At 35.1% G+C, this 71,670-nt stretch overlaps 6 protein-coding genes across 12 annotated transcripts; 2 read left to right on the forward strand and 4 right to left on the reverse strand.

Moving 5' to 3' along the window:
* Window positions 1-17,640: 17,640 nt before the first annotated feature.
* Window positions 17,641-19,468, reverse strand: LOC138890367 (uncharacterized). Its single transcript, XM_070173748.1, has 2 exons — window positions 19,421-19,468; window positions 17,641-18,960 (listed from the first exon to the last, which is right to left on the reverse strand). The coding sequence occupies exons 1-2, from the start codon at window positions 19,466-19,468 to the stop codon at window positions 17,641-17,643; spliced, it is 1,368 nt and encodes a 455-aa protein (XP_070029849.1).
* A 7,811-nt stretch (window positions 19,469-27,279) lies between these two features.
* On the forward strand, window positions 27,280-35,895 carry LOC104244495 (probable magnesium transporter NIPA2). Of its 2 annotated transcripts, XR_715511.2 has the most exons (10): window positions 27,280-27,583; window positions 27,675-27,885; window positions 32,255-32,311; window positions 33,365-33,455; window positions 33,544-33,704; window positions 34,161-34,288; window positions 34,386-34,523; window positions 34,944-35,036; window positions 35,454-35,721; window positions 35,867-35,895. XR_715511.2 is itself a non-coding variant. In XM_009799933.2 (9 exons), the coding sequence occupies exons 2-9, from the start codon at window positions 27,759-27,761 to the stop codon at window positions 35,649-35,651; spliced, it is 993 nt and encodes a 330-aa protein (XP_009798235.1). In that variant the 5' UTR covers window positions 27,280-27,583; window positions 27,675-27,758; the 3' UTR covers window positions 35,652-35,895. The 2 variants fall into 2 exon arrangements, 1 of the variants encoding a protein (XP_009798235.1); XM_009799933.2 differs by having other exon boundaries at window positions 35,454-35,895.
* Window positions 29,529-39,905, reverse strand: LOC104244494 (RNA-binding motif protein 25-like). 6 transcript variants are annotated; one of them, XM_070166926.1, is made up of 4 exons: window positions 37,961-39,905; window positions 32,232-32,452; window positions 32,093-32,147; window positions 31,621-31,991 (listed from the first exon to the last, which is right to left on the reverse strand). In XM_070166926.1, exon 1 carries the CDS (start codon window positions 39,369-39,371, stop codon window positions 38,046-38,048), a length of 1,326 nt encoding a protein of 441 aa, XP_070023027.1. In that variant the 5' UTR covers window positions 39,372-39,905; the 3' UTR covers window positions 31,621-31,991; window positions 32,093-32,147; window positions 32,232-32,452; window positions 37,961-38,045. The 6 variants fall into 6 exon arrangements, with proteins under 6 accessions (XP_070023060.1, XP_070022921.1, XP_070022885.1 ...); XM_070166959.1 differs by lacking the exons at window positions 31,621-31,991; window positions 32,093-32,147 and adding an exon at window positions 29,529-30,060; XM_070166820.1 differs by adding an exon at window positions 29,529-30,060 and having other exon boundaries at window positions 31,806-32,452.
* Window positions 39,906-42,861: 2,956 nt separating this feature from the next.
* Window positions 42,862-44,520, reverse strand: LOC104244497 (protein BOBBER 1-like). Its single transcript, XM_009799934.2, has 2 exons — window positions 44,124-44,520; window positions 42,862-43,507 (listed from the first exon to the last, which is right to left on the reverse strand). Exons 1-2 carry the CDS (start codon window positions 44,473-44,475, stop codon window positions 43,098-43,100), a joined length of 762 nt encoding a protein of 253 aa, XP_009798236.1. The 5' UTR covers window positions 44,476-44,520; the 3' UTR covers window positions 42,862-43,097.
* Window positions 44,521-68,348: 23,828 nt separating this feature from the next.
* Window positions 68,349-69,506, reverse strand: LOC138890369 (uncharacterized). Its single transcript, XM_070173751.1, has one exon. The coding sequence runs from the start codon at window positions 69,504-69,506 to the stop codon at window positions 68,349-68,351; it is 1,158 nt and encodes a 385-aa protein (XP_070029852.1).
* A 702-nt stretch (window positions 69,507-70,208) lies between these two features.
* LOC104244498 (protein BOBBER 2-like) lies at window positions 70,209-71,583 on the forward strand. The gene is made up of 2 exons (XM_009799935.2): window positions 70,209-70,434; window positions 70,958-71,583. Exons 1-2 carry the CDS (start codon window positions 70,242-70,244, stop codon window positions 71,392-71,394), a joined length of 630 nt encoding a protein of 209 aa, XP_009798237.2. The 5' UTR covers window positions 70,209-70,241; the 3' UTR covers window positions 71,395-71,583.
* The last annotated feature ends 87 nt before the right edge of the window (window positions 71,584-71,670 follow it).

The following is a 71,670-nucleotide window of genomic DNA, read 5'->3' on the forward strand; positions in this document are numbered from 1 at the left end:
TTCGATCGAGGTCGAACTCTTCTGCTTTTTGGTAGAGGCCCTTTGCCTTAAAGGGTGTTATTTCGAACTTATCGAAATAGTAACCCGTCGTCGTTCGATCGAGGTCGACCTCTTCTTCTTTTTGGCGAAGGCCCTTGGCCTTAAAGGGCATTATTTTGAACTTATAGAAATAGTAACCCGTCGTCGTTCGATCGACTTTTTGGCGAAGGCCCTTGGCCTTAAGGGGTGTTATTTCGAACTTATCGAAATAGTAGCCCATCATCGCTCGATCGAGGTTAAACTCTTCTTCTTTTTGGCGAAGGCCCTTGGCCTTAAAGGGTGTTATTTTGTACTTATCGAAATAGTAACCCGTCGTCATTCGATTGAGGTCGAACTCTTCTTCTTTTTGGCGAAAGGCATTGGCCTTAAAGGGTGTTATTTCGAACTTATCAAAATAGTTACCCATCTTCATTCGATCGAGGTCGAACTCTTTTTCTTTTTGGTGAAGGCCCTTGTCCTTAAAGGGCGTTATTTCGAACTTATCAAAATAGTAGCCCGTCGTCGTTCTATCGAGGTCGAACTCTCCTACTTTTTGGCGAAGGCGCTTGGCCTTAAAGGGTGTTATTTCGAACTTATCGAAATAGTAGCCCGTCATCATTCGATCGAGGTCGAATTCTTCTATTTTTTGGCAGAGGCCCTTGTCCTTATAGGGTTTTATTTTGACCTTATCGAAATAGTAACCCGTCATCGTTCGATCGAGGTCGAACTCTTCTTCTTTTTGGCGACGACCCTTGGCCTTAAGGGGTGTTATTTCAAACTTATCAAAATAGTAACTCGTCGTCGTTCGATCGAGGTCGAACTCTTCTTCTTTTTGGCGAAGGCCCTTGGCCTTAAATGGAGTTATTTCGAACTTATCGAAATAGTAGCTCGTCGTTGTTCGATCGAGGTCGAACTCTTCTGCTTTTTGGCGGAGGCCCTTGGCCTTAAAGGGTGTTATTTCGAACTTATCGAAATAGTAACACGTCATCGTTCGATCGAGGTCGAACTCTTCTTCTTTTTGGCGACGACCCTTGGCCATAAGGGGTGTTATTTCGAACTTATAAAACTGTAACCCGTCGTCATTCGATTGGGGTCGAACTCTTCTTCGTTTTGGCAAAGGTCCTTGGACTTAAAGGGCATTATTTTGAACTTATCAAAATAGTTACCCGTCGTCGTTCGATCGAGGTTGAACTCTTCTTCTTTTTGGCGATGGCACTTGGCCTTAAAGGGCGTTATTTCAAACTTATCAAAATAGTAGCTTGTTGTCGTTCGATCGAGGTCAAACTCTTCTGCTTTTTGGCAACGGCCCTTGGCTTTAAAGGGTGTTATTTTGAACTTATTGAAATAGTAACCTGTCACCATTCGATCGAGGTCAAACTCTTCTTCTTTTTGGCGAAGGCCCTTGTCTATAAAGGGTGGTATTTCGAACTTATCGAAATAGTAGCCCATCTTCATTCAATCGAGGTCGAACTCTTCTTCTTTTTGGCAAAGGCCATTGGCCTTAACGGGTGTTATTTCGAACTTATCAAAATAGTAACCCATCATCGTTCGATCGAGGTCGAAGTCTTTTTCTTTTTGGCGAAGTCCCTTGGACTTAAAAGGCGTTATTTCGAACTTATCGAAATAGTAACTCGTCGTTCGATCGAGGTCGAACTATTCTTCTTTTTTGCGAAGGCCCTTGGCCTTAAACGGAGTTATTTTGAACTTATCAAAATGGTAGCCCGTCGTCGTTCGATCGAGGTCGAACTCTTCTATTTTTTGGCGAAGGCCGTTGGCATTAAAGGGTGTTATTTCAAAGTTATTAAAATAGTAACCCGTCGTCATTCGATCGACTTTTTGGTGAAGGCCCTTGGCTTTAAGGGGTGTTATTTCTAACATATCAAAATAGTAGCCCGTCATCGTTCAATCGAGGTCGAACTTTTCTTCTTTTTGACGAAGGCTCTTGGACTAAAAGGGTATTATTTCAAACTTATCGAAATAGTAACCTGTCACCGTTTGATCGAGGTCGAACTATTCTTCTTTCTGGCGATGGCCCTTGGCCTTAAGGGGTGTTATTTTGAACTTATCAAAATTGTAACCCGTCATCGTTCGATCGAGGTCGAAATCTCCATCTTTTTGGTGAAAGACCTTAGACTTAAAGGGTATTATTTCGAACTAATCAAAATAGTTACTCTTCATCGTTCGATCGAGGTCGAACTCTTCTTCTTTTTGGTGATGGCCCTTGGCCTTAAAGGGTGTTATTTCAAACTTGTCAAAATAGTAGCCCGTCGTCGTTCGATCAAGGTCGAACTCTTCTGCTTTTTGGCAAAAGGCCCTTGGCCTTTAAGGTTATTATTTTGAACTAATCGAAATAGTAGCTCGTCGTCGTTTAATCGAGGTCGAACTCTTCTGCATTTTGGCGGAGGCCCTTGGCCTTAAAGGGTGTTATTTTGTACTTATTGAAATAGTAACCCGTCATCATTCGATTGACGTCGAACTCTTCTTCTTTTTGGAGAAAGGCATTGGCCTTAAAGGGTGTTATTTCGAACTTATCAAAATAGTTACCCATCTTCATTCGATCGAGGTCGAACTCTTTTTCTTTTTGGTGAAGGCCCTTGTCCTTAAAGGGCGTTATTTCGAACTTATCAAAATAGTATCCCGTCGTCGTTCTATCGAGGTCGAACTCTCCTACTTTTTGGCGAAGGCCCTTGGCCTTAAAGGGTGTTATTTCGAACTTATCGAAATTGTAGCCCGTCATCATTCGATCGAGGTCGAATTCTTCTATTTTTTGGCAGAGGCCCTTGTCCTTATAGGGTTTTATTTTTAACTTATCAAAATAGTAATCCGTCCTCGTTCAATCGAGGTCGAACTCTTCTTTTTTTTTGTCGAAGGCCATTGGCCTTAAAGGATGTATTTCAAACTTTTCGAAATAGTACCCCGTCATCGTTCGATCGAGGTCGAACTCTTCTTCTTTTATCGAAGGCTTTTGTCATTAAAGGGCGTTATTTCAAACTTATCAAAAGAGTAGCTATTCATCGTTCGATGAGGTCAAACTCTTCTACTTTTAGGCGAAGGCCCTTGGCTTTAAAGGGTGTTATTTCCAACTTACTGAAATAGTAACCCATCGTTGTTCGATCGAGGTCGAACTCTTCTTCTTTTTGGCGAAGGCCCTTGTCTTTAAGGGGTGTTATTTCGAAATTATCGAAATAGTATCCCGTCGTCGTTCGATCGAGGTCGAACTCTTCTACTTTTTGGCGAAGGCCGTTGGCCTTAAAGGGTGTTATTTCGAACTTATCAAAATAGTAACCCATCGTCATTCGATCGACTTTTTGGCGAAGGCCCTTGGCTTTAAGGGGTGTTATTTCGAACTTATCGAAATAGTAGCCCGTCATCGTTCAATCGAGGTCGAACTCTTCTTCTTTTTGACGAAGGCTCTTGGACTAAAAGGGTATTATTTCAAACTTATTGAAATAGTAACCCGTCATCGCTCGATCGAGGTCGAACTCTTCTTCTTTCTTGCGACGTCCATTGGTCTTAAAGGGTGTTATTTTGAACTTATCAAAATTGTAACCCGTCATCATTCGATCGAGGTCGAAATTTCCTTCGTTTTGGCGAAGGACCTTAGACTTAAAGGGTTTTATTTCGAACTAATCAAAATAGTTACCCGTCGTCGTTCGATCAAGGTCGAACTCTTCTTCTTTTTGGTGATGGACCTTGGCCTTAAAGGGCGTTATTTAAAACTTATCGAAATAATAGCCCGTCGTCGTTCGATCAAGGTCGAACTCTTCTGCTTTTAGCAAAGGTCCTTGGCCTTTAAGGGCATTATTTTGAACTTATCGAAATAGTAGCCTGTCGTCGTTCGATCGAGGTCGAACTCTTGTGCTTTTTGGTAGAGGCCCTTGGACTTAAAGGGTGTTAATTCGAACTTATCGAAATAGTAACCCATCGTCGTTCGATCGAGGTTGAACTCTTCTTCTTTTCAGCGAAGGTCCTTGGCCTTAAAGGGCGTTATTTCGAACTTATCAAATTAGTAGCCCGTTGTCGTTCGATCGAGGTCGAACTCTTCCACTTTTTGGAAAAGGCCCTTGGCCTTAAAGGGTATTATTTCGAACTTATCAAAATATTAACCCGTCGTCGTTCGATCGACTTTTTGGCGAAGGCCCTTGGCCGTAAAGGGTGTTATTTCGAACTTATAGAAATAGTAGCCCGTCATCGCTCGATCAAGGTCGAACTCTGTTTCTTTTTGGCAAAGGCCCTTGAACTTAAAAGGTATTATTTCAAACTTATCGAAATAGTAACCCGTCATCGTTCGATCGAGGTCGAACTCTTCTTCTTTTTGGCAACGACCCTTGGCCTTAAGGGGTGTTATTTCGAACTTATCAAAATAGTAATTCGTCGTCGTTCGATCGAGGTCGAACTCTTCTTCTTTTTGGCGAAGGCCCTTGGCCTTAAATGGAGTTATTTCAAACTTATCGAAATAGTAGCTCGTCATCGTTCGATCGAGGTCGAACTCTTCTGCTTTTTGGCGGAGACCCTTGGCCTTAAAGGGTGTTATTTCGAACTTATTGAAATAGTAACCCATCATCGTTCGATCGAGGTCGAACTCTTCTTCTTTTTGACGAAGGCTCTTGGACTAAAAGGGTATTATTTCAAACTTATTGAAATAGTAACCCGTCATCGCTCGATCAAGGTCAAACTCTTCTTCTTTCTTGCGACGTCCATTGGCCTTAAAGGGTGTTATTTTGAACTTATCAAAATTGTAACCCGTCATCATTCGATCGAGGTCGAAATTTCCTTCGTTTTGGCGAAGGACCTTAGACTTAAAGGGTTTTATTTCGAACTAATCAAAATAGTTACCCGTCGTCATTCGATCGAGGTCGAACTCTTCTTCTTTTTGGTGATGGACCTTGGCCTTAAAGGGCGTTATTTAAAACTTATCGAAATAATAGCCCGTCGTCGTTCGATCAAGGTCGAACTCTTCTGCTTTTAGCAAAGGTCCTTGGCCTTTAAGGGCATTATTTTGAACTTATCGAAATAGTAGCCTGTCGTCGTTCGATCGAGGTCGAACTCTTGTGCTTTTTGGTAGAGGCCCTTGGACTTAAAGGGTGTTAATTCGAACTTATCGAAATAGTAACCCATCGTCGTTCGATCGAGGTTGAACTCTTCTTCTTTTCAGCGAAGGTCCTTGGCCTTAAAGGGCGTTATTTCGAACTTATCAAATTAGTAGCCCGTTGTCGTTCGATCGAGGTCGAACTCTTCCACTTTTTGGAAAAGGCCCTTGGCCTTAAAGGGTATTATTTCGAACTTATCAAAATATTAACCCGTCGTCGTTCGATCGACTTTTTGGCGAAGGCCCTTGGCCTTAAAGGGTGTTATTTCGAACTTATAGAAATAGTAGCCCGTCATCGCTCGATCAAGGTCGAACTCTGTTTATTTTTGGCAAAGGCCCTTGAACTTAAAAGGTATTATTTCAAACTTATCGAAATAGTAACCCGTCATCGTTCGATCGAGGTCGAACTCTTCTTCTTTTTGGCAACGACCCTTGGCCTTAAGGGGTGTTATTTCGAACTTATCAAAATAGTAACCCATCGTCGTTTGATCGAGGTCGAACTCTTCTTCTTTTTGGCGAAGGCCCTTGGCCTTAAATGGAGTTATTTCAAACTTATCGAAATAGTAGCTCGTCATCGTTCGATTGAGGTCGAACTCTTCTGCTTTTTGGCGGAGGCCCTTGGCCTTAAAGGGTGTTATTTCGAACTTATCGAAATAGTAACCCGTCATCGTTCAATCGAGGTCGAACTCTTCTTCTTTTTGTCGAAGGCCATTGGCCTTAAAGGGTGTATTTTGAACTTATTGAAATAGTAGTCCGTCGTCGTTCGATCAAGGTCGAACTCTTCTGCTTTTTGGCGAAGGCCCTTGGCCTTAAAGGGTGTTATTTCGAACTTATCAAAATAGTAACCCATCATCGTTCGATCGAGGTTGAACTTTTCTTCTTTTTGTCAAAGGCCATTGGCCTTAAAGGGTGTATTTCAAACTTATCGAAATAGTAACTCGTCGTCGTTCGATCGAGGTCGAATTCTTCTTCTTTTTGGCGAAGGGCCTTGGCCTTAAACGACGTTATTTTGAACTTATCAAAATGGTAGCCCGTCGTCGTTCGATCGAGGTCAAACTCTTCTACTTTTTGGCGAAGGCCGTTGGCCTTAAAGGGTGTTATTTCGAACTTATCAAAATAGTAACCCATCGTCGTTCGATCGACTTTTTGGCGAAGGCCCTTGGCCTTAAGGGGTGTTTTTTCAAACTTATCAAAATAGTAGCCCATCATCGTTCGATCGAGGTTGAACTTTTCTTCTTTTTGTCAAAGGCCATTGGCCTTAAAGGGTGTATTTCAAACTTATCGAAATAGTAACCCGTCGTCGTTCGATCGAGGTCGAATTCTTCTTCTTTTTGGTGACGGGCCTTGGCCTTAAACGACGTTATTTTGAACTTATCAAAATGGTAGCCCGTCGTCGTTCGATCGAGGTCAAACTCTTCTACTTTTTGGCGAAGGCCGTTGGCCTTAAAGGGTGTTTTTTCGAACTTATCAAAATAGTAACCCATCGTCGTTCGATCGACTTTTTGGCGAAGGCCCTTGGCCTTAAGGGGTGTTTTTTCAAACTTATCGAAATAGTAGCTCGTCATTGTTCGATCGAGGTCGAACTCTTATTCTTTTTGACGAAGGCCCTTGGACTAAAAGGGTATTATTTCGAACTTATCGAAATAGTAACTCGTCATCGTTCGATCGAGGTCAAACTCTTCTTCTTTCTGGCGACAGCCCTTGGCCTTAAGGGGTGTTATATTGAACTTATAAAAATTGTAACCCGTCATTGTTCGATCGAGGTCGAAATCTCCTTCTTTTTGGCGAAGGACCTTAGACTTAAAGGGTGTTATTTCGAACTTATCAAAATAGTTACCCGTCGTCATTCGATCGAGGTCGAACTCTTCTTCTTTTTGGTGATGGCCCTTGGCCTTAAAGGGCGTTATTTCAAACTTATCGAAATTGTAGCCCGTCGTCATTCGATCGAGGTCCAACTCTTCTGCTTTTTGGCAAAGTCCCTTGGCCTTTAAGGGCATTATTTCAAACTTATCGAAATAGTAGCCCATCGTTGTTCGATCGAGGTCGAACTCTTCTTCTTTTTGGTGAAGGCCCTTTGCCTTAAAGGGTATTATTTTGAATTTATAGAAATAGTAACCCATCGTCGTTCGATCGATGTCAAACTCTTCTTTTTTTTTGTCGAAGGCCATTGGCCTTAAAGGGTGTTATTTCGAACTTATCAAAATAGTTACCCGTCTTTGTTCTATCGAGGTCGAACTCTTTTTCTTTTTATCGAAGGCCCTTGGACTTAAAGGGCATTATTTCTAACTTATCGAAATAGTGGCCCGTCGTCATTAGATTGAGGTCGTACTCTTCTTTTTTTTGGCGAAAGCCCTTGGCCTTAAAGGGCATTATTTTGAACTTATCAAAATAGTAACACGTCGTCGTTTGATCGAGGTCCAACTCTTCTTCTTTTTGGCGAAGGCCCTTGGCCTTAAAGGGTGTTAGTTTGAACTTATCGAAATAGTAGCTCGTCATCATTCGATCGATGTAAAACTCTTTTTATTTTTGGCGAAGGCCATTGGCCTTAAAGGTTATATTTTGAACTTATCGAAATAGTACCCCGTCGTCGTTCGATCGAGGTCGAACTCTTCTTCTTTTTGGCAAAGGCCCTTGCCCATAAAGGGTGTTATTTTGAATTTATCGAAATAGTAACCCGTCGTCGTTCGATCGACTTTTTGTCGAAGGCCCTTGGCCTTAAGGGGTGTTATTTCAAACTTATCGAAATAGTAGCCCGTCATCGCTCGATCGAGGTTGAACTCTTCTTCTTTTTGGAGAAATCCCTTGGACTTAAAAGGTATTATTTCGAACTTATCGAAATAGTAACCTGTCATCGTTCGATCGAGGTAAAACTCTTCTTCTTTTTGGCGACCACCCTTGGCCTTAAGGGGTGTTATTTCGAACTTATCAAAATTGTAACCCGTCGTCGTTTGATCGAGGTCGAAAGCTTCTACTATTTGGCGAAGACCCTTAGCCTTAAAGGGTGTTATTTCGAACTTATCAAAATAGTTACCCGTCGTCGTTCAATCGAGGTCGAACTCTTCTTCTTTTTGGCGATGGTCCTTGGCCTTAAAGGGCGTTATTTCAAACTTATCAAAATAGTAGCTCATCGTCGTTCGATCGAGGTCGAACTCTTCTGCTTTTTGGCAACGACCCTTGGCCTTAAAGTGTGTTATTTTGAACTTATCGAAATAGTAACCCGTCACTATTCGATCGAGGTCGAACTCTTCTTCTTTTTGGCGAAGTCCCTTGGCCATAAAGGGTGGTATTTCGAACTTATCGACATAGTAGCCCGTCTTTGTTCGATCAAGGTCGAACTCTTCTATTTTTTGGCAAAGGCCTTTAGCCTTAAAGGGTGTTATTTTGAACTTACCGAAATAGTAACACGTCGCCAGTCCCAATTTTTGGAGAGCCAGATATCTTCTAGGAGAGTCCTAGTCTGTTTGGCACCGCTCGCAATGGAGGGTACGATGTCGGAGGATGTGAAGCGTTGCTATTTCGCTTGGGTTCGCTTTGCGCACAAATTATAGTTTCCTTGTTTGGCTCATGTCTTCCGGCTCAGAGGTATTGCCGGTGGGAGGTATCACAGTTGTTTCGCAGTAGTTTTCCATCCTTTAATTGAAGTGTTTTTTGTGCGCCTGCATGGCCGTTATATTCCTGCTTGAGTAGAGACTATGAGGCACGTTAGAATGAACCTTTCTTTGCCCCCATCCAGTGGTCCGATGGGGGAGAATAGATTGGTAATGTCATTCGCCTTGTTTGGTGTATCGGTAGTTGATGGGGTGAAGGTTTCTAAGCTTGATTGATTTCCTCGGCTCTCCTCCCCCTACTGCGCAACTCCTTCATCTCGCGTGGGTTGGCTTTTCTCTTCGCGCTTCTTTTGGTAAGCGATTGTATTTCTTGTTATTGATCTGGGAGGAACTAGGAAATTCCACTAAGAAATCCCCACAGACGGCGCCAAATTATTTGACTCAAAAGATATTGAAACCTTTTTGAACAAATCAATCAAAGATGAAGGGGTAAATCTTAGTCAGACGTAATAAATTCCATATCAAAGAGCTAGCTGTATGAATCATATGTAGGATGAAGAGAATGTAAATGATCTTATTGAAATTCAATATTGTATCTCCCATCAATCGATAAGGAGATTGCTTTACATATTTCTCTATAAATTCGTTCTGATCTCTTAGGAGTGACAGACGAAAGCTATTTTTGGATTTTCTAGAGAGATAGCCCCTGCAGCCCCCTTGGTTGAAAGTTTTCCTTGGCTATATATAGTCGTGGCACCCTTGACCTTTGCTCGGCTCGACGTCCTCTTGTTGCTAATGTGTCTTAATCGTGCTTTTAGAGGCAGCTCTTACATTGATATAATAAAACTTAATTTTACCAATGTCTTTTATACTCCCGGATCTCTCTTGACTATCAACCAATATGCACCAAAACTATTACATTGATTTTGCAATATACATAGAATAAATGAGTCTCATTCTATTTTACATAATTTTTACACTTATATGCAAACGTGTACAGGCATCTATATAGCAATAATATTGTTGTTAGGAGAAAGGTTCGTGGGCTGGTTATTGACCCACCTATTTATTGAAGAGAAATTTTCAGAAACCACTATTGTTTAGTAGCTATTAACTTCCTATAGTTATCATATACATAATTACTTCCTATAACTACTATGCAGTTGTTACAGTAGTATATTTACACGTATTTGCACCGTTGTATTCATGGATACAACAGCAAAAAATGCCTAAAATCAAGACAGTCCAACTGTACGTACATGTATTCACATGTATTCGCGTTATGTATTCATGAATACAGCAGTAAAAAATACCTAAAATCAGGGCAGTCCAGTTGTACACACATGTATTCGCGTTGTTGTATTCATGAATACAACAGTAAAAAACGTCTAAAATCAGGGATGTCCAGTTGTACGCGCATGTATTCACATGTATTCGCGCCATATATTGATGAATACAACAGTAAAAAAACGCCTAAAATCAAGGCAGTCTAGTTGTACGCGCATGTATTCACGTGTATTCGCGTTGTTGTATTCATGAATACAGCTGTACACGCACGTATTCATATGTATTTGCGCCATGTATTTCATAAATACTGTAACAACAATCCCTTAAAAATAGGTATGTCCATCTGTCTAAGAGAGAGGAAAAACATAAATAGCGTATTTCATGCCTCAATGGAAGTATATACCATAAAATACTTATTTTGCTATAAAATATAAAAAGTAGCTATAGAAAATAATATTTTAAAATGATTTTGGTTTATAATAAATAGGGTGTATACCTTTGCTATAGGAGGTAAAATTTTCTTTATTGAACTTAGTCTATCTTGACCCAATCCATCTCAACCCATTTAAAGTTTGACTAATATTTAGTTCAAATTGATCCATGAGTAATTTTGTCAAAATTAATATTTTATATTTGACCATAACAAAAGAAAATAAAGCCTTATTTAGTAATTATACAATTTATAAGAAAATAACACATATTAATTAAAGCTTAATAAGAGTTGGGCGGGTTGAGTTATGACCCGAATTTTAATCCATCTTGACCCAACCCATCTTAGCCTAAGCAAATTTTGGGCGGGTCATTTGACTCAACCCATCTTGACCCGCCCAAAGTTGACCCAACCCGCCTATTTGACACCCCTAAAGGGGTCGTTCGGTTAGTAAACAAGTTATCTCAGGATTAATTATTCCGGAATTAGTTATCCTGTGATTGTTATTTTACCTTTTCATAGGGATAAAAATAACATTATATCTTAAAATTAGTTATACTACAATTTTAATACAACCAAACATATGATAAACCTCATCTTAAATTTGACCTTGAAATTAATTATCTTCTATTTCTCGTACCAAACAAGCCCCAAGGGTTAAAAGGAGAGCACATTGGTACAAAATATCATGAGAAAAGAAAATGAAAAGGAAATAAGGATTGCTTGGCCGTAAAGCCAATAAATGTCCAATCGAAAAAACCAGAAAATTCCAATAATTGTATTGTAGTGGTCCAGCTGTCCAGCTTAATTTTTTTTTTTTTAATTTATCGTTTCTATGGATTAGATAATAAATATTGAGTGTGCTTAGTGGTTTCTTTAAATTGGTTTATAATTGTAATAACTATTCTATTCCGATTTAACCAACTTCCAATACTTTGAATTTTTCTTTAAATATTTTCATAAACCCATTAGAAATTCCTCTTTTTCAAATCTATAATCAAATAATGAATTTGCAACAACTTAGGCTGCCCAAAATGGATCTTTAACTTGAGATTGGTAGCTCATGGAAAGTTGCAAACTCTTATCTTAGGGGTTATTTGTTTTGTACAGAAATATTTTCCCTAGTAATGAAACAATTGTTTTTTTGAGCCGAGGGTCTCCTGGAAACAACTTCTCTACCCTTCGGGGTAGGGATAAGGTCTGCGTATATATTACCCTTCCCAGACCCCACTTGTGGGATTATACTGGGTCGTTGTTGTTGTTGTTGTGTTGTTATAGTAATGAAACAATTTAATAATTATATGAGCTACTTTCCTTTTCAGTCTGATTCAAAATAAATGACACATTTCTAAATTTAGAAATAATTTGACTTTAAACTTTTTATTTTATCAATTTTATCCTTAATGAGAAATTTTTATAATCACACAAATATCATGACCCCACAAAGCTTTTACCCTTTAAGCTTTTAAGATTACAAGTTTCAAAAGTATTTTTTTAATCTTAAACTCCGTGTCGAGTCAAACAACCTCATCTAAATTGAAACGGAAAATAAATAAACTTTAAATTGCATCTAAAAAATACCTGGCTGCAACGCGCTTTTAAAAAAATTAAAATTTTAAAAAGAAATTCGTACTCGTCCAGCTGTCCAAAAGGACAAAACTTTAAACGGATATATAGCTTCAGTATCTAAAAAGCATTTCTTTTCTACTCCTATGAACAAATTTAAAACCCTAGGTCCACACTCTACTCCCAGCTGCGGCGACTGACGACGTTGGCTTTCTCATTTTCTACTCCATTTTTGCTTTCCAAATACGTACAATAGAAAAATGAGATTGGAGCAAAAGATATGGGCGATTTTCGCGTTGCTTTTCTTTGTTCTGGCAATGGCTGTCATTGGCAGCCACGCGTTCTGGTTTGTTTCTACCATTGCAGCACCAGAACTGCTGCGCGGAGTTGTATCAGTTCTTGGCGGTTTGCATCCATTTCCAGCACTTATGATGTTTCCTCACTATATTTCTGCCTTCGATAATATAGGACCTCTGCTCGCTTTCTTAATATTGAAGCTTTTCAACCTATTAAAGGAAGACATTAATATTCCTACAGTATCTTTGTTCCTTTGTGTTTCTTCAACAGCTGTGGGGTTTTTTTGCTTGCTGATGTTGGTCAGGCCTGTTACTAATGACTTCGGGATACTGTCTGGACTCTGTATCCTTTCTTTTTGTCTTGGCTTAGAAGAGTTCGATTTTGGATGGCCTACTTGGCTAGCGCTCATCCTTTCCTGTTTAATCGTACTTCTTCGACTTTATTTGGAGACGCGGGCTGAGACCCATGCTATACGTGTTGCTGCTGCACGTGCTGCTGTTGTTGTTGCACGTGCCGCTGTTGATGATGCACTGCTGTTATTTATGCTGCACGTGCTGCTATTAATGCTGCACGTGATGTTGATGATGCTGCAGCTGCTGGACTTGATGATTAGTAGTGAAAGGAAAAATTCAAGCTTTTCTAATAGTAGTAGTTATAGTTAGAGGCAGATCTAGTCTTTTGTCATCGGGTTCAATTTAATCCATAACTTTTGATAGGAGCATATATTTATGTGTAAAAATTATTTAAAATTACAAAAAATAGTAAATATGAACCCAAAATTTTAGAAATACAATGGGTTCAATGGTGAGAACCTTCAAAACTAAACCTATAGAGTTTAAATCTTGGATTCGCCTCTAATAATAGTTATGATCTGCTCAGTTGTTTAGTTGTAGTTTATAGTTTTATTACTGCAAAACTGTCTAGATTTTGCTGCTGTAATTACAAAGTGGTGTTTGTTGGTAAAAAGAACGGAAAAAGGTTCAAAATGTCCCTAAACTATTGGAAAAGGTTTAAAAATATCATTCATCCACCTATCGGGCTAAAATACTCCTTCATCCACCTTTTTAATTCACTTATGCCCTTTGACCGTTAGGTCAATACTGAATTAAAAATAGTTACTTAAAAAAATACTTTGCAAATTATTTTTGTTTTTTTTAAAACTAATGCACCAGTAGTCCACTAATTTAGTAATGTCTTCTTCTTCTTTTTTCAAGTTTTACAAAAAACAATTCAGTTTTAAAAAAAAAATATTTTTTTTTCGTTTTTTTAGTTTTTTAAAGCATTTATTTTGTAAAAACTGGAAAAAAAACTGTTTACAATAATATCTTTGTTTTCTAAAATTGAATTTTTTATTTTTTATTTTTTCAGTTATTTTTTAAAAATTTCAGATTTTTTTTAAAAAAATATTTTATTAAAAAAAGAAAATATTTTTTTCAATTTATGCAAAAAAAAAAATCAGTTTTTACAAAAAAAAATGCTTTAAAAAAACTGAAAAAAAATATATTTTTCAAACCGAAAATATTTTGTTGTTTTTTTTTTAGTTTTTAAAAAACGAAAATATTTTATTGAAAACAATTTTTTTTCTGTTTTTAGCAAAAACAAATTCAGTTTTTACAAAAAAAAAATGCTTTAAAAAACTGAAAAAATGAAAAAAAATATTTTTTTTGTAAAAACTGAATTTTTTTTTGTAAAAACTTAAATAAAAAAAAAGACGTTACTAAATTAGTGGACTACTACTGCATTAGTTTAAAAAACAAAAATATGTTGCAAAATATTTTTTTTAAGTAATTATTTTTAATTAAGCATTGACCGTTAGGTCAAAGGGCATAAGTGAACCAAAAATGTGGATGGAATGATATTTTTAGCCTAATAGGTGGATGAAGGTCATTTTAAAACCTTTTCCAATAGTTTATAGGCATTTTGAACCTTTTTCCGTAAAAAGAATTAGTACTACTAATGGAACTCAATTTTTTTTTTTTTTTTGTAGTTATAACTTGTCACTTAATTCAATTTCTTGATTCGAATTGACGACAAAGTTAAACATATTATAAGGCTAGCTAGTAGCTGAAGTAAGAAATAAAAAGATACTACTACAAGTTAAGTATTACAAAAAGCTAAAGCAAGCTTAAAGTTTACTGGTTTTGCCGTTTTGGTTTTGTGATTAGATAAAGTAATAAAAGTTGAACAGAACAAAAGAAAGAAAAAAGATATTTTGAGTAATTGCACAGATTGGTTTTGACCAATTAATCGTTTAACTATATATTGGTGGTGGTGGGGGGGGGGGGGAGGTCTTAACTTCTTGCAGCCTTGCAGGTGCCAAATGAGGAAAAAGCAGGCTGAGGTTATCTGTTGCTAGTTTGCATGCATTTGGAAAATACAAAAGTATACCATGTTTAAGTTTATAATCTGGTTAATTTGGTAAATGAATTTGGGAGAGGATTAATTGAGACTGGACAGTTTAAAATGTAAGGCTTAAAGATTTTATGAAATTTCTAACGTAAATTACATTTTTACTGAAATGAAATCAAAGACTACATTATACTTCAAAATTCAAATGCTGCATTTTTTTGGGACCTCAATCTTCTCTTATGTATCTTCATATAATCTCTCAATTCCTTTTGCTCCATTTGTCCAATGTTTTCCATTTTGACTTCCTTCAACTAATTAACTAATAGGACAGCTGATATCCAGCTTTCAACCAATCCCACTAACAACCTAACTAACTAACTACTCAACTGCCCAATTTAACTACTAAGCTGATATAGGCTATCTACTAATCTTAATACTTCCCCTCAAATTGAAGGGTGTAAAATGTTGAGCACTCCCAGCTTGCTGAACAAGTATAAATGCTGAATTCTCACAAGCCCTTTTGTCATGAAGTCTGCCTTTTGATCTCTAGTCCCCACATAATGAATTTTCAACTTTCCTTCCTTGATCTTGTCTCTTATAAAGTGACAATATCTCTATGTACTTAGTCCATTCATGAAAATAGGATTTGCTGCAATTTGAAGTGCTGCTTTACTATCACAAAACATGTTCACAGGCTGCTTGATCTGCACTTCCAACTCTGCGAATACCCTTAAGAGCCAAACTACTTCTGAAGATGCTGCAGCTAGACTTCTTTATTCTGGTTCATCTGAGCTCCTTGATACAGTTTGTTGTTTTTTTGACTTCCAAGATATCAGGGAGTCCCTAAACTTAACCAGAAATCCTGTGACTGGCCTCATAGTGTTGGAACATGCTGCCCAATCTGCATCACAAAAACAAGTAAGGATGTCTATTGCTCCACTATTCATCATTATGCCTATTCCTGGTTCCAGTTTTACATACTTCACAATCCTTAATGATACATCCCAGTGTGATTTCTTTGGAGCTTACATGAATTGACTCAGTGCTTGTACTGCAAAACTGATGTGTGGACTTGTGATTGTTAAGTACACTAACCTCCCTATTAGTCTCGGGTAGGTTGTCACATCTTCTAATGGCTCATCCCCTAGTCCTAAGTCTGATATCAGTTGCAATGCATATTTCCTTTGGTTCAACAGGATTCCTTTGTGTGATCTCAGCACTTCTATCCCCAGAAAAAACTTCAATTCTCCAAGATCTTTCACCTTAAACTTCTAATTCAATACTCTCTTGGTCTGTTGAATTAGACTATCACTGTTTCATATGATCAAAAGGTCATCTACATATACTAACAACACCACTATGTCACCATTTTTTTCTTAGTAAACATGGAATAGTCATGTAAGATTTGACAATAGCCTGCATCAACCAAAGCTTCTGAAAGCTTTATGTTCCATTGTCTTGAAGCTTGCTTCAAACCATACAAAGATTTCACTAGTTTGCATACCTTTGTCTCCCCCTGTCTCCTAAAGTCTTGAGGAAGCTCCATATAAACCTCATCAAACAAGTCTCCTTGTAGAAATGCATTATATACATCCATTTGAAAAATGTTCTAATTCCTTGAGGCTGCCAATGCAATGACATACCTATTGTCACTATTTTAGTAACTGGTGAGAATGTTTCATGATAGTCCAATCCCTCCTTTTGGTCGTAGCCTTTTGCAACTAGTCTTGCTTTGAACATCTCAATTTCACCATCAGCTTTGTATTTTACCTTGTATACCCATTTTGATCCAATTGCATTCTTGCCTTTGGGAAGAGCAACTATCTCTGATGTGTTATTGTCTTCTAGAGCTTTAATCTCCAGCTTAATAGCTTTTATCCACCTCTTATCCTTTGAAGCTTTCTGAAATGTTTGTGGTTCTATGATTGCTGAGATGTTTGCTATTAACTTCCTGCCTTGTGCAGTCAACTTATGATAAGAAATGTAGTTTGATAATGGATATGCAATGTCCTTATGTATTCCTATTGTAACACAGTCTTCAAGCCATAATGGTGCTTTAGTAGTCCTACCAGACCTCCTTAGGTTGGTGTCTGTTGAGCTGGCATCAGGAACTTCATCTCTAGCATTATCAGTTGCTGGTATAATGTCAAGTATTTCAGCTAGTTCTTCAACCTCAACATTGTCAAGATGTCCATGTTCAATAGAATCAATATCAGCTTAATTAGGAACTGTGTTATCATTTGTATATGAATTTGCATCTGCATCTATGCTGTGGATATCATCTACTGCACTGCTGCTGCATCTGCATTTATACTGTGCACATTTTGATGCACTTGAGCTTGTTGATTGTTCTATTGATGAGCTACCTAACTGTCAAGAGATCTCCCCCTCTCAGGGGCTACATCAAAGACATGACAAGAATCAGCAACAAACAAGTGAGCTTCAGTTGGCTTAGCAAAGGGAAATATGTGTTCTTTGAAAACAACATCACGGCTCACAAAAAACCTGTTGTTGTTGAGATCAAAGAGTTTGTAACCCTTTTGAGTAGTGGAATATCCCACGAAAACTATTGCTCTTGCCCTTGCACTAAACTTGTCATTACTGACAATAGTGGTGGCATCCAAATACTCGCAAATGATTAAGAGATGGTGGCCTTCCATGCAATAATTCATAAGGTGATTTGCCTTGTAGAACTTCAGTAGGCAGCCTATTAATCAAGTAGACAGCCCCCTCAACACATTCTCCCTAGTATCTAGTTGGAACTTGAGCTTGAAACTTTAATGCTCGAGCAATGTCTAAAATGTTCCTGTGTGTTCTCTCAGCTACCCCATTTTGCTGAAGGGTATACACACAACTGCTTTGGTGAATTATACCATATGAATTGAACAAATAAGTACAAACTTTGTTAAAAAGTTTTGTTCCACTGTTAGTTATAACCACCTTAATAACAATAGAAAACTAAGTCTTTATTATTGAGAGAAACAACCTTAGTACAGTAACAACATCACTCTTCATTTGCAATAAGTAGACCCATGTAAATCTGGTATGATCATCTACTATAGTAAGGAAACAATGTTTTCTATCATGAGTAGGTGTCCTATAATGATCCATACATCCATGTGAATCAGTTCTAAAGGCTTTTCACTAAAAGTATGACAAGTAGGAAACATTAACATGTTTTGCTTAGCTAGTGGGCAAATAGAACAATCTTTATTAGTAACTACATTTAAAACTTTATCCTGTAAGAATGACATGTGCTTCTTAGTCTTGATTGAAGCATGCCCCAGCCTTCGATCCCAAAGACCACTGTCTATTATTTTTCCTTGTACTACTGCATTCTTCAATAGATTTTTCACACTGTTTTGATTGTTCCTTTGCCTCAAAATGTATAGACCTCCTTGCTCTTTACCAATCCCCCTCACCTTGCCAGTGAAGAAGTCCTGAAAAATGCAGAAATCAGGAAAAAATAGGGCAACACAAGAGAAACTTTTGGTCAGTTTGGATACAGACAATAGATTGTATCTGAAATTTGAAACATATAGCACATCTTTAGCCCTCATACTTTCAAGGAATTCAACAATTCCTATGTGTGTTATATTTGATTTAGCTCTATTAGGTAAATGAACTTCTTCTTTAAAATTCAATTCACTAACATCTGTTAATGTGTTAAGTGAGGCAGTAATATGGTGAGAGGCAGCAGAATCTACAATCCACTCAGTAGTGCCTAAGTCTACCATAAAAGATGCGGCATAACCTGCCAAATTGACTTGAGGTACAACAACATCCTTGTTCCCATTCAGCATGCCAAAGATCTGATTGTACTGCTCTTCTGCAAAGAAATATCCACCTTTTGCAGATTCACCAACAACCTCACCTTTCACTGCATGAGACTTCTTGTCTACCACATTGTTCCCAATTTTATTATTAACAACAAACTTCTTCTTTGCCTTAAAGTCAGCCAGGTAACCAATCAACCTATAACAATTCTCCTTCAAATGCCCATTCATATTACAATACTTACATTGCATATAAGGCTTCTTTCCTTTATACGATTGTCCACGGCCTACATGCATAGCCATGGGATCAATCTTCCCTGTCAAAGGTGGAAAAGGTTGTGTCCTTTGACTCTCATCCTCTATACTCATAGCATATGCTTGATTCAAGCTGGGTTCTATTGTCTTTATAAATATTTTTCTGCGAGCCTGCTCATATGACTCATTTAAACCACTGAAAAATTGAAGCAATCTATGTTGCTGCAAATGCTCAATGTAGTCCCTCGACTTAGGACAGTCACAACCAAGAGAAGGAACAAGAGCATCATACTCTACCCAAAGTTCCTTCAGTTTGGTGAAATAGGTTGATACTGAGTCAGTCCCCTGCGAAATTGTGGAAATCTCCCTATGTAATTGGAAGATGCAAACACAATTCACTAGATGCGTACACAATTCCACTAAGCAGGTTCGATGATAAGGTGTTCATGATCCAAGACAGGACAATCGCGTTACAGGTTTCCCAATCCTCATGCAATTCAGTCCTAAATTGATCCTTTCTACATGTACCAGTCATGAACCCTAGTTTTCGCTTAGCTTGTAGTGCAATTCGCATTGAGCTTCGTCAAAGCCCATAATTCTCAGATCTAGTTAATTTCACGAACCATGTGTATCAGAAGGATGAACATACAAAGGATGTATATGATCAATTTTCTTTCCATCTTCATCATCATTTCGCAGAACAGAGAAATCTCGTAGCGAAGAAGAAATTGAAGACGAGCTAACTACGAAATTGATTATTGAAAAAACTCACAATGAGCATGCGATCGAATCACCGCTCTGATACCATGTTGATTTCCTCGCTGTATGGAGCTTCATTTCTTATCTCAACCATGGAGGCGTAGAGAGTGAGTTAAGAGAGAAATTACTGTTGTATTATTAATAACGAACTACTGTATAACTCTATTTATAATTAAGCCTAATGACTAACTAATTAGATAGTCCATATCCAGCTGTCAACCAACCCCACTAACAACCTAACTAACTAACCACTCAAGTTCCTAATTTAGCTACTAAGCTATTTTAGGCTATCTATTAATCTTAATAATATGCATGAAATCAGTACCATAGACCAGAGGAACTAAGTAATGTCTCAGGTATTCTAGTATAATTATCACCTTTTCATTGTCATATCTTATGACAATAGACTTCGTCTGATTGAAGTTTTTGAGAAATTTCACGAGCTTAGGAAACCAATTATAAAGTGTAACTTTTCCCGGGAATAAGCTGAGTTCAACTTTTAGCAAAATCGAAGCTTTCAGTTTTCCCGTTTGGCCATTATTATTAATTTTTTTTACCTTTTCTCGAAAAATTATCACTTTTTTTTTTTCGAAATTTGGCAATAAAAAAATTTAATTTTCACTTAAAGATGTATTTTGGAATTTTTCGAAAATTTGAAAAACCCCAAAATATTATTTTTTAAAATTTTCACTCAGATCACTCACAAAAGTTTAAAAACAATCCAAAACTATATTCATATCCAAACACAATTTTAATTCAAATATCCATACTTGTGACAGAGAATAGTTATATTTTATGGCCACCTCTCAGTCTGCCACGGAATACAGAGATATACTGTCAAACTTCTCTATGACGACCATCTCTATAACAACACTTTACTATAACCATCAAGCTTTCTTTAGAACCAATTTTTAATATATGTTATAATATATATTATTTTTAGCAACACTTCATTATAGCAGCAAAAAAATATTCAAACAAACAAGATTGTTATAGAGAGATTGGACTGTACTGAAAAGTATAAAGAGTTTAATTATACGCACGAACGGAAGAATCGGATCATTTATTAGGTAATTTTAAGTAAATCTCTTACTTAATAAATACTCTACTAACTAGTAATCTGGTAAATAGTAACTAACAATCAACATGCATTTAAAGATTTTTTTTTGTTTTTGTTTTTTGGAGTATTTATTAGGCCGAACTGCGCAAGTAGAATTCTTTCCTTTTGTTTAAATATTGCTGTAAATATAGCATACATGCAATATTCAGAATATTAAGAAATTTACCTGTTATATAATGACTAGATTAAAACGAAAAAGAGAAAAAGATTTACCTGTTGAAGACAAGAATATTCGACTCTATAAAATTCTCCTCAGTTGATGTGTTTGCTACACTTCACAAACTGAAATTCTTATGTGATGCATACAAATTATGAAATGAGTAGGGGTGTACATAGCCCGGATTGGTTCAACTTTTTTAATTACCAAACTAAACCAATGGTGTCGGATTTTTAAATCTATAAACCAAACCAAACCAACAAAGTCGGGTTTTTCAATCTCGGATTTTCTCGGGTTTTTGGATTTTTTTCCGGTAAAGTCTTCATAGCACAAAATATGTAACTTGTGCTTCAAATATTTCTTTAATCCTAGTAAAATACAACTATATAATGTTTTTCTCCAAAAAAATAACACAATAATATGAGATAAGTCATAACATTATACTAAAATATTCCATCATAAAGATAATAAAATTGCAAGCAAATATAGTTAAATAGGTCATGCTAAAATAAGTACAACTAATAAGTACTAGTAATTACATAACTAAGCATTAAAGAAAACATAAATTAAGTTATACTTTCGTTATAAACCAATGTAATACTAAATAGATATCCAATGCTATATTCATTCTTAGTGTTGAATCGAATTTCTTTTGTTACCATTATTATTGATTTGAACTTTGTTTGAGTTACTACATTTATGTGCTAATTAAATTTATTTACCATTCAAGAATGGTAAGTCCAAATCTGAAATAATACGTTAAAAGATAAAACTGTGAAAAAGTTTTAAAAATATTTATAAATTAAATTACAATAAATATTTATATGTATAAAATATTTTTAAAAATTGTATAAATTTACTATCGGTTCGGTTTGGTTTCGGTTTGACTTTTTTTAGTTAAAACCAAACCAATTATGGTCGGATTTTTTTTCCAATACCAAACCACAATCGGATTTTTTTTTCCAGTTTGATTCGAATTATCAGTTTGATGCGGTTTATCGGTTTTCTTTGTACCCCTAACCTCAAGTATTTATTGGACTTAACAGAGGAAAGTATTAATAGGAACTAAACTCTAGAGGATTACTACGTTTATATCTACTATATAAAATAAGATGAATATATATAAAGGATGCGTATGTCATCACTTTTAAGATGAGCATATGACCTTACAATATTATCTATTCAATAGATTTTTATTAAATAGTCAAACCCAAACTACAACTTATCATGGGGTCAATTTTCATTTTTATATCTTTTAAAATTGTTAAGTACTTTTCTCGATTGTTTTATCTACCGTTGTTTGATGATAAACGTAATTTTAAAATAAATAATTTGTGTTTGCTTATTAGATATATTATTTCGAGTGAAAGAATCCATACTCCTTTGTATATATTCCTCTCATTTTAAATACAAGAGTCCCAATCCACATGAATTAGCATATAATAATCCTAATAATCTTAAGTTAGTTGGATTTGGCTAGATTTTTTAGCTTTATAGTCCTATAAAATTATTGACTTATCAATTGATTATATCATTAAGAATTTTAGTTTGTGAAGTGTAACAAACACATCAACTAAGAAGAATTTAATAGAATCGAATATTTTTGTCTTCAACAGGTTAATCTTTTTCTTTTTTTCGTTCTAGTCACTATGTAGACAAGAGGGGTTGCTCTGATGGTAAGCAACCTCCACTTCCAACCAAGAGGTTGTGAGTTCGAGTCTCCCCAAGAGCAAGGTGGGAAGTTCTTGGAGGGAAGGATGTCGGGGGTCTATTTGGAAACAGCCTCTCTACCTCAGGGTAGGGGTAAGGTCTGCGTACACACTACCCTCCCCAGATCCCACTAAGTGGGATTATACTGGGTTGTTGTTGTTGTTGTTGTTGTTCTAGTCACAATGTAATTAGGGTTTTATGCCTATATATGATACTATATAGAACTTTAAAAGAAGAACAAAAATATGCAATATTTTCCAGATTTAAAAAAGGAAAGAATTCTACTTGTATAGTTCTTGCCTAATAAATTCTTCCTAAATTTCATTAAATGCATGTTAATGTAAGTATCTTTTGCTTTGATCTTCCTTGTTATTTTGTTGATGTTATGGTCTATTGCTACTGCTTCTTTTTGCATCTTTTTTTGTGTCAAGGGTCTATCGGAAACAACATCTCTATCTCGGGGGCGGAGGGAGAGTGTTACATACGGATTTGGACGAATCCAGTAACTTTTTACCTAGAGATTGTATTTGTATTAAAAAATTTATTAAATATGTATAAATACTTAATTGTGAACCCAGTAACTAACGAGCTATGAGTTCGGTTGCCAATTCAGTACCCAAGAACTTTCAATGTTGCTTTCGCCTTTGTTCTATCTTCTCAAGACAGGGGTAAAATCTGTGTACACATTACCCTCCCATACTATCACTCATGGGATTACACTTGGTTTGTCTTGTTATTTTGCTGATGTTATGGTCTATTGCTACTGTTACCCGCCTGGATTACACTCGTAGCATCTAAAAGATGGGTTGGATAACGAACTTTTTAAGAACGGGTCAAATATGGATAAGAACCATATTATCCATTTAGAAAATGGATAACTAATGAGTAACCATGGATAACAATTGGGTCTAACTTTTACATTCGTAAAAGCTTCAAAATGGGAGTTCCTCAAGTTAGGGTGACTAAGAATTCTCTCAAAAGTGATCATATGCAAGAAGTTATGGACCCATATTATCAGCCGGTTAATCCTTTTTCTATCCGTATAAAATATGGGTCGGGTCGGATAATTAATCCGTTTTTTCATTACCCATTTTCGACCCGAACCATATCTGACCTGACCTGCCCGTTGCCATTCCTATGTGAATTTAAGCTTCAATTGCCCTATGAATGTGACATAAAGTGGTCATCTTTGCAAAGATTACAACTCTGTCATACATTGTTGGACGAGCACTTTATTCGAGCTTTATGTACAAGCTGCAGTTGCTTAGAGGATTTAACTTTAAGTGATTGTCAAGGACTAGCCAGTTTACAAATTGCGGGAAATAATTTAACCAAATTGAAGAGGGTTTGGTTGAGTTTACCTCTTGAAACCAAGATGCTTGATACTGTAGCACCTAATCTTGAAAATCTTCACATTATGAACAATATTTGGTTTCTAATTGGATAACTGCTTGCAAAGCCTTGAAAAGTTTGTATTTCTCTTATGTGGCCATCACTGCAAAATTGCTAGTGGACATTTTTGCAAATCTACCCAATCTTGAAGCCTTGAACTTAGTAAAAATTGCACGGGGCGTCCTATCTGGTCGCCCCCATTTAACATATACCCATTTTTTTAAACCTTTTAATTTGTACCCACTTTTTAAACAACTGCAGCTCCCTTTCTTCTCTGCTTCAGTACCTCACCACAAGATGTGCAAAAACAACATCACAAGCTGTGCAAAAGCTACCCTTTCATGTTCTTACTTTATTTTTAGCTTTTCTTTTTTCCCTTCGAGAATTGGAATGACTGCTCTAGCTCTCTCTTCTGTTTTCTACCCACTAAACCAATCCCCCAGATGATACATGTATATATCCCTCTCTGACCTTTGTTTTTTTCTTGTGCCTTTCACGTTTTTAATTAATTTAAAAATATTTATACCTGCCTAGCTAATACAAGACGAGCAACTGTATGTAATATTAATAGGTGGTAAAAAAACTTCAGCTCTAGAGCTGAAGTTTCTCAGTTACAACACAAAAACTTTAGCTCTAGAGCTGAAGTTTTTGTGTTATAACTAGAAACTTCAGCTCTAGTATGTAATATTAATAGGTGGTTAAAAAACTTCAGCTCTAGTATGTAATATAAATAGGTGGTAAAAAACTTCAGCTCTAGTATGTAATATAAATAGGTGGTAAAAAACTTCAGCTCTAGAGCTGAAGTTTCCCAGTTACAACACAAAAACTTCAGCTCTAGTATGTAATATTAATAGGTGGTAAAAAAAATTCAACTCTGGAGGTGAAGTTTTTGTGTTGTAACTGGAAACTTCAGCTCTAGAGCTGAAGTTTCTCAGTTACAACACAAAAACTTCAGCTCTAGAGCTGAACTTCAGGCCCGGCTACTAAAATGCTGAAGTTTTGCGTGATTGTCTTTGCTACTTCAGCCCCGTATGCATGAAGTTATGCGAAAAAACGGGTACGCTTGCAATTTTTTTTGCAAAGCAGACACAAATTAAAATGTGACACAAAAAGCTGGTATAGATGCAAATGTCCCTTGAACTTATTTGGTTGCACAGAATTGAAGAAAATGAAGATCTCAAGTGATCGGCTCGAGTGTCTTGTAGTAAAGTGGTGCAATAATATTATAGATGTTGAACTAAATACTCCTAATTTAACAAGCTTCTTATACACTAGTTCTTGTTATGTTGGTCAATTTCCAACACTGAAACTGAATGCTTCAGTTTTGCTAAAAGTTGAACTCAAATTCTTTCTAGGAGAAAGTACATCATTTAATATTCATTGGTACTCTAAGCTCGTGAAATTTCTTGGTAATTTCAACAAGGCTATTATTCACTTTATGATTATTTGGCATGAGGTATAAGAAGGTATAAGGGTGGTATAAAAATATAATACCACCTTAATACTTTGTTTGGTTAGCAAATCAGGTATAAGTTATCCCGGTGTTAATTTTAACATCGAGATAACTTATACCTTATAGAAGGTGGGGTAATTAGCACCGGTATAACTTATACCTTCTTCTTAGAAATTATGCAATTGACATTCTTAATACAACATACCAAATAATGAATAAACAACAATCTCAACATAACTAATCCCAACATTACTTATCCCAATATAAGTTATACCGGTATAAATCATATTCCAACCAAACGACCCCTTAGAGTGCGACAACCAAAAGGCGATAATTATACCAACGGAGATGAGAAGAAATTTGGTTCGTCCACTTTATGGCTTGCATAAAGAATTTGAGGCTATAAATGATCATATTTACTCAGTTGTGGACGTTCTTGATAGTTTGCTTTGGATTTGTCCTCAACTGAAAACCCTATCTTTTGTGCGGTATAATTTAAAGAGTACCCTCAAGTTTATATATGATGATGTATTTGAAGATGAGAAAATTTGTTGTGCATCTCTACTTTTGACACGTGGGAGGCAAAAAAATAAATTGAAGGAAGTCAAAATGGAAAACTTTTCATATACGGAGGAACAGAAGTTGAGAGATTATCTTTCACATTTGTATGTACACTAGGCTCCTCGGATCCTCCAAAAGTATCGCCATAACATTCATTTCGAACCCTCCGAAAATATATAACTATACACACCTGACAATATTTTTGAAGGACCTGAACATAGAAGGTACATTATTGTTGTGTACTTGTTTTTAGTCTTCTTTTTTTCAACTAATTTTTCGTTTTGAATAAATTTGCTAAACTTTTGTTATTTATATATGATAGCTAGTTGAGTAGTCTTTGATTTACCGCTTGTTTGGATGGTCATTACTCATTGTATTATATTCTATTGATACTTTAAATATGATGTATATTTTGGTTGTTATTTAAATTTTATTGTATCATATCATTAAATCAGTCGTTACGTAACGGCGAAATGTGTCACTTTATGTAACGACGGATTTGCTGTGATTGCATCATTATCTTGTCCTTTTCTCTCATCTCAACCTTCACTATTATTAAATAATTTTATTTTATCATTTACCCTACTTTTTTATATAATAAATTTACCATGTATCATAATTTTTCTTTATAATACTGCAAATTTATTCTTCATATTGCCGATGCATGATATCGATCTCATAAAACAACGGCAAACGATACTGTCTATCCAAACATTGTATTCATCAAACGATACCGTACAATACAATACATTATGAAACGATGTGTAACAACCATCCAAACAAGCTGTTAATGGAGTAAACAAAATTAATTATATTTAAGCTTACCAGCATTCTCATTCTAATGGTCGAGCTAAACTAATTTGAAATTTAGGCGTTTGTTGATTGATTGAACGAAATTTTTGGTACAAGCATTTAAAGAAAATCTCAGTTGGTATAATTCCGTTATGGGACCCGTTGAAGATTAAAAAAAAAAGAAAAAAATTGTACATATAAACTACATAAGTTAGTTTTTTCCCCCCAGTAAATACAAGCACAAAATCAATAATTAGAGACCATTGTTCTAAACAAAGGAGTATTAATGAACTAGAACATCATTTTTGCAGCTTTGCATTGGATCTATGTTGCGTGGACTTTCCAAAAATATTATCACATCAGTATCAGACCCTTCAAAAATTGAATGCACTATCTTTGGAAAATCCGACGCGAATAAAAGTGCCCCTGGTCTTTCTTTTTGGGCTATAACAAATTAGTAACTTTTTGGATATTTTTCACTCATATTACTACTGTTTATACATTTTCATACTATAATAATAATTTCATGAGTTGATTTACGATGAGTATTACATTATTTCTTTAAAGCGCTCGGTCCCGAGTATTAAAATTGAAGGTGGCAAAATATACATGCAAAAAAGGCGGGGAAATTATGGGAGAAAAAAGAAGTGGCTAACGTAATTTGAAGTGATTTATTTTTTCTAAATTACAAAGTTTAACGGACTTTGTTTCTCTCTAAACCAAAAAATACCACCAAAATATTCATTTCCTCCTTTCTCTCTTCCCTCTCTTTCTCTTCTCATTTCTGCAACTTTCTGCAGAAATTTTCTGCAGAGAGAGGGAGAGAGAAAGAGAGAAACCAAAAAAAAAAAAAGGAAAAAAGAAAAAAAAAACCAAGCTGGTCAGAGAAATATTGAAAATCACTAAAAAAAAATAAAAATTGACGCTTTATTAAAGCAACCAAAATATATATTTTCTGGATAAATATTGGTGGTTTGGATATTTATCAACGTTTTTTCTCATGCAAACAAAAGCCAAGAAAAAGGTTCGAGTTTTTTTTTTTTTTTTTTTGCTATGAAATTATTTTTCTTGTACGTAATTGATAAATTTTTTGTATTGTTTCATGTTTAATGCAGGGTTTTCATTTGCGTTAAAGAATTGGCTTTTGAATATAAAGAGTACTTTTTATGTGATTATTCCTCTCCATTTTTTTTTTAAAAATGGAAGGAATATCTGATAATGTGCATGGAGTTATATTAGCTATATCATCCAGTATTTTTATTGGGTCTAGCTTTGTTATTAAGAAGCAAGGTCTAAAGAAGGCTGGTGCAAATGGAAAACGAGCAGGTTTTACTCTCTTTTTTCCGTTATTCACTAGTTATTTTTTTATTTTTATCTTTTTGCATCATTTAATCTCTATATTTTGAGTTTCTGTTAAATTTATTGGTTTCATTACAATATAATTCCAAACTTAAAGTGCATAATGTAATAAAAATTTCTAGCAACATGACATATAAAATTCATATCGATCTAGTCAAAGTCTATAAAATCCTCAATAGCTAAAGCACAAAAAATATTTAGAGAAACTCAATTGCCAGGTGACGACATCAAGGTTAGTAAAAGAAATTTGTGGTCTTCCAATGGACACTCAATCAGTGTGCGGCACAAGTCTGCATATTTGCAAAGAAATATATAAGCTTTCATGTGCATACTAGGCTCTAAATCCAACACTTGTACCATTTGCCATATCTCACTCTTAGGAATAGGTGGCATAGTTGAAAGGCGATTAATTGCATTAGCCAAATTATTCATCACACCTCTCAACATATCAGTCATGCCTTCAAGATGATCATGTTTAGATTTTTTATTCCTGCTAGAAGTCAGTACCTCTGAATATGCATTAGATTTACGTGCTTCCTGAGTTGATTGATATTGCTCATGTTGTCCATGTTCCTCGATATTTTCCAAGAGGCAGCATTCATGGAAATTAATTCATCTACCTCATCAATAGTCAATGGACTATCACGTGATTTTCTCAAATTATTACAAACACCCCTTTTTACCATATCTGCTCCAGTCTCAGCTTGCTTTCCGGTAGCTCTATCCCTTCCATATAGCTCAATTAGCTTATCACAATATAATAATGCAAAAAATGAGACTGGATACCTAACAAGGATTTTTCCATAACTATTTAGAATAGTCTCATTCTTGTACATTTCAAACAGAGCAAGCACATCTTCTCGACTAGTAGTTGAGCATGAACACAATGCATTTATCCTCTATATCTTGATAAAACAGTTAAGCTGACCATATATTATCTTTTGAGGATATATCCATCTTTTCTATTAGCAACTTATAGAATGATATGAGAGTATCCCTACCTCCCACGCACCACCCCAAAATAAACATGTTTTATTGCATAAACATAGATCAGAATCCAATTTGTTAATGATAATACAAGAATTGAAGTTATCATCGTGGATTATGCGAAAGAACAAAACTGCTAAAAATTAATGTACCTGTATCAATTGATCCCATACTTCAGATTCAGCATTCCACATATTTGTGTTGGAATCCCATGCAAACCCGCTCATCCCATTTTGAAAGGTGTCATAACACTTGCTAAATTTTGTTTTAATATTTCTCATTCGGTTGTGAACTCTCTCCTTCTTAAAAACTTTATCTGGAAATTTTGATTGCATCTCTTTCACTATATTATCAATCGCGTGTGCAGTAAAAGTTCCACCAACCCAGTTTCTAAGTGTGTGCTCATGATAGAATGCATCAATTAAGGCATCATCCATAACATTTGACCAAATACAAACAGTGTTATCTGAAAGATTTGTGTCGCTTGAGGATGCCTTTGACTTTTTCGGCATATTGATAACTACATAATTAAGAGAGATTCACAAGACTTAATGAAAAATTAAGCAGACGTAAAATAAAATAAATGCCCAAATGAAATAAAATAAATGCATAGTACATAATAATTTTATTTAAACAATAGCCGAAATTAATTTCAAACAACATCAAATAAATCAACACGAAAAAATTTGTTGACTTTTTTTCTCCTAGAAGATTAAACTTGATAATTAGCCCACATGTCAGCTGCTATGTCATCTCTAATCAACTCCCCCTTTCTAAACTCTTCACTATTTTCCCTAGGATTTGGTGGTTCTTCATGCACATCATTATTCCGCATCAACTTGTGCAAGTAACTCATCATTTGGATCTGCACCTCTTAAGTAGTTGTGCAAAATACAACATGAAAAAATAATAAGCTTTTGGGTTTCAACACCATATGACGGTTCAGTTGAACTAGAAATTATAGGAAATCTCTTTTTAAGAACTCCAAAGCTTGTTCAATAGCATTACGCAAAGATGCGTGTCGCAGATTAAATAATTCACGAGGATTTCGAGGTGGATTTCTTGAATACTCTTTCAAGTGATATCGCTCCCCACGATAAGGCGTAATAAGTCCACTTCTCAACATCAATCCAGCATCAACAAGGTAGTATTTTCCTAAAGATAAAAAGTAAAAGCTTTAATTATTTATTCATCACATCTAACTTTCTCTATATAAATATATAAAATATTAACCTTCTGGAAGTTTTAGCGGGTCTTGTCTATTTAACGCTTCTTTCATGATTCTTGAATCAGATGCCGTCCCTTCCCAACCAGCTAACACATATGTGAATTTTAAATCAAATGTGCATGCAACCAATACATTTTGTGTTGGATAATCTTTTCTTCCACACGTATATGTGTTCCACACGTTGTGAAACTTTAACACGTATATGTGTTCCATCAATTGCACCAATACAATCCTGACATTATTATAATAAATTATATGCAATCAACCTTGAATTTAGCTAAAAGTTCAATAAAATTGTATTTGTGTTCACCTTAAAATATGGGTAGAATCTTGGGTTGTTGGCAATTTTAGAAGGAACTTGAGAGCCATCAGGTTGTTTAATAAATTTTTCATATAACCCCAAGATCGCTCGTAGGACAATATGAAAATGACGACTAACCGACTCCCCAGATCGTCGAAAGATAAAAGCTAACTCGCGATTTGTCGTATTATGCGTTAACAGGTAAAGTGTTTTTGCAACTTGCTCTTCAACTGTAGCTTGAAGTGTTGGTCTAAGATCACCCTCTCTAACTAACATCTCACATAAATCGGTAAAAGCTAAAGGGGTCATTCTAATAATATTACGACAAAGTTCAGTTGAGAATAAATAACTCAATAATTCATGTCTAACTTGTTCACTTTCCAGTCGTATATCATGTGTGATCGTACGTCGGTCATTTTCAATTTACATAAGTCCAAAACCAAATAGCTACTAAGCAAGCAGCATATGTAGCTAAAGAGCTCACTTGTTCCAATATCTGTCTATTATTTTAATTATTCCGATCAGCCATCTATAATAAAATTAAGTGAGATACATTAACCAATATCATAGATGAACTAACCAGAAAAAATACTGAAAAGATTCAACAAAGTGACATCAGTAATACCAAATAATTGACAGAAAAAACAAGCAGACAAATACACCCCATTAGCAATCTGAAATAGTTCAACATAAAACGATATGAAAGTGATGTAAATTATACAAATACATAATGATATGAAAGTGATAACAAGCAGACAAATACATAAAGTAGTTCAATGTAAGGAAAGTGACGTAATAAGAGCAATGATGCAACAGAAATAATACTATAATTCATAGCCGTCGATATTTATATTTCATATGTTTACAAAAGTGAATTGACTACAACGACTCCACTCAACGAAAATAGATGAAAGAGAAGATACCGTCGTTGGAAAGAGACCTAACCTGTAAAAAGTTGGTTGGAAACTGGAAAGAGACGATACCGTCTGTTGACTTGCACGGCAGAAACAAGATGAGACAAAGTACTTATTATGGTGAATATAATATAAATAATAGGGTAAAGGGTAAAATTGAAATATAGAATAATAAGTGTGGGCATAATTGGAAAGGAAAATACGAAACAATCCCACCACACGGATTTGGTTGTTTCATAAAATGGGGTTTTTCATTGTTTCGGAACAATGGATTAAACAATACGATACAATCAGTTTTATATAAACAATCAAAACGAACATTGTATGTGAGGTAACAATACAATACAATACAACCGGAAACAACCATCCAAACACAGTGTAAAAGTGACAAGTAAAAGTGAAAATCTATTTTTACAATACTAGACAAGTAAAAATAAATAGAGAGAGTATGTCTTACCCATCCGATTATGAAAACAACCTCTTGCAAAAATATACGGTACTCAATATAGTCCAATTGTTCCACGGCCCCCATCTCCCTCCGCGCAATATAGTCCAACCATTCTACAGCCCCCCCTTTCCCTCAGCATAGCTAGGAGCTTCGTGCACCGAGCTAGCCTTTTTACGCCTCTTAACATCCTTCATGCTAATGCTCAAAGGGTAGATTAGCATGAGTTTCAGTGTTGTGACAAGTTTAGCATGCTTCAAGAGGTTTGAATGTTAACACACACACATATATACACACACCTGCTAAAAGTTGATGAACTAAAATTCCTGTTATTGCTTCTAAAGGAGATTTTGCCTGTGCATAAAACCATATATTCTTGTAAAGCAAATGTATTGATTTCAATTGATGCTAGGCAAATTGATCCTGTTATATAATTACCAATTATGCTGAATTTTGAATAGGTTCAGGAGGCCACTCCTACTTGTTGGAACCTTGTTGGTGGGCTGGAATGTCATCTAGTAAGAGACCTAACTCATCCCAAAAGTTTTGTTATTTTATACAGTTCTTGAGCATATAGCCGATCCCAACTTTCTTGGAATTGACGCGTAGTTATTGTTGTATGAGTCCTTGAGCATATGATATTCGTCGTCTGAGAAAACCTACATATATTGTAAAACACAAAGTCCTTTGAGCAAGCACCTAAAATAGGTGGTCATATATTTGCAATGCAGGTCAATATCTAACTTAAGAAATTAAAATTTCTAATGTGCTAACACTACCAGAACTTTTGATACCCTAGGGCAGTGCACATTCTTATTCTTTTGACCTCAATGAATGTTGTAGAACTATGTTGCGCGGACTCTCCAAAATGATGTCGCACCTGTGTCGGATCCTCAAAAAATACACTACTTTTGGAGGACTCGACATGCACCCGACAACATTTTCAAAGAGTCTGAGCAATATAGTTGTAGAATTCTTGATTGATTGCCACTCAATAGCTAAGACAATTGATATCTGATGTTAGAATGAGATTCAACATTTATGTTATCCGCAAAAGCAAGTCCGCACCAGGCATTCATTTGCATTTCATAGCTAATTCTGTACTTAAGATTTATGACAGTATCTCTATATAAAACATCTCTATATAATAACCATTCACTATAAAAGCCAAGTTTTTCTCAGAACCGATGTTTATGTTATGTTATAATATATGTCCTCTATAACAACACTTCACTATAAAAGGCTGTTATGCCCTTTTATAACAACACTTTACTATAGCAGCCCAAAAATATCGAAACAAACAAGGCTGTTATAGAGAGGTACCGTATATCATCATAGAATGAGAAAGACTAGACATTTGTCAAATATAATAAGCAACTTATGGACAGGGTGAAAGTATCGATGACATTAACCTCTACTAAGACCTTGACTTAGAGAATATGCATGAAGATGATGGAATGCAGTAATTCCTAATTTGAAAGTGATCAGCGCAATAATATCTAGTTCTAAAACATTTCAGGAACAGGCAGTTTTTTAATTATATTTGACGCTAATCTTCTGATTTCTTATAGTGATTATTGGAGAGGGAGCTAACTTTGCTGCTTACGCATACGCCCCGGCAATACTTGTGACACCCCTAGGAGCTTTAAGTATGATTGTAAGGTATGTGATTATGTAGTATAATTGGGGTTAGAATTGTTAATCAAAGAAGCTATTATTGGTTCAATACTGATATAACATTCATGTGCAGTGCAGTGTTAGCCCATTTTATTTTGAAGGAGAGGTTACATATCTTTGGTATGGTTGGTTGTCTCCTCTGTTTGGTTGGCTCTGTCACTATTGTCTTACACGCACCGCTAGAGAAGAGTATTCAATCTGTTAAGGATGTCTGGTTCCTAGCAACAGAGCCAGGTACACTTAAGTTACATTCTTCCATTATCCTTAAACTTATGTTTACAACAACAAGAACGACTATGTTTCAATCCCAAGCAAGTTGGGGTCGGCTATATGAATCCGCAATGTTCATGTCGTTGTATTTAGGCTATCTCTGTCCAATATATATAAATATATATATATATATATATATATATATATATAATAAAATGTAACAAAAGTAATAAAGTGTCTATAGTACTATAAGTTCTCTATATTTACTACTGGCATATAAATTTATGAAAAGAATAAAAAGACTCTAAGAAAAACACATCAAACCTGAAGTAAACATACTAACATGGCTAAAGATTTAGTATAGCAATAGTGAAGTGACAGTTGGATTCACAAATTATAAAACAGATACTTGCTATCTTCCTTTGGATATCTACATGTTTTGTTTATTGGAACTAACCAAAAGGTTTTTGAGAAGGACAGGGTTCCTCGCCTACGCTTTCACAGTTATGATTCTAGTACTTATCCTTATTGTGCGGTTTGTGCCTCGTTATGGGCAGTCACATTTGGTTGTCTACATTGGAATTTGTTCTCTAGCGGGTTCTCTCACGGTCTGTTGTTCTCTTTTATGATATATACAGTAGTCCATGGTTCTCAGTGTACATTTCATACATCTTATCTCATGGCTGTTTTCTTATGGTTATTCAGGTTATGGGTGTCAAAGCAATTGGAATGGCTATGAAGCTCACATTTGGAGGACAAAATCAATTCAAGTATTTTGAGACATGGTTTTTCATAGTGGTTGTTCTCATCTTTTGCCTTCTGCAGCTGAACTATTTGAACAAGGTATCTGTTCCATTCCCCAATAATTTTATAGAGTCCCAAGTGATATTGGTTATCTTGTTTTCTGATATATTCATTTGGTTTGATAGTTTAGTCATAATTCTCATCTTTCATTTTACCCTAAACTAGTAGCCATTTTGGCCTACTATACCTAAAACAATATCAATCGTCTCAATGTCCACTTATGTTGTCTCATATTACGAACAACTTAAAAGGGGAGTTTAGGAGGTTACGGGTTCCAGCCGTGGAAATAGCCTCTTGCAAAAATGCAGGGTAAGGCTGCATACAATAGACCCTTGTGGTCCGGCTCTTCATCGAACCCCGCGCATAGTGAGAGCTCAGTGCACCGGGCTGCCCTTTTATATTAGTGACGACTTGTTTTTTGGAAGATATAAATGTTGACATGACTATTGTATTCTGCAGGCACTTGACACATTCAATACTGCAGTGGTTTCCCCTATATACTACGTCATGTTTACAACACTGACCATTGTTGCAAGTATGATAATGTTTAAGGTAATTCAAAATTCAGTTTTGTGGTTACGGCTATTCAGCACTCTTAGTTTTAATCAATTTCATTTCTTTGAGATATCATGAATGGGTTATTATATTGCTGGAAATAAAACGTTTGTAGTTGCAAGAATAAAAATAATGCAGATAGCTGGATAAATATGTTTTTCAAATTGACTGTTTTATAAGGGTAAGAAATGGAGCCGAGGGTCTATCGGAAACAACCTCTCTACCCCAGGGTAGGGGTAAGGTCTGCATACACACTACCCTCCCCAGACCCAATTTATGGGAATATACTGAGTTGTTTGTTGTTGTTGTATAAGGGTAAGAAATGATATTTGAGAGAAAAGAAAGTTAGCTTGCTTTTCAAGAAGAACGAATTTTGAAACTTCTCTAATTTTGGTGATTTGTTTTGGGATTCAGGACTATGTTCATCAAAATGCAACACAGATAATTACAGAGTTATGTGGTTTTGTAACTATCCTATGTGGTACTTTTCTTCTTCATAAAACCAAAGACATGGGAAGCAATCCATCCAAACCAATACCTGTTCTCCTTCCAAAAACGGACACAGATTGTAAGCCAACAAATGAAACCACAAAAGTTCCAGCTGAGGCTTGAAGGCAAAACTACTAGGAGATTGTTCTTTAACTGCATCATCAAGAGAGTATAAGCTTAGCGTTGGAAAGAGGTGATGTTTTTTGACAGGTTGAAGCCAATGTTATACTAGGAAGATATTTCGATATGATTCTTTTTTGTTATTTTGAATTTAGAAAGATTTTACAGTGTGGATACTGATATCGAAATTGACATGCTTCTTCGAATTATATACACAGATAATATGGAAACGAGTTGGACTTTTGTTGCTTCAGGCTAGCATTTATTTTGTGTATATAGGACATTGCCTGTATTGAGATTCACTTGTTACTTTGTCTAGTTGGTTTTCAATGTCTTTCACTCTTTTTTTCTTTTTTTCTTTTTTTTTTGGGGGGGGGGGGATTAAATTCTTGTTGTATCTGTAATAGATAGGGAAAGTGATTTTTTATCGGTAATTTACATTGATCCTTTTAATACATTATGGTTGTTACACTATGAAGAATCTTGAGGACAACAAATTGATAATTGTGGCTGATAGCATAAGAGAGTAGTGTTTCTTGAGTAGGAACTATAGATTGTCACAGCTTGAGAATATCAAAGCGATATCCATTGGTAAGTTTTTTTATAGTAACCGGAGATAACAGAATAAACTCATAAGATGACAACAGAAGTCAAGATTAAACTATTCCAGTCTCGATCACCATTCACCAGTATACCTTGGTCCAAGACCAGACTTTGTTCTCCCACTATGTCAACAAAGGTTTTTTGTAGTACTTCATATGGTAATTAAGGATTATCTCAAAATAGTTGTTAGTGTTTCCAAATGAAAAGATAAAAGAAAAAAATGAATGTAAACAGAACTCTAACCAGTCATCAATATTCCCCTTTTTAGATTTCTAGAACATCATGAGAGGGTCAGAGGGGAAATGACATTTGTATGGTAAAGTATTTTTCGGGGCATAATTGGCCTTTGCATCTATCATTTAGCAGCCTCTTGACTGTAGTTTTCATATTTTGACATCTTTTTGGCCTAAGGGGCATTTGTTGATAACTAAGGAGTACATCCAGAGATTTCATACAAGATGTGATAAATAAGTTCTTGTACAAGGTGACATATGTTCCAATGTCCCTTCGTTCATTAGTGAACTTGACCCTTAGATAACCAAATGGTGTTTTAAGACAGCTAAATAATTGGGGTAATGGAACACGATGATGCAAAATGGTCTAAACCTGTATAAATGTTTCCTTAAAAAACATTCATAGTAGTAGACATTCAGTTGTCACTCAGAGATGAGTCTTTGTTCTAACTATTTCATAATTCACTTGATAGTATTATGTTCATCTAGTTCTACTAAAATAATGTTGCAATCAAAAAGCAAATCCAGAGATCCGATCGCACAAGTTGTAAAGGTGTGCCCTTAAAAAGCATTTTTACAAAACTTAAACATCAAATGACCCCTATGAAAACATCAATGACCCCTATGACCAACAGCCCAATATCGACTAATATTCTTCGAAGGAACTTAACAAATTGGAAGTCAAAATGAAAGTGGTACTACAACCACTCAAGGTTTCAAAGTGTGCCTTTAACCAGCAATTTTAGAAAACTAAAACAATTGATGATAGCTAAACTTGACCAATAGCTTATTATGGACTTACATTCTTTATATAAACTTAAAGGACTAAGGTCAAACTGGAAGTAGTATTACGATCTCTATAAGAGTCCTAAACTGTGGCAAAGATAATAATTAATGATAATCAAATGTATCAGGATGGCAATAATAATTGAACTGTTAGCACTTTCACTGGACAAGAATGTTATAAACGTGCTAGATTGAGTCATCTGATTCTTATGAAGAGCGAATTACGTAATTGTGTCGTCCTGAACCTCAAAAGCATAAATCTTCTAGATTAGCAACATTTGGTACATGGTCAAGTTGTTGAGAAGTACAGATCTCTTTGTAGATTTGAGCTGGCCTTTGTTGCTCATGTTTAGTTATGTTATCATTCATAAAGATTATAAGGACGCTGGGATATGAAACAAGAAAGAGCAGATATGAACAGTTAAATTGTTTGGGGGGGGGGGGGAGCCCGCTTGTTTTTGGTGTTAATTAGAACCTTGATGGAAGAACAAAAAGGTCAAAAAATCACTGCAAAAATTATGGTATTATATAAAGATGTTTATTGAACAATGACGACATAAAAACTTAAAAGGCTGAGAGCTCTACATTCTATACTGGCTACACTAAAAAGGCGATATAGGAAACATTATTCAAATACATAGGCTCTGAACAGAACCTAATATAAAATAATACAAATTACAAGTTACTGACCTTTACACTTGTTCATGTCTTGCAAGGCTAAATGCACCTTTCCTCTTCAGGTGATCGATGTAAATAATAAAAGACATCCTTTTATTCATCCATCTACAATAAATTGATCTTCTTGAGCATCTCCTTCAACTCTTGCATCGCCATGAACCATACCATTCACATGGTGCAAGTTTTGTATCATTTGTGAAAGATAATGGTTAGCTCCTGTGTGATCAGAAATCCCGGTTGGATGACCAGTCCACTGAGAAAAAATTCCGAGCAGCTGACTAGTAAGATTTTGTTGTTCGTGAAGTATTCGAGTCTGGATCTGGCTCATATCAGCGCGATGCTGACCTAACGTCTCGTCAATCCTCTTCTTCCAGTCTAATCTCCTCTTGTTCATTCTTTCTTCACGTTCTCTTTCAAATATAAGTTGTTCCTCTCTTCTCCTCCTCTCTCTCTCCTCACTTTCCTTCTCCATTATTTCCCATTCTTGAATTCTCTGTCTCTGCAACTTCTCCATCGTTTTCTCCCTTTCTTCCCTCTCTCTTTCTCTTTCCTCCCATTTTCTCTCACGTTCTTGTTCAAGTTCCGTTCTAAGATGTTCTCTCCTCTGCCTCTCCCGCTCTCTCTCAGCATCACGTTGCTCGAACCGAGCTTCCATTTCCTTTAAGTGTGCCAACTGCGTTGCAAGAAAACCCCATGCCCTCTTCTCTACCCCTTTCAACATCTTCTTCTTCTTTCTCGTATCGGATCCAGTTGCCTCGATATCTTCGTAAACAAATCCATCGTCCACATCTTCCTTCATATGACTATTCCTCCTAATATTACCATTGAAATTCCCCTCTCCTTCTTCCCCATCATAATCAAACTCCATACCGGTAACACCATGATCCACCCCATTAATACCTCCGGCAAAATCACCGTCGCCAGCATGACCTAGATGCCCGAATTGATCAATCCCGATACCATTACCAGTCCCATCAAATCCCACACGATTTTCAATCCCGTCTCCTACAACCGCCATGGAGTCACTACAACTGAAAACAAGCGTATTCACATCCCCAAACACTTCCTTATACCTCAAGAAGTTCGACCAATGAGTTAACCCCTCCATCCAATCAAACTCCTCCCCAACACCCGACTCATCCTCCCCAGAGTTTGGCTTCTTAATCTTCTGCTTCACTAATGTATACTGGTGCCTCATATTCTGCACTTTAGTTGACACATCCTTCCAAGTCCATTGCCATGGATACGTGATCGGATCACGAACATGGTGCACAGAATTTACATGTAAAGCAATAGGTCTATACTTCTTTTCCCTGGTTTTCATCTTAGCTAAACTCCCATCACATAACATCTCACCATACTTATCAATTAAAGTTCTTTCTTCTGCCTCAGTCCACTTTTTTCTTCTTGGTTGTGGCATCATCAAATAAAAACTAACTCCACCACTCAATTCAACAAACTTTAAGAAGCTCAAAAATCACATTCACAACAACTTAAATACCCAAAACCCCAAATTACAGCTCTTTACCACAAATCCATATAAAAGTTAAATTCACCACTCAAATTGGCCAAGAATTTGTCCAAGAAAAGCTAAAGGGTATACTCAAAATCACAACTTTTTAGCAAATACCCAAACTTACAACTTTTTAGTAAATACTAAAAATTACAACTTTTTGAGCAAATACCCAAAATCAAAACTTTTTAGTAAATACCAAATATTACAAATTTTTAGCAGATACCCATATTAAATTGAGGAAGAACAATAGCATATATGTCTAAATAAGACCAAAAAGAGTGATAAAAAACTGACCTTTAAACCAATAATAGGTTTCTTGAATTGGGGAAGAAACACAGATAAAGGGGAAAATTTTTTGATGGTGAAAGTTAAAGGGAACAAAAATGGATAATTGGGATTTTCAGGTTTGATTTGAGTTTTGTTTTTTTTTTTTTTTGGGGGGGGGGGGGTTTAGAGGGGAGTGGGGGGTTGTGTAGTTAGTAGTTCAGCTGTGTCAAAAGCATTTCTTTTACTACTGGTCGAAACCCGAAAGAGCAGAGAGATTCGCAGGAGCTGGCTGAGCAGGATTCATGTGATGAAATTACCTCATTACCCCTATGTTGCCTTTTTTCTTTTTTGTGCTATTAATACTAGTAATTCTTTTTCAATTAATTTTTGGTGGCTGCGAAATTTTTGTTACTGCACTTACTGGTCCAAATGCTGACTGCAAACACATGGTGTGATTCTTATCTGCTTCTTTGATTAGTTTTGCAATTAGCATATTGCGCAAGTAACAATCTTTGTTACAATTTAACTTGTAATTGACTTAGAAAAAAATGACATTATGGGTGTGTTTGGTACGACGGAAAATTTCTCATTTTTCACTATTTGGTTGCACAAAATAATTTGGAAAATATTTTCCTAGATATTATATTTTTCCGAAATTAGAGGAAAAAAGTTACACATACCCTCACATCTAACCCCAACCCCCTCCCCCTTCTCTCCCACACGACCTCTCCCGCTCCCTCTTTCCAAAAAGATTTTTTCAGATTTCAGTTTTTTTCCTTTTCTGTCCTGCTATCCCCCCCCCCCTCCATCGCACCAAAATTAATTTTTTACCTTTTTTTTTTTTTGTAGTTTCGATTATTTATTTATTTCGTTTTTCAATTTATACGCACAACGATACATGGTGACTATCTCATGTTTCAGTGATTAAAGTTAAAGAATATTGATTCTTAATAGTTGGGAACATAATTCTATTTCCAGGACCTAAAACTAAAAAGCAGCAAATCCAGAACTAAAACACGAAAACAAAAATTATTGACTTATCAAATTATTATCGATCGAGCTGTGAAAAGGTTCAATTAAAGAAAATACAAATTAAATATTCGTTTTACATCTAACAATTGCGACTATATCTTGTTTAGCAATCATAACACATATTGAGTTTTAACAGTTAAGAACATATATAATTCCAATTCCATGAACCTGAAAAGGAGCAAAACAACTAAAACTCGGAAAAACATAACTAACTCATCAAATTATCTATTGAATCGTGAAAAAGATCAACTAACACTCTGTTTGGGACATTGTTTCACATCGTTTTATAGTGTATTGTATTGTATTGTATTGTATCGTATCGTTTTTATGAATACAATGTTTGGATAGATTGTATTGTTTGTTATTATTAAATAATATTTTGCTGTTTGGTTTGACTTTATCGTATTGTACTGTAACTGATAAGTTTACTAAAGTTCCCTCAATTGTTTAAATATTAAATTTATCAAAAATTATGCATAAAAATAATTTTAAAAAATAAAATAGAAGAAGGCAAAACACGTTAAGAAAGCATAACAAAGGAGCGAGACAGAAGAAGGCAAAACAAAGGAGCACAGCTAATTAGAATCGAGTTAAAAGCAAATTAGGAGAAAAAATAAAACAGAAGGCGGCAAAACACCTTTAACGTTGGCGGCAGAAGTTCTGAAAAAAACAAAGTAGGTTATAAGTTGGAGATTTGGAGTTAAAATAGAAAAAAGGGTAAAGGGTAAAATAAAATTGTGGAGTAATAAGTTAGGGCATAATTGGAAAGAAAAATAGGAAACAATCCCACCATACCAAATCGGTTGTTTAAAAAAAGGGGACTTTTCATTGTTCCGGAACAATGGATTTAACAATACGATACAATCAATTTTAATGAAACAATCAAAACAAACATTATTTTGGATACCAATACAGTACGATACAATGTGGAATAACCATCCAAACAAGCTGTAAAGATCGGAAACAAATCCATTATATATTTTACGTCAAACGATACGCGACTAACTCCTGATACAACAGTAAAACAAGACGTATAGGTGGATCAATTCATCAAGTTCACGTGTAAAATTAATGCACCCCGGCATACCGCCACTTGGCATCATCCTAACTTAACATTGGGCGTTCCTCCTTTACCATTTGCATTAGCTGGTGAATTAGCAAAATACTTAGTATAAATTTATACCATTAACCAAATATGGTATAAATTTAATTCGTTACCTTATTCCACCTTATCCCATGTAATAAATGGCCCCTAAACTACAACACAGGTGTGAGTCTTATCTCTTTCTTTGATTATTTCTGTAAGTAACATATACTATAAAATTATGCAAAAGTAACCATCTATTGTCGCAATTTGACTTAGTAATTGAGTTTGGGGGTGAGATTGTGGCTGTTTTAAGTTTTACGTCCCAAATATTATATTTACCTTATATATTTTAATTGCATTGTTAGCCTATTATATATGTAATAAGTATGTGTTGCTTTTTAGAAAATTATTATTTGCACATCTATAAGAAAAATCAGCTAGAGCGATAGCAATAGTCATTAAGAAGAAGAGTCAGGGTTCATCATAGATAAAAGTTCTACAAATTTGAGACTTATATTTTATTCACGAGAATTTCTACGCACAACCATAAATTGTGAATTGTAATTATGTCTTGGATTATACAAGTTTGAGACTTATATTTTATTCGCGAAAATTTCTACGTACAACCATAAATTGTGAATTTTGATTATATATCTTGTTTCAACGGCTAAAATTAAAGAAGATTGATTCCTTACAGTTGGAAACATAATTCCATTTCCAAGACAAGAACTAAAACACAAAAATAAAAATTATTGACATATCAAATTATTATCTATTGAGTTGTGAAAACAATTCAACTAAAGAAAGAAACAAATTTAATATCCGATTTATATCAAGCAATGCATGACCTACTCCTACTATAACATTCAATGCATAATCTATAGGTTCGACTCATGAAGTTTCAATTACCAGGCCATCTTTTAATTTGCAAATAAATAGACATAAAGATATAAATAAATCACAGAAACACACATATTGCGACTATATCTTGTTTAGCAATCAAAACAAATATTGAGTTTAAACAGTTGAGAACATATATTTCGAATTCCATGAGCTTGAAAAGAAGCAAATCGACTAAAACTCGGAAAAACATAACTCACTCATCAAATTATCTATTTTGAATCGTGAAAAAGATTAACTAAAGATCGGAAACAAATCGATTACGTCACACAATACGCGACTAACTCCCGATACAACAGTAAAGCAAGACGTGTAGGTGGATCGACTCATCAAGTTCACGTGCAAAATTAACGCATCCCGAGCATGCCGCCACTTGGCATCATCCTAACATTAGGCATCCCTCCTTTACAATTGGCATTAGCAGATGAATTAGCAAAATGCTTAGCAATCTCAGGATTTTCTTCCATAATTTTCTTAACCATATCTTGATTTTGAATCTCATCACTAGTTGGTTTACCCAATGTCTTTTGTTTTTGATCAAACATCATTTTTTCCACTGCTGATCTTGTCTCCAAATCTAATTCTGATAGCCTACTTGGCTCAGGCTCAGCTTTTTGTGTGTCAATTTCAGGTCCACCTTTGAATAAACTCTTCCACCAATCAGATTGATTTCTTTTTGTCATAAGAATTGTCACTTGTTTTTGATCTTCTAAACTCCAAAAACATTCATCAGCTTTCACAGGCTCCAGAAGTTCACCTTAGTTAGGAAAATAGAATTACAAAAAGTAAGAGGAAAGGAAATACGGTCAGAACTCTTTATAACATCGCAATACAACAACCAAGTTTCTTTGGAACCAATTTTCAAGTTATGTTATAATATATGTTCTTTATAGCAGTACTTCACTATAACAACCAAAAAATCTGGAACAAAAAAAAGTTGTTGTACAGATGTTTGACTGTATCTATATATTGAAAAATCACTAAAATATAGAAAAAAGAATTTTAACTCAAAATTTCAAAAGTATAATAATTTTAGCGGCAAAAAGTTAAATGTTGAACTAATCATATTTAAATCCTCGATCGGTATTTTACTGATCCATTTTTCAAATAGATATGTTCATTTAAATTTAAAACCAATAGTTATATTTATAATTAAATTCATTGTATTTGAATGTAGAGAGACTTCAAGCTCATGGGATAATCACACTTCATGTGTATTCAGTGGTAGATCTAGTTAAAAAGTTACGATTTCAGTTGAATCCGTCATTTTTGACACGTAACTTAGATATATATAAAGAAATTACTAAAATTTTAATAAATATTAAATCTTGTATCCGCTTCTGTAATATATTACAAACTACTATTTTACATACCTTCAACGATTGGTGGTTGATTCTTGAGACCAACTTTGATGAAATTGTTCTTGATATCCACAGCTAAGAATCTTGATTTTGTACCAGGTGGTACAAAAACATTAATAGTAACATCTTGAAGAGTTTGTCCCCATGTATAATTCTCCACATCAAGCCCATTAAATTTATTTGGCTTTAATTTCTTGTTTTCTTCTTCTTCTTCTTCTTCTTTTGGAGCTAAAGAACAAGAAGAAGTGTCTAATTCTTTCTGAGTTTTTTCTTGATTTTCATCTTCTTTTTCTTGTGTATTTTCTACAGGCTTTAACTGTTGTGCTTGATTATCTCCTTCTGTGTAGTCTGAAAGAATTGCCATTATTTTTGGTGTTGAAATGAATGAGTAAGTTGGTGTGAGAATTTGGTAATTAAGAGTGAATTATATAGCAAATTATCAGAGAAAGAAAAGGAAAACTCAGTCTTAATAACAGCATGCCGTGAGATTCGTATTGAATTAGCCTCAAAACAACAAATTATTGAAATATCTAGTAAAATAAATAGTTCTATATTAATTTTATATATTAGAGTTATATATATTGACAATGTAAAACGTTTTTACACTGTTAGTATAGTAAGGTGTATATCATTTTCACTACTATGTAGCATCGAGATTTATTTGTAATTTGTAAGTGATCTGGTTGTGTTTATATTTTTTGCGCCGTTAATGTATAGAACTTAAACTCTAATATTATTTTTAAGAAGAAAAGGAGAAAATTAATTCAAACGAAAAAAACCACAAGATTTGAGTTAGTTAGAACATTTAACCGATTGCTTAAAATACGCTTAGATCAGTACTTGAAGAATTTGACCAAAGCATAAACATTAGGACAATCACTCTGAAAATTTCATATGATTTTCTTCTGAAATTATTTAGTACTTACTCGTGTATTAGAAGTAGTAATATTTACAGTTGAAAATGAAATTGGTTCTGCCAAATTTTATCAACTATTTTCAGTATTTAATATTGAAAAGTCAATTGTGTTAAGAAGGTAAGAAATTTACCCGCACCAAAATATATGTGACTCATATCATGTGTTTGTGCGTTTTCTAACTTAATCAGTGTTAATTAATATATATTTTTACCTGATTAATCATGACTTAACAGTAGTATGCAGGAATTTTTGTAAGCGGTATCGAAATTTATAAAAGAACTGGAATGTTACTTTAATTATTATACTTTTAGACAAGAAATAACCTTAGTTTATTGGTTTTGTTGAGTCTTAAAGTTAAAAAGATTTTGAATTCAATTCTACTTCATTACAATTTTTAACTACAAAGGCTCTCTCAAATATTTACAAAAGAAAAATGTGCTAGTTGAGGTTTGAACCTTTGACCTATTAGAGAAAAATCAAACACAAAACCAACACACTAAGGCACAATTTATGTCAAATGATGTCATTTTTTCTTACTTATCCGTTTCTGTACAGTATTAATACATATATTTAGTAAAATTTTCCTTGACTTGCATCCGCCCATGCTACCTACCCGTTTGACTTGCATAATTATGATTATATTTAATCTTAATTTAACAAATGTTAATTAATATATTTAAAATCGAACCACGTAAAAAGGAATAATAAATTACACTAATATTTAATTGTTTATTTACAATTATCAAAAGTTCTAAGCATAAGGATACCCACATCCATGCACGTGCATATATCTTATTATTATTATTATTATTATTATTTTATATCTTATTTATCAGTATAATAAATAATTTCCTTATGTTTATTGCTAAAGATTAGTCATTATTTGATGTTAAGTTATTACTATTAAGTTGTAAAAGTTTACTACTCCTATGTGTTATAGACCACTCGCTTTTCAAGTGTGATTGAGAGAGCAAAACTCGGCGATCAAGTGTGACTTAACGTAGGGATCATGAACTAAAATTACCTCAGTTTTTGTTTTAAATTCTTAATATCTTTGGAATATCAGTTAATATCCCAATAATTCAGGCACACAATTAACATTTTATCCCTGTGTTACCTCTTGTTTGATTACAACTCTTTGTTGTGCTGTTTTCGGTTTCAGGGACGTCAACGGGCACAAGATGGGGTTGGTTGACTCTTAACCCGCAAAACTTTCAACCCGTCCCGCCCGCTCCGCATGAATCCAAACTAAACGTGGTCCGCACCCGCTCTGCCCCATTTGTGGTAATTTTAGGGTTTTTTCCAACTCCACTACGGTTTCTAATTCCTAACTAAAAAGGCTTTTTATATCTTTCTCTCTCTATATATAGACACTCATTCTTCTTCCTAATTCTCATATCTATTCACAAAATCTCTTTTTCTACTTCTAAAACAATTTTTTTGTTTTTTTTTACAACGATGGGAATTTTCTCATACTACAAAGAAGAAGCACAAGAACCACTCATAAAATCTATAGAGAAAGCCCAAGATAATTCATCTTCTTCTTCTCCAAAAGAAGAAGAAGAAAAGAATAAGTTGATAATACCAAACAAAGCCAATGGACTTGACATGGAAAATTATACATGGGGTCAATCACTTGAAGAAGTTACCATAAATATCAAATTACCACGTGGTGAAAGTGAAAATTATTTTACTGTAGCAATTGAGAATAGTAATTCTCTCAAAGTTGGACGACATCTTCAACCATTTATAATAGATGGTCAACTTTTCAAGGAAATTAAAGCTGATAAATGGAGTTGGTATTTTTCTAGTAAAGAAGAAATTTGTATTATTCTTCCTAAGAAAAATAAGAATTGGTGGAAAAGTTTGTTGAAAGGTGGTCCAGAAATTGACACACGAAATTTTGAGGATAAATGGAGGATTTTGACAGGAAAACTATGGCAGCCGTGGAAAAGATGTATTTTTGGCTAGTTATGTCATTCACTTATTTTAGGTAGTAGTAATTAATTTCAATTTATTTTTGGTGGAATGTAATGGTTTTTTATTTGAGTTGAAGGAAATTGGATTTGAGTCAAGACTATTCTTTAATTTGATTGGGGTTCTAAATTATTTTTTTATTCTTACCATGTTGTTTCTCTTGATTCGGTTATCATATTATCTTGTTGTTGTTCACTGCCGGTTCTTCATAATTTTTTCACTATTTAAACACAAGTGTTATTGTGCTTTGCGTGAGTCGAAGGTCTATCGAAAACAAACTTTTATATCTCTCTGTATATATAGACACCCATTCTTCTCCAAAATTCTCACATCTATTCACATAAAAATCTCCTCATTCTTCTCCTTTTCTACTTCTAAAACAATCTTTTTGGTTTTTCAACAATGAGAATTCTCACATACTACAAAGAAGAAGAACAAGATAACCACTCATAAAGCCTATAGAAAAAGCAAAAGAATTTCTAAAGGCTACAGAGAAATATAAAAGAAGAAGAAAAAAGAAGCTGCTAAAACCAAACAAAGCCAAAAGGCCTTTGACGATTAGGTTGTCACTAAATGAAATCCTTCTTCTCGATTGGGTTTTTGTCGTCGTTGATATTCTTACCCCTCTTTCAACTCACTTCTCTCTTTACGTAAAGTGGGATTGCTCCTACCAACACCTACTAGTCTACTGCTAAAAAAATAGCAAATTTGCGACTGAAAAAATTAGTCGAAAATTTCCGACTAATTCGATCGGAAATTTCAGAAATAATATTTGTTATATTTTTTTAAGTTCTTTCAACTATGATCGCAACGTTTGGCGTAAAAATTCGGGATAAAAATTTCCGGCAAATTCGATCGGAAACTAAAATTAGTCAAACCATTTTGTTTGACCATTTGCGACCGAAACATGACACAACTTTATTTAAAATTTGGTCAACTTATTTTTTTTAAAATTTGCAACTGAAATAGTCGCTAAATTTTCGACAGGATTAGTCGCAAATCTATATCTATATATTATTAAAAGGAAGGAAGTTTGGCATAGAATTGTGATAAGTGGCGGAATAAGAAGATGACACGTGTTAATTTTTAGGACAAAAAGTAGTTGTTATGAGTAATAATTAGGTATTAGCGAAAGCTAAATTTTTAATTAAAATTAAAATTTAAAATATTCTATTCTATATTTATTATTAAAAGGAAGAAAGTTTGGCATAGAATTGTGACAAGTGGCGGAATAAGAAGATGACACGTGTTAATTTTTAGGACAAAAAGTAGTTGTTATAGAATCTATGGGAACATGAACTCAATATAGAATTTCAAAGTATAACGAAATTTGCTATTTGTGGAGCACTTCATTTCCTATCTAAATTCTCAAAGTAGTCTGCTTTACTTGCCAAATTTGAACTTCTTCGGTTGGTAATTTCTAAATTCAATTGAAGTGGACTATACACCTAAGATGTTTGATGATACGCAAAACCTGAACTTCTTCTGTTGCTATTTTTTTTTTATTTACATCGGGTGTCCGAGTCTCTTTGAGCCCCGACTATTCCCGGAGGTACACAGGCCCTCGGCAAGGAGTTTCCCAAGTGCACCACGGTTAATTCAGGTTTTACCCAGTCCGATGGTCCTCAGAAATTATTTGCACCCAGTGGGTTTCGAACTTAAGACCTTAAAAGAGAGCAAACCCCAGTGGGTTTCATGTATTTATTGAGTAGTTTTAATGATAATCATTGAAGTAGACTATGCACCCAAGTTGTTTGATAATATACTCGACTCATTCATCAAATAATATTTGAAGTACATAACGTAAAACATATTTTAAATAGAGTTTTTCTCGCGAATGCATATCTTAAAACTGACTTTAAGAACAATCATAGCTTTAAAATTGTATTTCGACTCACAGTGTAGTTCACTATGAGTAATAATTCATTTCTTTTACACGTCTAGCTTTTCTCTTCTTTTTTGTAATATGACAAAATCTAATCAGCAATTAGGCCAAGCTAATCTATAATATTTCAAATTTGATTCTTCTAATTTAATACTGAGGACATGGCCCTAAACAGGGAATTGTGGAGATCGAACATTAAGGTTGTAGGTTAGGGAAATTGTGATGTCTTTTTTACAGCGCACTAGAGTGAGACTAGCCAGTTAGGAATTAGTCTTAGGATGCTATTGATCAACTACTGATGATGGGCTTTATCTTCTGTGTATTAATACCTTACATATTCTCGTATTTCCTATATCTCTTATATTGTTGTTACTTTGTTTTTATGGTATTTATGTTATGGTATGGATTTTATGGTATTTTATGTTGTTTTATTATGAGTATTTGATAGTACTAATATAGTGTCTCTTGTCGCCTCTTTGAGCCGAGGGTCTCCTGGAAACAACCTCTCTGCCCCTCGGGGTAGAGGTAAGGTCTGCGTACATATTACCCTCCCCAGACCCCACTTGTGGGATTTACACTGGGTTGTTGTTGTTGTTGTTGTTGTTGTTGTTGTTGTAATTTAATATAGAGTAAAAATTAAAAAAAAATAGAAAAATGGACTTCGACGCTGCCACAACATATGCTTCTCTATGAAGAAGTAAACTAAAGGTACCTTTTTTGTTAGTAATATTTTGGTAGATTACTAGCACTTTTTAATTGAAGACCTTTGTAGGTTTAATTTTAGTATCTTAGAGCTCAAAATTCCGGAACTACATTTAGTAAAGTGGATTTATACAAACGTTCTTTTTACTATTAGTTTTATACTAAATTGCAGCTAAGGTAAGGAACTTCGTGTCGCTGCTGCTCCATTCCGCTGCGCTGCGGTCTCATGAACTGAACTTCGTTGCCACTAAATTGCTTACAAAAACTTATTCTTAAAATCTCTGTTTCTTTTTCAAGGAGCACAAAGTTATTTGACCCTGCTAATATAGCATTCTGTTGGAGCTGCATGTGAACTTTTATGGTATTCTGATCATATTATAGTTCAGCTTTGGGGAGCTATATATATATTTTTTTTTGCTTTCTGAATGTTCACTTGATTTATAAGTATCATCTTTTGAGCTATTTGTGGGAATTACTGAGGCTAATGATTGTAGCGAATATAAAATATCGACGCTACGAGTTTTGAATATGTTGGTCACCAAACTCAAAGGTTATCAACAAGAAATCGAGAGAATGAGGAACAATGCGTTTCACTTTGGGCTTCATGGTGTTAAAAGCAATAATGTTGGATCTCATCCTCTTGAAGGTAAGGCGAGAGGGATGAAGCTAAACCATAGGTGTTTGCAACTATTTTCCTCTTCGTTACCAAAAAACAATATCTTTCTCTTCATCTCCTCTTATCTCTTGATATTGATTATACAGTACTTTATTCAAGGTTTGTTCCTGCGACTTAGAATACATCACTCTTTGTTGCAGTGTTGTGGCTAATTTTTGAAATTTTATATGCTTAATACAGGACTATTGCTTACAAAGATCAATTGAAGTATAATCAATTGAAAGAATATCACTATGCCCTGGTAAATATTTTATCCATTTTCTTTTAATTTGTAAATTGAGTCCATACTTCAACAACGAACGATATTTGATTAGCCAGCAACTGAAGAGATGTAAGGTTGATTATATATTAAAGATCAACCGGTAAAAAGTAAAGATCAACCATTGTGTATTTTAAGATATAAATTTAAAAATAATTTTGTAATCCAGTCTCGTTCATGAATTATTCAGTCTTAGGTGTTTGTTTCACTTCATTGAATCATTAAATTGTCAGATACTTCATTCTATAGAATACTTCAAATTACAAAGGTCTAGGAGACTAGGACCACTGCTGTTTGTTTGCATAAGTTTTAGTATCATCATGTAATCATGTATGGTTAAACTTACAGACGTCGGCAATGTTTTAATTTATTTGTAATGCAACTTTAAAAAATTGCTAAAATTTCCTTTTTTAATTAATTGATTAACTTCCTTTCAAGATTTTGCATTTCTCAATATGCCAATCCATTCACTGGTCTGATCCATTTACCTAGCTAATGTGATGCTTTCCTTCTGAAAGTCAGGAATGGTGATTTAGTTGTTCCATACTTGAGATTTAGCAGAAGATGAGTTATTTTTCCTCTTATATAATAATACATAATATGAGATAATATTTCACATGTTGAAGCCATTTCAGGTACGTTTGATAAGATATTTTATTTGTATTATTATTATTATTATTCCTTTTATGTTTTGCTTTACGACTCCTTTTAATTATACTTACGGAAAATTTGGAAGGCTTCGACGCTATAATTTTTTGTTGTGGCGCAGAAAGAGTTCAAAAATATATGTAAGCACGTAATTTTTGACCCATGCAACTTTTAAAAGTAGTATTTCAAAAAAAAAATATTTACTTATTTTTATTTTAATAGGATTTAGCCTATTTTTCACTTTTAGTCTAATAGTAGAACATGAAAGTCAAAAATACAAAAATATTTTCAATTTTATCTTTTATCTTTCTATTTAAGTTAAGGCCATTAGTCTTTTATAGTAATATTAATCTAAGTTTGCTAGCATTCTAATTAACTTTTCTCTGCTTCCATTTTAATATATAATCTTTGAAAAATGATGGTTTCATATCAATATAAATTTTATGTTAGTTAAAGTCAATTACTAGTATTTTAGTAATCTTTTGCTATTTATTTTTATCTTTGAAAATGTGATTGAATTTTGATTTTACCTTGTCTTATTTTAATTAGAGGAATCCATTTTCAGCTATTTTAGGTTGTCCAGCTTTGAGCCTGACCTAACCCATTATCCCCTTCTTCTTTAACCCTTCCCTAACCCTTCTTCTTCAGCTAGACTACCAAGACCTGAAACCCTAGACAAAAAACTCCACCGCCCAGCAGCACTCTCTTCACCAACGCCTCCAGCCGCTGAAAATTTGCCAAGAACGGAACAGCCACCCCTGCCAAATTCCATCAGCGCCGCACCCATCACTGCTCATCTTCGCCTAACAAACTTACAAAGAAGAACCCTTAATAAAATATTCAGATGCAAGTTACATGTACACAGCCCCATTTGCACATGGTCTAAGGTGGTCCACTCTCCATTGTCTAGCAAACAGAACTTAACTTCCATTCAAACAGAAAATGGCAAAGACATAAGTTTTGTTTTTTTAAAGAATCTAATGAGCAATGAAAGTTAGCACCAAGTCTTGATTCTGCTGCGTCTCGGTTTTCTTCCTTGCGAATTCAGCAAATTTATTTCATCCGTCGTGGTCGAGATCGAGGTTGTTCGTTGAGGTTCCGATCGCGGTCTCAAATTAGATCCGGATTTCTGTTTGGCGAAAACCTTTAAGGTTCATTTCTTACCTTCTTTCTTTTATCTTTTTAATATATTTTGTGTGACTTCATAATTTATTTAAATGAGTTGATGATTTCTTTTAACTTTTGTTTGCTTGAGATCAATCGAAATGAATGTTAAATGAGTTATTTGCAGATTGTACTCAACTCTTGATACTCTTCTGTTATAGTTCAAGTCACATGAGTAGATAGTAAAAATTAGGAAATTAAGAATTAAAAAAGAAAGTAAGGTTTGATAAACTATTTTGGACTACTAAACTATATGGATCGTGGGTTTGTAGGTAAAAATTGAAAGTATATTAGGTTAAAATGATATTGAGTTCAATGATAATTTCAGACGTTTTGATTTGCATATGGTTTAGATCTTGTTTATTTATAGGGTTTTTAAGACGCTAGGAGTATGTTTAGGCCGACCACTTGGGTAGGCAACATTAGGACGTTTCATTAATTTTGAGGCGAGAGGTCGTTCCCTTAGTTAAATTTATCCGGGGAATGCCCGAAGGATTTGTATATATTTTTATCCGGGGTATGCCCCGAAGTATTTGTATTTGGAGGCGAAAAGTAAAACTCTTAGTATTTTTATTTTTATTTTTAATTTTATTTTTGATTTTTCTTATATTAGGTGGGGACGACCTCAAGTCTCTTGTGTGTTTATTTTTCTTTTCTGTGTTTAATTTTACCTCTATTTGAATATTTAAAAATCAACTAGATCAAGTATGCAACTATACTAGTTACGGGACTTGGGGAGTGCCTAACACCTTCTCCCCGAATCAAATGAACCCCCTTACCCGAATCTCTGGTGAAGACTTAGTTTTGGAGTTCCAAGTGTTTTAAAAGGAAAAAATTATTTTTAAAAAAACGGTGACCTGACACACGAAATTAAATGTCAGGTGGCGACTCTGAGTTAATCTTTTTGAACACAATTTTGTCACTTTCAAATTTGAAACCTTTTTGAGCTTCATAAAATCTTTTTATTTATTTTAAGAAGGTTAATGAAGTTGGTTAAAATAGGGGTGTGAGAATATAAAGTTAGAACTAGAGTAGGTTTCATATTCAGTCAGTTTCTTTTTATATGATATGCTTCAGTTTATTTGGATATTAAGTTTTAATGATATTAACTGAAGTTAAAAAATCCTATTACTATTTTGACTTTGTGGAAATCGGTAAATATGGCTTCTATTTTTTTTATGAAATTTGGTATGTATAGTGTTACCAAACATATATAAAATTAAAAGCTTTTTGACATAATGTGAGATCACTAATTTTTATTAATGTCAATATCAGGGATATGATAAGAACTTTTTTGTTTTCATATAAAACAAGTAATTAAGATCGTGATATTGATATCAAGTGTCAATTAAAATTATCAGGATAAATTTCTATTGAAGTATACATTATTTTAAATATGTCGATGCGATATGACAGTTTTTTTTTTATATCAAACAAATAAGTTTCTACTTTTTTACTAAAATTTTTCTTTGATATCGACCGCGCATCGCGCGCAGGGGCGGATTTACCTTGGTGTAAGCAGTATCATCCGACACCACTTTGCTGGAAAAGTTTACTGAATATGTGTAAATTATCAATATGTACAAATAAATGTATTAATAAAAAAATGGACACTGGTTTACACATATATCTCGCTAGCTCTTCTGGTCATGCGCTTCACGTTCTTTGGTGAAGTCTTGGGTTCGAATATCAACAGTTTCTCATGACGTGCTTAAAACTGAGTAACTTTTTTGATGTCTTTTCTGCTTAAGAATGTGGCATCGAAGGTGCAACCCTTGACCCCTTAGCTGGTAAGGATAAACTAAACTAGTGGACCACACTAGAGCTTGGGCCGCATTAACAATAATTTTTCGTAGGTTCTATGCTAAGTTGTCTTACTATTTCTTTTTCTTTTTATCTTTATATTGGGCGGTGATGAAATTGGTTCAAACCAATTTGCAAGTCAAATAATGAAAAAGTTTTAAGTGATTATTTGGTGTTATATATAGAAAAGGTAATATTTAGTATTATTTCTAGTAAGTATATTCTGAATATATTTCAAAAAAATAAAACCTGTCGAGGAGGGTTGTAATAACATAGTTGATTAATTTTTTTAATAAGATTCGAATTTATTATTTTAATGTGTATTGTTACACTGATATATGTTTTATTTGTTCGTTTCTTTAAATGTCGACATCGCTTACGAAAAATCCTGCATACGCCCTTGATCGCGAGGGTACGAATACTAGTTTCTTTTAAAACCCCAACCCGCCCCCATTTCTTTCTTCTCTCTTCTTTCTCCACTGCCCCCCCCAGAAACCCCCCCCCCCCCCAAGCCCCCAGCCGTCGACAGCCGTTGCTCGCAGGGAAAGGTACGTCACTCTTTTCTCTATTCTTCCCCAACCCCATCCTCACCCCTTCCCTATATCAATCTGCCCCCTTCCCTCACAATTGGAGTAGTATTTTTGCGTAATGATTGAAGAAACATGTGTGATTTTTGCATAATGATTGTAGAAACATGTGTGATAATCCATATATGCAAATAGTACATTGTTATGACACTGATTTTGATTGGATTAAATAACTTGTTAGATGCACAACCACCATTCTTGGCGAACTCTTTTTTGCGCTTTAAACTTATAAAATAAAGAGAACCTTCTAATTTGCAAGTAGAACTAAATTGAAGCCTCAAAAAAAAAGGTTTGATATGTGTATTATTTTCAAATAGTTTGATATTTTGCCTTTAGGTTTTAGATACCTTTTAGTTGCCTAATTGAAATAAATTTGAAACTATTTTAGAATTTTCATAGATGTTTATTTAGAATTGCCATAGATGTATTAATATTTAAGCTTGAAACTAAATTCACTTTTTAAATTGAGGTTAGTACCTATATATATATTATATTAAAAGGAGAGTAGTGAATCATGAGGGTAAGCCAAGTGGCAAGCTAAAGAAAAAGTTACTTGGTAATTTTAAGACAACATTAAAAATTTGAATTATAAATGGAAACATAATTAATGGAAGTAGTAGTTCAATAAGAATTATTTTTTAATTATGATACAAATCTCTATTAGTAGTATAATTTAGTTAACATTTTTTTTATATAATTAAGGTAGGGACGAAATAAATTATGGTAGGGACGAATTTTAATTAATTGATCAAGGTTTGTAACTGACCTTATTTTGGTACAATATACATTACATTACTGTAGGTATCTTTAATTAAAATTTTATGTATAATTCAGTTATGGTATGTATCCTTTTTTGAGAAAGAATCAATTAAATTTTCATTTTGTATCTTACACATTAATTTTAAGTTGAAATAATAATTCTTTATTTAGTACAAACTTTGTATCTGACTTTATTTGTGAACAATATATATTACTATATGTATTTTTAATTAAATGTTGTGTATAATTCAGTTATGGTAGGAAAAATAATTAAATAATATATATAATTAATGAGGTTATATTAATGTTGACAATTCGGACAAATAAATATTTCTTAAAATAATAGTAAAAATATTGCAACAATTAGAGTTTTTACGATTAATATTTGAATTGAGTATTGCTATGTTAAGTTTGAAAGTATAAGATGATTTTTGAAAATGTGGTCTAATGGAGAATATAGAAGAATAAGATATATTTGAATTTAAGATGGGACTTTTTTTTTTAAATATGATAAGAAAAATCATATTTAAGAATACGAGCAACAAAGTCAAAGTTACTATTGAAATAATTTTTATTTATTATTTGTATTATATTAAAATGAATGTGATAAAAGTGAATATTAAATTCAAGTAAACTAATAAAAAGCACATGACAACGTTAATAATATTCAGTATTGAATATACAATAGCAAAATAAGAAACAAACAGAGAAAAAATCAAAATTTCTATCATAAAGAACAAAGAAGAATAAAACTTATTTAAATTTGATATAAAAAAGTTCTTTTTAAGTATGATAAAAAGGTCATGATGTGGATAAGGCCACATAACTGAAGTTTAATAGATTAAAAAATTACAAAAATCAAAATATTAATAATTTAGAGATAATGCGAGGTTATTTATACTAAGAATTAGTTTAAAAAATAAAACAAAGTAAATATATAATGCTTAAAGATATTATTAATAAATTTAAACAATTTAATAATTTTGAGTATTAATTTTAAATAAAATAAATATTTATTTCAAGATTAAAAAATCATACATCGATTTATATAATAATATTAAAGGATATAAATGGATTATGATATTAAATAAAGAGGCATGTTAATGAAAGCCATATAAGAAAATAAAATACTATATATTAGGTAATTTAATAGCAATAAACCTAGTCGCTGGTTAACAGGAATGGGTAGTGCACCTATAGTTTTTCATAAACCAGCAAAGGATGGGGGAATTGACGGAACGACAGTGACGCCGGACACATGTATTCAACAGAGATTACTTCCGGTAACTTTTGGTAGTTTTTTGCCACAAAAATTTCAGCCAATTAGGGAAGAAATTGAAGAAAATGAAGCGTAAACTCTGCTGAAGGAAACCACGGAAGCTGCGCAAATCCATTGGCGATTGCAATTTTCAGCACAGGTAAATTCAGGACAGATCCGGCAAGATATGACATGTCTAAGGGAAGTTGAGAGGAAAAAGGAAGCCATGCAGATGAATCGAAGCTCTCAAAAGGGGAAAACATTATGCTATGTACCGCCTGCTATGAGGGATGGTACTTTTGTCGTGCAAATTAAAGACGAGGATACGAAGGAACAGGAGACCTACTGGAGCACAACTTTGATTGGGTTTGTGCTAGGTGACAACCCTTATGAGAAAGAAATGGACAACTATGTCACAAATGTATGGAATTTTGTTGAGAAGCCTCAAATTCTATATCATGAGAATGGATACTATATTTTCAAGTTTGAAAATACTGAAGATAGGGACCTAGTACTCCAAGCAGGACCTTATACATATCACAACAAGCCTTTTGTGCTGTAACAATGGAGAATGGATTTCAAATTTGATCCAGGAAGCGTGAGTGTGATTCCCTTGTGGATCACATTTCCATGTCTACCACTGGGTTTTTGGTCTACAGAAGCACTCAGTAAACTAGCTAGTGTTGTTGGGGAGCCTTTGTACATTGATAAGATCACTACTGAAATGGAAAAGGTGTCTTATGCAAGAGTTTTGGTGGAAACTGACATATCCCAACCACTACCAGATAGTTTTGAAATGCAAACTAAGAGGGGAGTAATAATTCAGCAAATTGAATATGAATGAAAGTCAAAGTATTATTGTGACTGTATTAGATTTGGGCATAATTCAAACGAATGTTGGCTTAAGGAAGTGCAGGAAAAGGCAGTGGAAGTAAAAGTCCAACAAAGGGATGCTGGGAAAAAGAAGCAACACCACAGAGGGACCTTGAAATGGATGCCAAAAGATAAGAGGAAGGATGATGTGATTCAACATACTAGAAATGAAGGGGACATGCAACAAACAAATGACAAATGAGATGATAAGCTTACTGATAATGGAAAAATGAAGGGGAAAAGTGTACAGCAAAGTGCAGTAGTTATGATGCAGTCCACAAACAGGTTCTCATTACTGCAGATAGAAGATGATCCAGGGGACGCTGGCCCATCCAGCTTCACCCAAAAATGGTCCTATGCACCTAGAATATAAGGGGTCTGAACAAGGCCCATAAGCAAAAAGAGTTAAAAATCTTTATGAGGAAACATAAGGTTGAGTTTATAGGCTGTTTAGAAACAAGAGTAAAGGAAATGAAGGCTAACAGGATAATGAATAAAGTATGCAATGATTGGAGATTTTGCTGTAACTACAAGGAACATCCAAATGGAAGGATTTGGCTATTGTGGAAACAAAATGTTGAGGTGCAGATACTGTTGCTTGATGAACAGTTTATGCATTGTGATGTCCAAGAAAGAAGTTCCACTTTCAAGACTTTGATAACTGTGGTGTATGCAAGTAATGAGGTAAACAAAAGGCAACAACTATGGGATAAACTTGTGAATTTATGAGAAACTATTAAGGAGAGTTGGCTACTTAGTGGAGACTTCAATAATGTCCTCCATAGTGATGATAGGATAGGGGCTCCAGTTACACAAAGTGAGATCAAGGGGTTCCAGGATGCAATTATTACCCTGCAACTCACACAATTGAAGAGTTTGGGATGGTTCTATACTTGGTGAAACAAACAACAACTGGAAAAGAGGGTATACAGTAGAATTGACTGGGCACTGGGGAATGTTGAGTGGATGCAGAAGTACAGTCATATTGAAGCAGATTTTCTAAATCGTGAGGTGTCAGACCACTCCCCTATTCTACTACAATGCAAGGTTGTAGATTAAAAAAGGAACCTGCATCATAAACCTTTTAAATTGTATAGCTCTGTAATGGATCATGCTGACTTTGCAGGCATAGTGGAAAAAGTATGGAATCAAAAGGTAAATGGAGGCAACATGCACAGGGTATGGTATAAGCTTAAAGATTTGAAAACTGAACTGAAGGAATTGAACACTTATATGGCTTCATATAGGCTTCAACTCAATAAGGCCAGGCAGAAACTTGAAGCCATTCAGAGTGAACTAAAGCACAAACATATGGATCAAAGGTTGATTGATCAAGAAAAAATAGCTTTGATGGAAGTAGAGAAATGGAGCAGCATAGAGGAACAAATTCTACATCAGAAGAGCACATTGGATAGCTTGTGGAGACTCAAATTCTAAGTATTTCCATGCACAGTTGAAGCTAAGGACAAACACAAATACTATAAACTCTATCTATACTGACTTGGGAGACAAGGTATCTAATCCTATACTGGTGGAGGAAGAGTTTGTCAAGTTCTTCAGGAAGCTACTGGGAGAGAATAACACTACATGTGAATATCCAAACTCTGAGGTCATACGTCAAGGACCTTGTCTTAATATGCAGCAGAAGGAGGACCTAATCAAAGTAGTTACAAGAGATGAAATACTTCAGGCAATAAAAGATATGCCCCATGATAAGGCACCAGGAGTGGATGGGTTTCCAATTGAATTTTTCACAAGACATTGGCAAGTAGTAGGTGATGACATATATGAGGTTGTGAAAGATTTTTTTTGTGACTGGGAGGCTGCATAAAGGAGTGAGCAGTACTACTGTAACACTGATTCCTAAAGTGCAAAATCCTAGTCAAGTTAAAGACTATAGGCTCATAGCATGCTGTACAACACTGTATAAGATCATCACAAAGGTCCTCACAGCAAGACTAAAACCAGTCATTGGAGGTCTAATTGAGAGATCACAGTCAGCATTTATAGAAGGTAGAAGTATTACAGACAACATTTTGTTCACACATGAATTGTTCAAAGGATTTAATATAAAGGGTATCTCCCCATGATGTGTTCTTAAAGTGGATTTGAGGAAAGCTTACGACACAGTAGAATGGTGTTTCTTAGAAAGATTGCTTACTGACATGGGGTTTCCTTACAAATTCACAAGATGGGTAATGGAATGCATTTCATCAGTTACATATTCTCTAAACATAAATGGTGGACTCACAACACCTTTCAAAGGCAAGAGGGGCATAAGGCAAGGAGACCTAATGTCTCCCTATCTCTGTGTCCTGGCCATGGAGTATTTGCAAAGGGAGTTCATGCAATTGGCAAAGATGAAAGACTTCAAATTCCATCCTAGGTGCAAGAAATTGGGTGTGGTACATGTCTGTTTTGCGGATGACTTGCTAATGTTTTGTAAGGCTGATATACAATCTGTCAGGCTATTAAAACAGGCTTTTCATAAATTCTATATGGTATCAGGTCTTCAAGCAAATGTTGACAAGAGTTCTGTCTATATAGCTGGAGTTTCAATTTGAAAAAAAAAAGGAAATTTTACAAGAGATGGGGTTCCCTAAAGGCAGCCTACCTTTCAAGTACCTTAGGGTACCATTGGATTCCAAAAAGCTATCCATTGCTCAGTGCTGGCCATTAGTAGAGAAGGTAACTCAGAAGATAAATTGCTGGACATCGAGATTATTATCATATGCAGGGCGACTTCAATTGATAAGATCAGTTTTATTTGATGTGCAATCGTATTGGACACAAATATTTTTATTACCAAAGAAAGTGATGAAGATGATTGAGGCAATTTGCAGATCATTTTTGTGGACTGGTTCAACTACTGTGTCAAGGAGAGCTTTGTTTTCTTGGGAAACAATATGTTTGCCACAGAGTGCAGGGGGGCTTAATGTAATGAACATGCTATACTGGAATAAAGCTGCTATTGCAAAACATCTATGGGCAGTGGCAAAGAAGAAGGATAGTCTATGGATAAAATAGATGCACATTTACTACATAAAGAACTATATGATTGAAGATATGCCTATACCTAGGAATGCAGCCTGGGTAGTTAGAAAAATTTTGAGGCAAGAAGGATGATAAATGAGCTTCAAGGAATTCAAGGGGATCTGGAAAGCAGATTGCACCAGCTACAGAGGGGTGAATTGTTCAGCATTAAAAATTGTACAAGCTTCAATTCCCTCAACATCAAAAGGTCCGGTGGAAGAGCATTATCTTGCAACCACACCTGCATCCAAGATTCAAATTTATATTGTGGCTTGCATTACATAATAGATTGGCAACAGTGGAGAGGCTACTGAAGTTTGGTATACAAACTCCACATCAATGTATTTTTTGCGAGCAAGCTGTTGAGACTTTTGACCATCTTTTCTTTGAATGCTCGCTGACAAAGGAACTATGGTTGAGGCTGCTAAGATGGTTGGGATATGATAGACCTATTTGTGACTGGCAGAGTGAAGTCGAATGGGTAAGCAAGAATGCTAAAAGGAGAAATGGACAATGTGCAATAGTTACCTGTGTACTTGGCATGCTGGTGAATGCTATATGGAGAGAAAGAAATAAGCTGAGATTCCAAGGAGGTAAACTGATAATCAACAACATCTGCAAAGAAATAACTATCCACATACACCTAAAGGGGGTCTCAATACAAAACTGGAAAGAAGCTCTGCAGAAGATAAACTGCTACCCTTAGTATGCTAGAGTCTTTTACTGATTTCTTGTGTAATAGCATTAGAGTACTAGATGTCATGTATAGTCCTAGCTTAAGAAGGAACCTCGGACTAGAGTTTATAACAAAGGATGAGTAGATAGTCAGCATCTACTAAATGTAATGTATATTCTTTTGATGGAATGAAATAGAAAAGCTGCTTATCAAAAAAAAAATAGCAATAATCAAAAATTTAAAAATATTTAATATTAGAAATAGAAGGAAAAAATGATTTGAACTTGAGATTTAGATTAAAATTATGGTGAAAACCCTCAAACTATGGATAGGACTACAAAATTAAAGTTTTACTAGATAAAAAAATAAAAATTGGATAACAAACTAAAACTAAGGAAATACAAAATAAATATCTCATGTGGTAATTTTATGAACGAAAATTAAAGTCTAATTTGTATCCTAACGTTAAAAGAGAAAGAAAATTTAGTTATACGTGATATAAAAACAATTATAAGAAAATTCAATAGATTTAAAATATAATAGTAAAAAACTTATCTTTTAATATTTTAAACTAATTCAAAGTTATAACTTAAAATAAAATGTGATATTATATATTTTATTTATTGGTAAAATATTAATATAAAAAACTAATTAAAAATTTATAGTAGGGAAGAGGATGTATAAAGAGGAAAATAGAGATAGTGTGAGAATAATTATACTTTGAATTAATTAAGTATAAGTATATTAAATAATTAAATAGTACTCAAAAATATTATTGCAAGATTTAAATGAAAAAAGAGTTCCAAGTAAGAGGATAAAAGTACAAAAATAAATTAAATTTTAGGAATAAAAAAATTTATATTTATATATGTTTATCAAAAGGGTAATAGGCAAGATATCAAGTCAATTGGTAAGCTAATAAAAGATCAGATGAATATAACATTATTAAGTAATAGATAATGCAATAACTATAAACAAAGATTAAAGAGAGAGTTATTTTGGGTGAAAATGTAGAAGGATAAGACTTATTTGAATTTGCGGTGAAACATAAAGTGGTAGTAAGAATTTTGTTGCGGTGAAACATAAAGTGGTAGTAAGAATTTTGTTAACTAATATGCTCAAACAAGACATGTCACAAACGTGATATATTTAGTATTATTTAATATTGACCACAAAATAAAATACAAGTACTAAACCAAGGAGTTGGATTATTACGGATATAAAATAAAAATATAAATAAAAAGAAACATATTATCTGGAAGTTTTAAATTTAAGGTAATTCCAATAACTCAAATTATGATTTGATATTTGTGTTCGCGCAACGCGCAGGTACTAATACTAGTGTGGTTTTAATGATTGCGAAGTTTATGTATATGTGAAATTGTTAACCCGGGTCGAAACCGTACAGGCCAAGGCTGAAGCTGTACAAGCTAAGCCCGAAGTTGAGAAGACGAGGGTTGCGGCTGATAAATCCATTACCATGTACTTAAGGGATCCTGCAGCCGTTCAAGCTGAGTTGAAGGAGGCCTCCGACCGAGGAAAGTGGAGCAATGATTTGGCTAAGTTCCAAGCCCGGAGGGAGACTCTCGAAGAAATTCATGCCCGGGGATTCGATCTTGCTGAGGAGATAGCCAAGGCAAAGGCGCGGGAAACCAATGCCAGGTTTCTTGTCTCCTCCGATGACGAGGACATAGTGAGTGGCTCTGGAGACGGGGACAGTGAAGAAGATGTTCTCGAAGGAGAGGAGGCTCCCGAAGATAGAGCTACTGAAGGTGCAATTTTTTAAGACAACGCTTCCGGGGATGTAGCCTCAAAAATAGATTACGTTTTCATTTTCTTTTTTGTGCAAGGGCCCTTCGAGGGCATTGTAAACATGCTTTGTAAAATACCCTTCATGAATATAAAGTATCTTTTAGCTTTATCCTTAACTTGTGTTGAATTTTATTTTGTTCTCCTTTGCGTAAGACTTTGATAATTCAAATAATCAGTCCGAATCTTGATTCAGATTCAGAACATAATAAATCAATTCGATAAGAACTCGGAATAATGGGACTTTTGAGTCCGAGTTGAGTGAGAGCGAGGTCTTCAACTCCAAATGGTTTGTCCCTTAGGCTCTTTAAGTCGGCCCTTAGACTCTTTAGTTTGGCCCTTGGGCTCTTTAGGATGGTCCGATTCGGCCTTTAAAATGGCTATACTTTTTCCTTGTTTTCGGCTAAAAGACTTAGTAAAATTTTTGTATACCTTAGCATGTGTTTTTTTTATACTTGTTTGGGTTTTTCGGAGGTTCAACGTATCGAAACCTTATTGGTAATTTGCTTGAGTAAACATAACTGAATATCTCTTGAGATATTTCCAAAGGCCAACGTTAACGAACCCCTTGGATTATTCGAGGGCCGAATTTATTGAGGCCCTCAGATTTTTCGGAGGCTGAATTTTTCGAAGCTTTTTATATTTTGCTTTTGCCGAGGATAGCTTGATTCAACCGGTTTTACAAAGTGTTTGAAGGTCTTAAATTTATAGTGGAAGTCGGACGTCTCCGGGCCACTTTATTTTGGCCATAGCCTTTAGTATGGCTGTAGCCTTTAGTGTGGCTGTAGCCTTCAGATATGTCACTTGGACTTGTTTCACAATAATTCTCCGAACTTGTTTGAAAATTTGGTCGCCGAGTACATTGACCTTGGCCTTTATTTCGAGGGGGTTCCTCTTTGAGGTCTTATAAGTCCGAGTTTTTGATGACTACATACTGACTGTCGAAGACAGTCCCCGAATATTCGGGGGTGCTTTATGCTTTGGCTCTTGAGCCGTTTCCCGTAGGATTATGAGTGTAGAATTCGTGTAGCAGTAGACTTCTTTGAGACACTAAGTATTTTTTATATTAACAAAATGCTTCTTCAAATAATTGATACACTTGTACATGTTTTGCCGTCGGGCTTGACTATTCTATATCGACACGATTCATCTGATCGTTTGGTTCATTACAAAGTTTTCCTATTGAGGCCCTCATTGGCGTGAAGTATTTTCCTTGAAAATATAATCTCTAAGGGTGATGCCCCCCAGTATTCGAGGTTGAATAAAAAGAAACCTTGGATATTGTTGAGTTCTCCTTAGGTAGCACATAATTGTTGCCTCGTTAAAAACCTTACTGGTAAAACCCATTTGGGACAAAATCTGATCTAAGGGAAAAAGAGTGCAACACATGCTTTAAAACCTAAGGCCTTCGTGTAGAAATACGATGTACGCCCTTGATCGAAATCCTGTAATGAGTTAGTTTTAAACTCAAATGGACAAAGGATAAGGTCATACATTAGCAATAGTACCGTTTGAGCAGTGATATGTTCCAATTGTTTGGCAGTTGTTGGCCTTCCATTGTGCTGAGTTTGTAAGACCCTTTGCCGACAACTCCGAGGACTCGGTATGGTCCCTCCCAATTCGGGTCAAGTTTCCCTTCATTGGGGTCTCGAGTATTGAGGATGACTTTCCATAGTACTAAGTCCCTGATTCCAAAATGTTGGATGTTTGTTCTTCTATTGTAGTATCTTTCGATCCTTTGCTTCTGTGTGGTCATCCAAACGAGCGCTACTTCTCGATTTTCGTCTAATAACTCGAGGCTAACACTCATAGCCTCGTGATTTGATTCCTCTGATGTATGTCGAAACCTGGCGCTGGGTTCTCCAACTTCAACGAGGATGAGGGCCTCGAAGCCATATACTAGAGAGAACGAAGTAGCCCCCACATTGGATTTTGATGTAGTCCGATATGCCCAAAGGACCTCGGGTAGAACTTCTCTCCATTTCCCCTTTGCATCATCCAGTCTTTTCTTCAAGTTCTAAATGATCGTTTTATTCGTTGACTCGGCCTATTCGTTTCCGGTTGGGTGGTACGGCGTCGATAAAATCCTCTTTATTTTATGTGCTTCGAGGAACTCCGTTACCTTGCTACCGATGAATTGTTTTCCGTTGTCACACACAATCTCAACGGGTATTCCGAATCGACATACGATGTGGTTCCAGATAAAATCAATGACTTCGTTTTCTCGGACCATCTCGAAGGCCTGCGCTTCTACCCACTTAGAGAAATAATCAGTCATAAACATGATAAATTTAGCTTTACCTCGGCCCGTTGGTAGAGGGCTGACTGTATCCATCCCCCATTTTATGGAAGGCCATGGGGACATGACCGAATGAAGTTGTTCTCCGGCTGATGGATCATCGGTGCGAGTTGTTGACACTTATCGCATTTTTCTGAAAAATTCTTTAGTATCCTTTTCCATGTTGTCCCAGTAGTAACCTGCTCTGATAACTTTGTGAACCAAAGACTCGGCGCCGGAGTGTTCCCAAAAGTTCTTTCATGGATCTCTCGAAGGACATAATCGGTGTCTCCTGGCCCCAAACATACCGCCAACGGCCCATGCCGATCGAACGTTCTCCTATACAATGTTCCATCTTCATTTAATGTAAACCTAGCAGCCTTGGCTCATAAGACCCTCGATTCTTTGTGGTCCGTTGGGAGTTTTCCATTCTTCAAATAGTTAATATATTTGTTTCTCCAGTCCCATGTCAGGTTTGTTGAATTTATTTCGGCATGACGCTCTTCAAACACGGACCTTGATAATTGGACAACAGTTCCCGGGATGATATCATCTTCTTCAATCGAAGAGCCCAGATTGGCAAGTGCATCGGCCTCACTATTTTACTCTCAAGGCACATGATCCAGAGTCCACTACTTGAAGCGATGCAAGGTTACCTACATCTTATCCAAGTACCGTTGTATCCTATCTTCTCGAACCTCGAAACTTTTGTTTACTTGGTTCACAACCAATAGGGAATCGCACTTGGCCTCGATGACTTCTGCTCCCAAGCTTCTGGCTAGCTCAAGACCTGCAATCATGGCCTCATACTCGGCCTTATTATTAGTTAATCTTGGAGTTTTGATAGATTGCATAATAATATCACCTGTGGGATGTTTTAAGACAATGCCGACCGGACCCCTTCATATTCGAGGCACCATCCATGAAAAGGGTCCATATCCCCGATGATGTACCCGAGTTTAGCAGGAGTTCCTTATCCACTTCAGGTACGAGGGTCGGCATAAAATCGGCCATGAAGTCAGATAGGATTTGGGACTTGATGGTCGTATGGGGTTGATATTCGATATCGTACCCGCTAAGTTTGATGGCCTATTTGGCCAATCGTCCCGATAGCTCGGGCTTATGCAGAACATTTCAAAGAGGGTAAGTGGTTAATACACATATAGGATGACATTAAAAGTATGGTTTTAACTTTCGAGATGTGCTTATCAATTCAAGTGATAATTTCTCTAAGTGAGGGTAATAGTTTCAGCATCTCTTAGAGTTCGGCTTACGAAGTAAACAGGAAATTGCGTACCTTTCTCTTCTCGAACTAGTACCCCACTTACTGCTATCTCGGACACTGCCATGTATAGATAAAGCCTTTCGTCTTCCTTAGGGGTATAAGCAAAGGCGGGCTCGACAAATATCTCTTTAACTCTTCCAAGGCTTGTTGACATTCCGGGGACCATGCGAAATCATTTTTCTTTTTGAGCAAGGAAAAGAATCGGTGACTCCGGTTCGACGACCTCTAAATGAAGGCAGCTATTCGCCCTGTCAGCCTTTGCATGACCTTCACACATCCTTAATCGTGATATCCTCGATAGCCTTGATCTTATCGGGATTGATTTCGATACCCCGATTTGATACCACGAATCCGAGGAACTTACCCGAGCCAACTCCGAAGGCACATTTCTCCGGGTTAAGCTTCATGTTATATTTCCTTAAAATTGCTAATGTTTCCTGCAAATGTACTAAATGGTCCTCTGCGCACAAGGACTTAACCAACATGTCATCAATATAAACTTCCATTATTTTTCCTATTTGTTCTTTAAACATTTTGTTAACTAGGCACTGGTATGTAGCTCCTGCGTTTTTTTAGTCCGAAGGGCATTACGTTGTAACAATAAGTTCCAAACTTAGTTATAAACAAAGTCTTTTCCTGGTCCTCCGAGTTCATCTGAATTTGATTGTACTCGGAGTAGGCATCGAGAAAAGTTAGGGTCTCGTGGCCAGCCGTGGAATCGATCATTCGGTCGATGTTTGGCAATGAGAAAGAATCTTTCAGACATACTTTGTTCAAGTCCTTTTAATCGACACACATTCTAAGCTTATTTCCTTTTTTAGGAACTACAACTACATTTGCTAACCATTCGGACTACATTACTTCTCGAATGGATCCTATTAAGGAGTTTGGTCACCTCGTCTTTTATGAAGGCATACTTTACCTCGGACTGAGGTCTCCTCTTTTGTTTTATTGGTTTGACCCTAGGATCGGTGCTCAATAGATGCGTGGTAATTTATGGCGGGATCCCTGTCATATCTAAGTGGGACCAAGCAGAGCAATCCATATCGTCAATAAGAAATTGAATGAGTTTTTTCCTGAATTCGGGGGTTAGTCTCGTTCCCAGGTATACCTTTTACTCGGGCATGTATTCGATCAAAATGACCTTCTCCAGTTCCTCGATAGTTGATTTTATCATATCAGATTCTTCGGGAACAACGAAGGTTCGAGGAGTAAGGAAGTCCTCATCTTCGATCACCTATTTCTTTGACTCCATCGAGGCTGGAGGCGGTAATTGCTATTTGGCGGCCTGCTTGTCTTTAAGGCTAGAATTCTTAGAGGTCGGAGGCTTTGTAATCGGTCCTACTTCCTCAATCGCGAACATCTTTTTTGCATCATGTTGCTCCCCGTAGACCGTTTTTATCCCTTCCTCTGTTGGGTACTTCATCATCTAGTGAAGGGTTGAAGGCACTGCCCTCATGTTTTGTATCCATGGTCTCCCGAGGAGTGCGTCATACCTCATATCACCTTTGATGACATGGAACTTCGTATCTTGCATGGTCCTGGCTACGTTTACTGGCAAGATGATCTCTCCCTTTGTCGTTTCGATTGCCATGTTGAAGCCATTTAGTACTCGGGATGCAGGTACCATCTGACCTTGTAGGCCGAGTTATTCTACGACCCTCGACCTGATTATATTTGTCGAGCTACCTAAATCCACTAAAACATGTTTAACTTGAATTTTATTCAAAAGGATAGAGATTACCAGGGCGTCGTTGTTAGGTTGAGATATGCCTTCTGCTTCCTCGTCACAAAATGATAAGATGTCCTCGGGCACATAACCCCGAATCCATTTTTCCCTGGTGATCGATAGTTTGGTACGCTTGAATATAGGTCGTTGAGGGACATCGACTCCGCCAATATTCATGTGGATTACATGTTGTGGTTTTTCTTGCTCAGTTTTCCTTGTATCTCTCTCCCTGAAGTGATTCTTAGCCCGATCACTTAGAAATTCTCGAAGGTGGCCTTCGTTGAACAACCGAGCCACTTCTTCCCTTAGCTGTCTGCTATCTTCTGTCCGATATCCATGTGTACCATGATACTTGCACATCAAGTTCGGGTTCCTTTGGGAAGGATCGGTCTGTATTGGCCTGGGCCGCTTGGTGTCTTTAATTCTCCCAATACCGGAGACAATCCCAGATGCATCGACACTAAAGTTGTATTCTGATAATCGAGGAGCTTCTGTGGGGTCGGAATGTTTTTCAAAACCTCTTTTTCTCATGAGTCCCCGAGAGCTTTGACCTCGATCATTTCTTCGATCACTCCGAGGAATGTTGCGGCTCGGGCCACTGTTCTTTCTATCGGCATATGGCTGATATCGCTCTTTATTGAATCTCGGTTCCTGGTCTGTGTCCCTCGAGGGCTTGACTGCGAATCTGTTAAGATACACTGAACCCGAGGGGGCTCCCAACTGGTCGTTCTCGACTCTGATCTTTGACCGATAACGATTGTGCACATCCGACCATGTCACAGCAGGATATTCAATCAAGTTCTGCTTTAACTGCCGATAAGCGATCGAACTCCTTTCATTCAGAACTTGCATAAAGGCATGCATTGCCCAGTCATCGAAGACCGTAGGTAATTCCATTCTTTCCATCTGAAGTTGGGACACGAACTCCCTCAGCATCTCGCTATGCCTTTGCTTAATTTTGAAGACGTTCAATTTCCTCGGGGCCACCTTTATGGCCCCGACGTGGGCTTTAACGAAGGCGTCAGGTTGATTGTCAATTAGAAGAGCGAGAACAAAACCTAAATAGTCATTAGTCATCTAGATGAAATAAAACTACCACATAGATCCTTGGGCTAGGGATGCGCATATTTCGAGTAAAATCGATAATTCGAATTAAAAAAAATATTTTTATTTTATCGATATTAAGTTATTAGTTTGTGCAGTAACAATTTAACATTATAATGATATGATCCATTTGATTTTCTTGAATTACAAACTTTCGAACATTGTTATCACTAATCATTAGATTATATAGTCAACGTTAGTCTTAGTTACATTATCTTTATACATTTGAGTAAAAAGGATTACTATTATTCTCTTTGTCTTATTCCTACAAAGGTTAGATTGATGATTTATTTTTTAGTCTATTTCAAAAAATAATAATTTTTTTAAATTTAATAAGTAATATTTAATTTATAAGTAGGAAAAGTAAAATACTTGCCTTTGATGTAAGATTCCATTATTCTCACTAAACCATAGTTTTCTTTCAGTAATTCGAATTTCTAGAAAAAGTAAATAAATGAAAACTAGGAAAGAGGTCTTGAGTCGGTTTAGGAGCTTTCCAACTCAATTAAGGATTCTAATTCCTAATTAAGAGGGTTTTTATCTCTATAAATACACTCATTATATTCTTCTCCCAAATTCTCACATCAATTCACATAATTTCCTTCTCCTTCTACTTTTGCTCTTCTTTTTCAAAAAGAATTTGTTTAATTTTTTTTTTCAAGTATGGCAATTCTCTCTGAGTATACTGAAGAAAATCAAGAACAACCTATGAAGTCTATCGAAAAAGAACAAGAAAAATCTTCTTCTTCAGCACCAAAAGAAGAAGAAAATTCATCTTCACGCCCAAAAGAAGGAGAAAACAAGAAACTAAAGCCAAACAAGTCCAATGGTCTTGACATGAAGAATTATTCATGGGGACAATCTCTTCAAGAAGTTACCATCAATGTCCCAGTTCCCCCTGGTAAGATTTTTCAATAGTTTATACATTAAATTTTTTTGTATTTACTGTTTTTTATTCAAAACTTGAATTTAAATATAAAAAAAGTTTACATTTGTAACCGTTTCTTTGGATGGTTGTTGCGTATTATATCATATTGTATTGTTATTTTAAATATAATATTTGTTTTGATTGTTATTTTAGTTTTATTGTATCATATCTTACATCCGTTGTTACATAAGAATATTGTTACCTTACTTTTGCTTTGTCCTAAGTTCTTTTACCCTTCATCCTAACTTTTAATGATTACGCTACCAGATACTTTACTTTTTCTTTATAATATTGTACGCCTATTTTTTAAATGTTGGAGTGTGAATTTATGAGACGATAAAAAAGGATACAATCTATTCAAACATTATATAGATTAAAACAATACAATATAATACGATACAATACATTAAGAAACGATACATAACAACCATCCAAACAAAATGTAAGTTATTGTAGGTCTTTTAATCTTACCTTGTGTTATTTTACTTTTTATCAGGTACAAAATCAAGATTCTTGGTTGTTGAAATCAAGAATAATTCCCTCAAAGTTGGACTCAAAGGTCAACCATTAATAATAGATGGTGAATATTTCAAATCAGTGAAAGCTGATGAATGTTATTGGAGTTTAGAAGATCAGCAAGAAATTTCAATTCTTCTAACTAAACAAAACAAATCTGATTGGTGGAAAAGTTTATTCAAAGGTGGACCAGAAATTGACACACAAAAAGTAGAACCAGAACCTAGTAAATTGTCTGATTTGGACACAGAGACAAGGGCAGCAGTTGAAAAAATGATGTTTGATCAAAGACAAAAGCAGATGGGACTTCCAACAAGTGAGGAAATTACAAATCAAGATATGCTTAAGAAATTTATGGAACAAAATCCTGATATGGCTAAAAATTTTGCTAATGCTAAGATGATGGGCATGGGCTAATTGCATGGAAATTCACTACTAAAAATCAGGAATTAGAGACGGACAAATTCTGCAGTCTAACAAAAAAATTCGTCCGAGCGATTTAGCGACAAAATTCATAGCTAATTCTATTTTTTGGTAGTGATTTTATTTTTGCTGATTTTTTTTTAATCTCTAGTTGATTTAGTTTTTATTTTATTTTATTATTGTAGTATGAGAGATTGGAATTATGGCTGGAGTGTGTCTTTGGATTTCCTAGGGCTTTATTACTTGGTCAATGCTTAAATTAATTAATCT

The sequence above is a fragment of the Nicotiana sylvestris genome, chromosome 1, assembly GCF_000393655.2.
Source record: "Nicotiana sylvestris chromosome 1, ASM39365v2, whole genome shotgun sequence".
NCBI lineage: Eukaryota > Viridiplantae > Streptophyta > Magnoliopsida > Solanales > Solanaceae > Nicotiana > Nicotiana sylvestris.

Excerpts from the sequence above, each read along its gene's own strand:
- LOC138890367 (XM_070173748.1), bottom strand. The coding sequence starts at position 19,468 with ATGGTTGAGATAAGAAATGAAGCTCCATACAGCGAGGAAATCAACATG. Across the intron at positions 18,961-19,420 it reads ACAGCGAGGAAATCAACATG|GGGACTGACTCAGTATCAAC; the intron begins GTATCAGAGCGG and ends ACAATTTCGCAG.
- LOC104244495 (XM_009799933.2), top strand. The coding sequence starts at position 27,759 with ATGGAAGGAATATCTGATAATGTGCATGGAGTTATATTAGCTATATCA. Across the intron at positions 27,886-32,254 it reads TGCAAATGGAAAACGAGCAG|GTTCAGGAGGCCACTCCTAC; the intron begins GTTTTACTCTCT and ends AATTTTGAATAG. Across the intron at positions 33,705-34,160 it reads GTTCCTAGCAACAGAGCCAG|GGTTCCTCGCCTACGCTTTC; the intron begins GTACACTTAAGT and ends TGAGAAGGACAG.
- LOC104244494 (XM_070166959.1), bottom strand. The coding sequence starts at position 39,371 with ATGATGCCACAACCAAGAAGAAAAAAGTGGACTGAGGCAGAAGAAAGA.
- LOC104244497 (XM_009799934.2), bottom strand. The coding sequence starts at position 44,475 with ATGGCAATTCTTTCAGACTACACAGAAGGAGATAATCAAGCACAACAG. Across the intron at positions 43,508-44,123 it reads TCAACCACCAATCGTTGAAG|GTGAACTTCTGGAGCCTGTG; the intron begins GTATGTAAAATA and ends TTCCTAACTAAG.
- LOC138890369 (XM_070173751.1), bottom strand. The coding sequence starts at position 69,506 with ATGACTAATGACTATTTAGGTTTTGTTCTCGCTCTTCTAATTGACAAT.
- LOC104244498 (XM_009799935.2), top strand. The coding sequence starts at position 70,242 with ATGAAGTCTATCGAAAAAGAACAAGAAAAATCTTCTTCTTCAGCACCA. Across the intron at positions 70,435-70,957 it reads CAATGTCCCAGTTCCCCCTG|GTACAAAATCAAGATTCTTG; the intron begins GTAAGATTTTTC and ends ACTTTTTATCAG.